We start from the raw sequence: 72,089 nt of genomic DNA, 5'->3' as shown, positions 1-72,089 counted from the left end.
CAACTGCAGGCACGCATGAGTCCAAATTCTGCAGAGCCGTCAACAAGCTGTCAATTCCAAGGAAGACGTCCGACGAACTCCTCAGGAAACGAACTGGCAACTTTGACAAACTCCTCAGGAAACAAACCGACAACTTTGACGAACTCCTCAGGAAACGAACTGGCAACTTCGACGAGCTCCCCAGGAAAAGCTTCACTGAGCAGCTGAAGAAGAAGTGAAGGTTTCTCTAACCGTCCGGCTTATAAGCCTCCAACTGATCACCCGGACCAAATCCAGCCAATTGCATTCTCTCACTGTGGAAGCACGCTCCTTGATGAGTCATCAGTCAGCTGCAGTCAATTGACCGATGATCCAACAAACCAGCCCGTTGATTTATTAACCAGCCTCAAATATCCTCACAGCGATCGTCAGGCCAGTGCCCGCTTGACCAGACGGCTGGGCCACCTAGCCAAGTTGACACATGAACCCAACCATCACAGGCACGTAGAACTAGGGGTGCCTTTGAGACATCCAAGTTGAACTCAGTACTGAGTATCTGAATATAGGTTTCTATAACTGAGAAGTGATGTCTAAGATGGAGAAATGAATTTGAGACTTGTAGATTATTGAAGTTGTTGGTCATTTAGAAAAGGTCTCAAAGGGAATGAGGATCTTGAACTAAGAGCTGAAAAGAGGAGGCTGAAACAGTAATAGCAAAGTTGGAAAAAAATAAAGGAAACGTGGTGTTACAAAAGACAAGGAAAGAGACAATGTACTGTGTTTTGAAATTCTAGAGGAAATCTGACTTTTTGTCTATTGTATTTGTCAATAGTATGATAAATATTTTAGAATGGGCTTCCTTCAGTGGTGGGGGGAAAGCTGGATTGGAAAGGGGGAAAGATTATGCAAAATTGGGAACAGTTCTATAAAAGTTTTGGCTAATGCTTGAGTTGTGTTTCTCACAGATTTGCATATTTATAAATATACATACACACATTTCCTAATATGAGAAGAAACTGAATTTCACCATCAACAATAAAACATTTCCCTTTTTCAATTTTGATTTAGGAAAATAAACATGAAATGGGCAAAGAGTTTTTTTTTTGGTTTTGTCCTATTTTCAAGGAATTTGGATTTTTCAAAGAATTTACTTTCTAGAGAGGAAAATGAACACAAACAGTAGTTATAATATGGGAAGTATATATTTGTATTTTACAAATATTTTCCCAATATTTTGCAGAATTGGGAGTTAGCCAATAGTAAAGTTTAAAAGCTAGAGAATAAATTATTTTCTTAGAAGAGGACATTTCATGGCATTCAGCAGAGTATTAGGGAATATTCAGTCATCAGAAATGAATTATATTGTTTTGAGACATTCAGACTTAAGAGATCGCATTATAAGTTGAACGGTCACCAAGGCCTTGATAATATCTTGTGCAATCATTTTCAGTATTTTTCAGTAAAATGGGAATTAGAAATTACAAATTTGACTTTTTTCGCCATTGTCTACTTACCTATTTCTTTTTCTTTTTTATGAGAGAAGTTGTGGATTTACAGAACAATCATGCATAAAATGCAGAATACCCATATACCACCCTATTATTAACAACTTGCATTGGTGTACATTTGTTAGAATTGATAATAACACATTTTTATAATTGTATTATTAACTGTAGTCTATGGTTTATCTTAGGGTACATTGTTGTGTAGTACATTTCCTGGCTTTTTTTAAAATGGTTTATTCTGCTATCATGTATACAATCTAACATTTCTCCTTTTTAGACACATTCAGATATATACATTTCAGTGCTGTTAATTACATTCATAATATTGTGCTCCGAAATCTACTCTGAAATTAATATTCTCCAATATTCTATAGGAATATCAAGTAAAGAAATAAAAGTATTATTCATTTCTTTATTAAAAAATATACAGAAAAGTGGAGAGAAACAGTTTAATTAGAAAAAGATAATAGATCCCATAGCAAAGATGGTATGGACAGTGAGCATCTATGGAAACCAGATTTAGACCTTGGAAAGAGTTATAAGTAGACATAAAAACAGATGAATTCTGAAGATCATGGGGAGGTCATCTTCTATTAAGGTGACATGATGATTGCCAGAAAAAATTGAACAAATTGTCCAGATTCACCAAGTGAGGTTAAAATTGTGATAGAAGCAGTTCTGTTTCTCATGTAGGCTATTTGAGTATCTTGGTTTTATTTATGGTTCTGGTACAGTCTTATATTTTTAAACAAATTTTTTTGGAGCACTCACTATTGGCCAGTAAACTCAGAGTTTACTGACTTCTTTATGTGCATTAACTCACTTAATAACCACAAAAATATTTTAAAGGAGGTGCCATTATTATTTATATTTTACAAATGACAACAGTGAGGTTTAAAAAAATATGAACCTTGCCCAAGTTATAATAAGTTACTCAGGCTGTAAATGCTGGTCTTATGCTTTTTCAAAGCTTCAGCTCTTAATCAAAATGAATGAAGTTATAAGGTCTTTTTATGTTGTTCTCAGTAGTATAGATTACCTCTGCCTTCATGGAAATTTCTGTTCAGTATATTTGAAGTATGGTTTATTTAGGAATACAAATAATTATTATTTTTAATCCCCAATATAATTTATCCAGTTTATCTTACTTGGAGAGAAACATGGAAGAAATAATTGCAGCTTTTGGATATCTCCAGAGTTTCAAATTTATGCCCAAGGTACCTAGGAACCAATAAATCACCCAAACAAATTCAGAATTAGCTCAATTGAGCCACAGTCATAGCTAAGCAGGTGAGTAAGATGGAGTCTGCATATAAAGCTGATCTCCCCATTACCAACCTCTCTCCTTGGTGAGCTATGGTATTAAATGGAAGCATATTGCCTTCAGAGATAATACCTCTAGCATCCTAACTGCATTTCTGGCTCTGTGCTTTAATAGGAAGATGTCTATTTACACCTAAAATACTATTTATCAACCCCCAGCTTTCTCTCTTTCATTTCTACCTCTCTCTCTCTCCATCCAGCTCTCTCTCTCTCTCTCACTCTCTCTTTCTCTCTCTCTCACAGACACACACACAAACACACACTCAAAAACACACCCAAAATCCTTAAAGACTCCATGTTGAATTAAACAGATAACCTCCTAGCCTTACCCTCTTTTCTGCAGTAGTACCCAGAAAAGAGAGCTAACATTACATGACTCATGGAAGGGACATTTGGAGACAGATGATGTTTCATATCTGAAACTATCCTATCACCTTAGACTCTACATCTAAGTGCTGGTAACAGTGTGCTAAAAGCATTATTAACACAACTATGGAGACAGTGCAGGAACCTCTGGTGACCTATCTTTGGTAAATGATAAAGTCATAATGGAAAAATAGAGAATTCTCTGTCACCACTGCAACAGTCTACACACACACACACAAATGGCAAACTTGTCAGTGTGATGACACTGAAGATGCTTCATTTTCCTTTATGTAATCAACGTTAGCATTACTTCTATAAAATAATAGTACTATATTTTGAAAAATTAAGATTAACTTTTAAATAAAATAATGTGCAGGATCTTTGAACCAAGACTGAGCCAATGTGGACTGAATCCTATCCTACAGCTTTTAACTCTGTCTAAAGAATAATTTGGGGGAGTGGGAGACAGAAATATACCTTTTCCACAAGTATCTCTTCTGCTCTCCTTCCCATCCACAGCACCCCGTATAATGATATTAGTCTTCCATGTTAACAATAAACACTCTTCTCACTGTATTAGGTTATTAAAAGACTACTTATGCAAATGGTAAGGTGGATTTAATACTCCTTTCATCTTCCTCATTCAGCAGCTGAAAGACACACATGGCTCCATTTAATTGCACCCTGGTGACAGAGTTTATTCTTGTGGGCCTCACAGATCGTCAGGAGCTAAAGATGCCTTTCTTTGCAATTTTCTTGTCCATCTATCTATTCACAGTAGTGGGCAACTTGGGTTTGATCCTGGTCATTAGAACAGATGCAAGACTCAACACACCAATGTACTTCTTCCTTAGCCACCTGGCTTTTGTCGATTTCTGCTACTCTTCTGTCATTACACCCAAAATGCTTGGGAATTTCCTGTACAAACAAAATCTTATCTCCTTTAATGCATGTGCTGCTCAATTAGGCTGCTTTCTGGCATTCATGACAGCTGAGAGCTTGCTACTGGCTTCTATGGCCTATGATCAGTATGTGGCTATTTGTAACCCCCTCCTCTCTATGGTCGTGATGTCTCCAGGAATCTGCATTCAGCTTGTAGTGTCATCCTATAGCTATAGCATCCTGGTTGCACTGTTTCATACCATCCTCACCTTCCGCCTCTCTTATTGCCACTCCAATATCATCAATCATTTCTACTGTGATGACATGCCTCTCCTCAGGCTAACTTGCTCAGACACTCACTCCAAACAGCTGTGGATCTTTGCTTGTGCTGGCATCGTGTTCATTTCCTCCCTTCTGACTGTCTGTGTCTCCTATGTGTACATTATATCTGCCATCCTGAAGATGCACTCAGCTGAGGGCAGGCGCAAAGCCTTCTCCACATGCGGTTCTCACATGGTGGCAGTCACCATTTTCTACGGGACTCTGCTGTTTATGTATTTACAACCAAGCTCAAACCATTCCCTTGACTCAGACAATATGGCTTCCGTCTTCTGTACAGTGATCATCCCCATGTTGAACCCCTTGATCTACAGCCTCTGGAACAAGGAGGTAAAAGATGCCCTGAAGAAAGTCATCATCAACAGAAATCAGGATTCTGAGTTCATGAAATTCAGAAAATGACTTAATAAAAATGGACTTTTCTAAATAGTCTGATTTTTTTTCCCATTTAAAAACTAGTGGAATGCCTATTTTCATCAGTCAGTAAGGAATGCCTATCTGATCACTAGATAATGAAAGTTTTTTCTAGAGACTTTCATTTCAGACTTACATGTAATCATAAAACTTTACATCCAGTTTCTCATTTCCTATAGGACAAAGGTATTAAAATTAGCTAATTCTCTGATTCAAAATAAATTATACCAACCTTCTCATTCACCAAATGAATAATGTATAAACAATCATTCATTATGTGAATAGACAATTAGGAACAGGCAGAGCATGAACAAAAGTCTAGGCTTCTCCCACATAAGACTCAAAGGCAGCACAGACAGTACATTCCATGTGTAAAGCAAAAATGGATAGTCTAAAGAGTTTTCCTGATTTGTAAATTTCTTGAAAAATATTATGGCAGTATAAAACTATTTCATATAAATACATGCAACAAATTTCCTTCATTAATGAGAATAGTACATTTTAATCTGATTTCTGTCACTGAGTTAACAAGACCTACTATTGACATGAAAGTCTGGTTTGGCTTCTGAAGACTAACTGTTTAAGTGAACAGTTTTTCTTTTGCCTATGAGGCCTCATTATATTTTGTTTTCAAAGGATATTTTTTGAGAAAAGAAATTCAGGGAAAGAATCCCAGGGAAATAATGAATTCCAAACAAATATACTCACAATAATTGAAACGTCATAGGTCACTTGCCTGTAGAAAGAATAGTATGCAGTTATGCTGGCAAAGTTTGGGTAAGTTCTCATTACTTACTAAGGTATAGCTTATAATACACTGAACCCAGGAGGCAATGTAGCCTAATGGCAAAAGCATATCTTTTACTAACACAAATATGGTTAGAACCTGAATGATTCTGTTTACTATGTGTGTGCTCTCAGTGAATACCAGAGTATTCATCAATTAAATTATTATGACAGCATTAGATTTAGAGTCTTTCTGGGGATTAAACAGCATTAGAAAATATAATGGCCCATGCTAGGGGCCTTTCTACTATGAGCACAAAGACTTGAGTTCTTGTTCCAATTCTACTAATTATTAGTCATATGAAAGTGAGGTAATGATTTATAAATGAGAATACCATATGTGATAACCGATAAATACATGAAATATGTACACACAATTTTCAATTACACAAAAAGAGGTTTGAGTTTATGCTTCATGCATGTCTTCTTTTCATCTTTTTAGAGAACTTGTACGTTTATAGAAAAATCATTCAGATAATACAGAGTTGCCATATACCTCCCCTATTATTAACACCTTCCATTAGTGTGGTATAGTTGTTACAATTGATGTAAGAGTATTGTTAAAATTATTTGTATGTATTATTAACTGTAGTCCTTGGTTTACATTAAGGTTCACTGTGCTGTACAATCCTATGTTTTTTGTTTGTTTTAAAAATTTTATTCTAATAATATATATGCAACCTAAAATTTACCCTGTTAAACACGTTCAAGTATACAATTTAGTGCCCTTAATTACATTCATGGTGCTGTGCTACCATCACCACCATACATTACCAAAACATTTCCATCACCCCAAATAGAAACTTTGTATAATTTAAGCATTAATTCCATTGCTCTACCCTCACCCCATCCCCTTGAACCTATATTCCACTTTCTGACTCTGAATTTGCTTATTCTAATTATTTCATATCAGTGAGATCTTACAATATTTGTTCTTTTGTGTATGGCTTATTTCACTCAATGCGATGCCTTCAAGCTTTATCATGTTGTCTCATATATCAGAACTACATTGTTTTTTAAGGTTGAATGATATTTTCCTCATTTGCCTCCTTCCCTGTTCACCTAGTGACTAATTAAATGCTTAGTGGCAATTGACAAGAAAGATGCTATTAATGACCAAGACAGGATACTATATTTAAATAAAAATATTTTTAAAAGTCCTGCCTTAGGTCATTCTTATGGTATTTTCATCTTAGTTACACTTTTGATGATTGTTCTATAAATTTTGTGGGATTATAGAGACATAGGGTTAGTCTGAACCACAGTTCTCAAAAAAGGAAATTTCCTTCCTTTCCTCCTCTATTTTTTAAACATTACCATTTGCTTAATCAAAAAACTTTAGATAAGTTATTCCACCTAAATTTGCCTTGGTTTCCTCTGTAGTATGAGGTGAAAACATTATCAGCTACTAAATTTACTACAACAAGGAACAAAAAAATGGATGTGAAAACATTTTTCTAACAGTAAAGGACTTTGAAAGGCTAATTTTTAGATTGCTTACTTATAAGTTGAAAATGCTGGACATTTAGAAAACTATCCATTCAAAGTAATATTATAAGAATATCAAAGTTAAATTTGAGGATCTGCTACAAAACTATTAACATAGGAGAAATAATTGGCATTTTCACTTAAAATTTGCTGATGTTATTATAAATTGGCTTTGTACTTTCTGAAAACAATTGGTTTCAATTAGAAAAGTATTTCATACTCGCTCACAAATGAGTGCACCCGTGGAACATGTCACAAGGAAATACCTCACATATATGTAGTGGTATTTTGAAAAGTTATTTCTAGTGTGAAATAATTGGAAATACCTCAATTGTCCATCTGGACACCAAATAAGTACAAAGCATAGGATTATTAATATAGAAAATTCAGTCACAAATGTGCACAAATATGGAATGGATTGTAAAATGAAAATATACATATGAAATTAAAATTAATGAGAGTTTATGGCATAAAATGTAGAGAATGATTACAATTAGGAAGAAAGGGAAGGAAGGAAGGAAGGAAGGAAGGGAGGAAGGAAGGGAGGGAGGGAGGAAGGAAGGAAGGAAGGAAGGAAGGATCAACTACAATATAATGGCTGTTAACATTTTGGCAATGATATTTGAGTATATTTTTTCTGCAATAAATTAAACCTAATAATTAAAAAGTTTATTATTTTGAATGGCTTCTTGAAAATTATATTTTCATATTTAATTTAAGGTACTTTTTTGTGATATCATTTTTATCATATACCTATAACTGAACAATTTATGACAACCTTAATGAATCTATTATTTTCTCCTGAAATTATTGTTCAGGAACAATATCAGATACTATCACAATATCACATTGTATTGGATTCCATTTTAAAAATGCTACTTAACTATAGGATGAATCAGTATAATTAGATGTAAATAATATTTTACCCCTTTATTCTGTTACACTGGCTAGCATGCTGAGAGTAATGTTTCGTCACAGTCATGATTGTCTTGATTCTGACTTGTATTGAAATTTCTAGTTATTTCATCGTAATATACTGATCTGAAACATGTTGTCTGCCCTTGAATCATGGAAGTATATTTATCCTGCTATACCTATAATAATGAGTTTTCATTTTATATTTGATATTTCATGCTTTAATTCAGGTACCTTTTATCTTCTTTAACAATACCCCAGGGCACTGTGCATCTTGGATTTTCTTTCTGGAGCAAATACTTTCAGGCCAAAAGAGGTAGAATTGAAATCCAAGAATGGCCAATGAAATCTGTGAGAATTGTCTTTCTGGTATGGCCAAGATAAATAAGAGTGAGTCAACTCCTTAATTCAAGAAGCCACGATCACCCAGAATAGATGTTCTGGGGATAATGGTTTAAGGTACTTCTACACATATTCCATGGCCAAAGGCAATAATTCAGAAGTGACTGAATTCATCCTCTTGGGACTCACAGGCAGCATGGAACTTCAGGCCCTTCTTTTTGGAGTCTTTCTGGTGATCTGTTTAATTAGTGTCATGGATAATTGGGTTAATTATGCTCATTCAAATCAGTCCTCAGCTTCACACACCCATGTATTTTTTTCCTCAGTCATCTAGCTTTTGTTAATTTTTGTTACACCTCCTCTGTCACCCCGAACACAATAGTGAACTTCCTCCAGAAAATTAACAGACTATCCATACCGACCCATGCCACATAGTTGTTTTGCTTTATCGCACTTGTGGTATGTGAAGTGTATATGCTCTCAATCATGGCCTATGATAGGTATGTGGCCATCACCAACCCTTTACTCTATGTCCTTGTCATGAATAGAAGCATTTGTATTCAAATGGTGGTTGGCACATATTTCTATAGATTTTCTTTGGAACTCTTACAGGCAATTCTTACCTTCCACTTGTCTTTCTGTGATTCAAATATAATAAATCACTTCTATTGTGATGATGTTCCTTTGGTTGCCCTGGCCTGTCATAAAACCCATTACAAAGATGTCAAAGAACTGATACTGTTCACGCTTGCTGGTTCCAATACTCTTTTCTCTCTTTTCATTGTCCTCATCTCCTACATATTCATTGTAGTTGCCATTCTGAGGATTATTTCTGCTGAAGGCAGACAAAAGGCCTTTTCTACTTGTGCATCGCATCTGACTTCCATCACTGTATTTTACGGGATAATCATCTTCATGTGTATGCAGCCCAAAACAGGCCATTCTCTGGATACTGACAAAATAGCTTCTGTTTTCTATATTGTGGTAATTCCCATGCTAAATCCTTTAATTTACAGCCTGAGGAACCAGGAAGTGAAAAACACTTTGAGGAGAATAATGGAAAAGATGTGTTCTTTCTATACAATAAATTACCTATGGTCTAACTGAAAGCCCTCTAGGTAGACAAGCAACATTTACAAAAAAATCAAGTTTTCGTCATTAACACACTAGTAATAATTTTTTGAACTTTATAATATTATAAAAGTTAGCATTGACACAGAAGTTGCCTTAATTTTCTGATTTTGTATTTTATGATTGTGAAACCATCATTCCTGATGATACTGAAAGATATGAGTATGAAATAAATAAAGTTGCAAATAGTAGGCAAATTTTTGTTTTGTAAACCATTCAGAATCATTTTTACAGGTATTTTGATCAGCATGCTTCACTTCATAAACCTTACATCAGTAAAAACACATTCATCTTAAATTGCTAAAGAAGCTTTAAGTCATTAATGTTGCCTACAGGATGTCGACAGATACCACTCTCCCAAACCCTGGTCAGCTGAACCTGAAAAGAATTGTTGGTTTTAGCAGGGACAGTGGCATTCACATTGGTGGAAAGTTAAAAATAATTTTAAAAAACAACCCAAATGTTAACAAATGAGACAGACATGCCTTTGAAATCAGAGTAAGTTCTGTAGATTATAAAATAATAGAAATCAATATTAGCTTGATTTCTTGATAACAGCAGAGTGGTCATTTAAGGGAATACCCTTGTTTTAAGCAAATATTTATATAAACTGGGTAATGAGATAACATGTCTTCAACTTATTCTTGAACAGTTCAGGAAAAACATAATGTGATAAAATGTTAGTATCTGGGGAATTGGGGTGACAGTTACACAGGAATTCTTTGTCAAATGTTGGTGTCTGTTCTGTAAGTCTGAAATTATATCAAAATAAAAAGTTAAAATAAGAAATAGGTGCTTCAGTATTTACTGTTTAATTTTAGTTTAATGGTTTAGTTGATAAATATTTTTGCAAGATAGTTCTTGTTTTGGTGCCTCAATTCCAAATTCTTAGCAATTTTCAAATAGTAGATTTATTTCAAGTAGTACTTAGCAGTCATATATCTTTCTTTAAGAACACAAATAAATAAAATACCCATTTGTCTCTATCAAATCTTTGTTTAACAAAATTAGCCCTTTCTTTAGGAGAGCTTATTACTGAGTGTATAGTTTCACCTGCTACAAACTAAAACAATATACCACACATTTTTAGAAAATGCAAAATCACAATTGTCTAATAATTCCTAAAATGACTTGGACTTTTTTTTAAATAATTTTATAATCAGTCTAAAAGTTACAGGCAATGGAGGGACAGAGCAAGGTGGTAAAGTGATGAGGTGTGGAATTTATTCTCTCCTCTAGAGCAGCTGGTAATTACCCAGGAACTGTATGAAAGAGTGTTTTCAGGCTCTCTAGTGACCAGTCACACATCATATACAAATTTGGAACCAGAAGAAAAGCTGAGTTCCCAGCACACTTTGTAAGTTCCCCCCGACCAGGGGCCTGGTGCCCCTCCCCATCCAGACTCCACAGACTGTCTTGCAGCTGGCTCCCTGAAAGGAAAAAACAAAACAAAACAAAACAAAATAATCTGCTGAAGACAAGAAGGGGTATTCAATCCAGCCTTGACTGCAGAATTGATTAAAAAGTTAATTAACTAATTTTTGGAGCTCAGGGTGCTAAAGAGGGGCTGGGATCTGAGAAGAGGGGGTACATAAAAGCTGGCACCTATTCCCTGGTTCCAAAAAAGCTTTTTTTCTTTTTCTCTCCTATATTTTGTTCCTTCTCCTTTCTCACTGACTCCTTATCTTTTTGCACATCAACAGCTCCCAGCAGGGACTGAATTGAAGCTGTTGGAGAGTAATTATCAGACAGTAGCCCAAAGTGCATTTTTAAATGCTCTATTCTGACACTGAGGAAACTTCCAGGCTGGAGAAACACATTTAAAAGGGATTATTCTTTTCTTTTCTTTTCTTTTTTTTAATTTAAAAGTAATATATGTATTGTGGTGTGAGCTACAGTTGTTCTGCCTGTGGCTGGTTATTTAAGTTCCCTATACTTTTTTTATTTCCTTGGTTTATTAAATATCCTTATACCTAGGTAGCTCATACCTTACTTGTCATGATGTTGTAACTATAAAGATTATGTTCAACCTCTCCCTATCTTGCTTCATTTTCCATATGTAACAATGCCCTCCTGTTTCTTCCATGTGAGATGATTTTGCTTGAAAACTGATAAATGTTTTATCCTGATAAGGAAGAATGTTCCTGCTACTTGATACACCTATGACTTCATTCTCTCACAGCTTATCTTTCCTGAGGCTTTAGGCTCTTCATCTGTTTAGTAACCAGATCCCTGTCAAATGTAAAGGAATTATGATTATACAGTGATGGAAAATGTTATCTGCTATTAGCAGAATTTTCTTAGTTGCTACTTTTGTACAGTGGAATGAAAACATTAAATTTATACATAACAAGAACTAGAAGCATGCTTGATGCATAAATGTTAGCTTTTATTATCAGCACTTCTATAATTCTATAACATAAGCAACCTTTTCTCAGCAACATTTGGATTAAACTTATTTCCTTTATTCTCTGTTTTTTATTCTAGATTCAGGACAGGTAGACTTCAATTTGAATACTTAAATGGTACAAAAGTTTTCATCTTCATGATTTATTTAAATGGAGAACTATTTCTCCAGGTTGCAGAGAATAATAAAAGGACTTTGATTTGTTTTTCATTCTTGCAAATGGATTCTTGACTCAGTATATATTCTGAAGGCAGGCATAGTGGTGCTACTCATTTGCCAACTGTGTGATTTGGGATAAGTTTTTTAATTTCTCAGAGCATCAGCTTTTTTCATCTGTGCAGTTGGAGGTAATATTAACTATGTCTCAAGATTGGACGTACCTGTACAGTGCCTGATATATAGTAAACTCAACAAATATTCCTCCAACAAACATTTTAGTTTTTGATAGAAATACAAGACTTGACAACACAGTCCCTGCTCTTACAATGTAGAAGTGGAGATAAGGAGCAAATAACATGGTAATGCTGAAGAATCAAAGGTGGACATGTAACCAAGATTAGGGTGTCATAAGCTTCCCAGAGGCCTTAGCTGAGTCTTGTAGGAGTTAGCAGGCAAAGAAGGACAATAGTATTCCAGGAAGAAACAGATCATATCTTCTGTGAACTTTGATAAATTCCCTTCATTTGACTTTATTTCCTCTTTTAAATATTTTTGTCTCTGTATCCATCCATAAATAAACTGTCTACATAAACCTCAAAAGAAAAAAAAAAGGTAACATATGTGGTTATTTTCTATCAGACAGCCCAGGTTGAAGGTCTAGGCTGGTCATGGGGGGAGATGGAGTACCAAGAACTTCTTTGAATTTCAGATTCACTTCTGAAGAAGGTCTCCACCACAGTCTTTAATTGACAACTCATGCTGACCAAGGAATTAAGCTGAAATTGACACAAAAAGGAGAGGGGAATAATGCCACAAGGAGGAGAGGGGAATAATGCCCCTATAAGAAAACTGCAGTTTCTAGGATGGGGAGAGTGAAGGGAGGTCCAGCTAAATTGGCAGCCTCCTTCTGGGAACTCAGACCCCAGGGGCTGGAATTCAATTCCAGCTTCAGTCAGCCATGCCCCTGACAGGCTCAGAGTCTGCAGAAAATTAAAGGCACTTCACTTCCTTACACTGATGGGGGAAATGTGGGCTGGCAAGTGTCACCTGCTGGACAGGATAAGAAAAACACCAAGTCTAGGGGCCTCAGAGGAGGTTTTCAATCTCAGGAAAACTCCATATTCTCCTCATGAGACCTGGGAAACTGTAGACTGGGAAAACCTGACTGGGGTTGACATTCTCACACAAAAAAAGGCTACATAAAGTCAGGGCAAGAAGCAGAAAAACAAGAGGTGAAAAACTCCAACCAACCAAAAAAAAAAAAAAAAAACTAAGTTAGAGGCCTAGAATAAGCTGAACTAAACACCAAAGGTTAGAGAACAAAGCCAACCTACAAGAAAACCCTAGGTAAAAGAGTGAAAACAAGCCCCAGAATAAGCTAATCAAGAAAGTCAGATGCCTAGAGAGCTCAAGATAATAAGCCATACTAGGAAACATGCAAATATGGAGCAGCCAAAGGAACAAACTAATAGTTCAACCAAGATACAGGAGGTGAGGAAACTAATGCTAAATCAGTTCAATGAACTGAAGGAAGAAGTAATTAAAGATGTTCAAACAAATCTCCTAAATCAATTAAAAAATCAAGGCAATGAACCAAGGGAAGATATAGCAAAAGACACGAAGGATATAAGGGAAACACTGGATGGCCATCAAGAAGAATTTGTAATTTCAAAAAACAAATGGCAGAACTTATGAGAATGAAGAACATAATGGCGGAGATGAAAAACACAGTGGAGGGATACAGCAGTAGATTTGGACAGGCAGAAAAAGGAGTAGTGAATTGGAAGACCAAACATTTGAATTCATACACACAAAAGAACAGATGGTGAAACAAATGGAAAAATATGAGCAGGGACTTAGGGAGCTGAGTGACAATATGAAGTGCACAAATATACGTGTTTTGGGTGTCCCAGAGGGAGAAGAGAGGGGAAAAGGGGCAGAAAGAATAATAGAAGAAATAATCACTGAAAATTTCCCAACTCTTATGAAATACAGAAAATTACAGGTTCAAGAAATGCAGTGCACCCCAAACAGAACAGACCCCAACAGACCTACTACAAGACACTAACTGATCAGATTGTCCAATGTCAAAGACAGAGAATTCTGAAAGTATCAAGACAAAAGCAATTCATCACATACAAGGGAAGCTCAATAAGACTTTGTACAGATTTCTCCACAGAAACCATGGAGGCGAGAAGGCAGTGGTATGACATATTTAAGATACTGAAAGAGAAGAACTGCCAACCAAGAATTCTATATCCAGCAAAACTGTCCTTCAAAAATGAGGGAGAGATTAAAATATTTTCAGACAAACAGACACTGAGAGAGTTTGTGAATAAGAGACCAGTGCTCCAAGAAATACTAAAGGGAGTGCTACAGACTGATAGGAACAAACAGGAGAAAGAGGTTTGGAGAAGAGTGTAGAAATGAAGACTATCTGGAAGAGTTAAAAGAGGGAGAGGAAAACAATAAGATATTGCATACAAAATCCAAAAGGTAAAATGGTAGAGGAGTGTACTACTCTTACAGTAATAAAACTAAATGTTAATGAAGTAAACTCCCCAATAAAAAGACACAGACTGGAAGAATGGATTAAAAAATAGGATCCATCTATATGATATCTACAAGAAACTCACTTTAGACACAAGGACAAAAATAGGCTGAAAGTGAAGGGTTGAAAAAAGATATTCATGCAAATAGAAATGAGAAAAATAGTAGGAGTAGCTATATTAATATAAGACAAAGTAGACTTCAAAAGTAAAACAATTAAAAGAGACAAAGAAGGACACTATATATTAATACAAGGATCAATTCATCAAGAAAACATAACAACCATAAATATTTATTTACCAAGCCAGAGTGCCTCAAAATTGATGAGGCAAACACTGAGAACACTGAAAGGAGACATAGCTACCCCTACAATAACAGTTGGAAACTTCAATACACCACTCTCATCAATGGATAGAACATCTAGACAGAGGATCAATAAGGAAACAGACATGTTGAGTTGTATGATAAATGAAATAGACTTGACAGATGATTATAGAAAACTACCCCCCACAACAGCAGGATACACATTTTTCTCAAGTGCTCATGGAACATTCACTGGGATAGACCATATGTTGGGTCACAAAGCAAGTCTCAACAAATTTAATATATTGATATTATAAAATACATTCTCTCAGATCATAACAGAATGAAGTTGGAAATAAATAATAGGCAGAAGATTGTAAAATTCACAAATACATGGAGATTGACAAGACATTATTAGAAAACCAGTGGGTAAAGGAAGAAATTGCAAAAGAAATTAGTAAATGCCTTAAGGCAAATGACAGTGGAAACACAACATATTAAAACTTATGAGATTCAGCATATGTGGTGCTGAGAGGGAAATTTATTGCCCTAAATGCCTATATTAATAGAGAAGAGAGAGCAAAAATTGAGGAATTAACCATCTATGTGGAGGAGCTAGGGAAAGAACAGCAAATTAACCCCAAAGCAAACAGAAGGAAAGAAATAACAAAGATTAGAGCAGAAATAAATGAAACTGAGAACAGGAAAACAATAGAGAAAATGAATAAAAGCAGAAGCTGGTTCTTCAAGAAAATCAACAAAATTGGTTGAACCCTATCTCCTAGGCTAACAACAATAACAACAACAACAACAACAAACAAACAAAAACAAACAACAACAACAACAAAAAAAAACAGAGAGAGAGTGGCTGGAAATAAATGCCATCAGAAACAGGGAAGGAAACATAAAATATAACTACTAATTATTGACCCTAAAGAAATAAGATCTTGAGAAGATATTATGAGCAACTATATGCTAATAAACTAGACAACTTAGAAGAAATGGACAACTTCCTAGAAAAGCATAAACAATGAGCATTGACCCAAGAAGAAATAGATGAACTCAATAAGACAATCACAAGTAAAGAGATTGATTCAGTCATCAAAAAGTTTCCAAAAAAGAAAAGCCCAGGACCAGATGGCTTCACATGTGAATTCTACCAAGCATTCAAGAAAGAATTAATACCAATCCTGCTCAAACTCTTCAAAAAATTGAAAAGCACAGAAAGCTACCTGTGCCAGTTTGAATGTATTATGTCCCCCAGAAAAAGCCATGTTCTTTGATGCAAACTTGTGGGGCAGACATAATAGTGGGAATTAAGTTGGAACATTTGGATGAGGTTGTTTGCATGGAGATGCGCCCCACCCAACTGTAGATGATAACTGATGGAATATTTCCATGGAGGTGTGGCCCCACACATTCAGGGTGGGCCTTGATCAGGGGAGCCATATAAATGAGCTGGCTCAAAGAGAAGGAACTGAGTGCAGCTGGGAGTGATGTTTTGAAGAGGAGCAAGCTTGCTGGAGAGGAACGTCCTGGGAGAAAGCTGTTTTGAGGCCGGAGCTTTGGAGCAGACGTCGGCTGCCTTCCCGGCTAACAGAGGTTTTCCAGACGCCATTGGCCATCCTCCATTGAAGGTAACCAATTGCTGAGGTGTTACCTTGAATGCTTTGTGGACTTAAGACTGCAACTGTGTAGCGAAATAAACCCCCATTTTATAAAAGCCTATCCATCTCTGGTGTTTTGCATTCTGCAGCATTAGCAAACTAGGACAGATTTTGGTACCAGAGAAGTGCGGCACTTTTGCTGCTGAGTTTGCAAATACCAAACATGCTGGAATGGCTTTTTAAATGGATAATGGGGAGTTTCTTGAAGAATTGTGAGGAACTTGATAGAAAAGGCCTAAACTGCTTTAAAAAGACTGTTTATGGAAATATGGACTCTAAAGATAGTTCTGATGAGGACTTGAGCAGTAATGATGAAAATGTTGTTGTAAACTGGAAGAAAGGTGATCCTTGTTTTAAAGTGGCAGAGAATTTGGCAAAACTCAGTCCTGGTGTTGGATGGAAGGAAGAATTTGAAAGCGACAACCTGGAATACTTAGCCGAGGAGATCTCCAGACTACGTGTGGAGGATGTACCCTGGCTTCTCCTTGCAGCTTATAGTAAAACGCGAGCAGCGAGAGATAAACTTACAACTGAACTCTTGGGTTCAAAGAAACCAGAAGCTGATGGCTTGGAAAATTATGAGCTTCCAGGGGGTGGAATCCCAGAAGCTACAGCCCAATGTGAGGATGTAACCAAACATGGAACCCAACCACCATTTCAGTACAAGCCAAGATTGGAAAAGGAGTTAAGCAGAAAGGATTTGTGGAAAGTCCTATTGTCTGATGGCTTTGACCCCTGCATGCTTCATGTGAAGCCAACAGAATTTTTGTGAGATCTTTACAGACAGCCATTGCCAGTCTGGACTGGAGAAGACAGACAAGGAACAAACTGAAGGAAAAATTTCTTCAAAGACAGAGCCATGGAGGTTGAGGTCTGGAGACAAGAGGCCTTGGGCTGGGAGAGTGGAGCAGCCCACACTCATGGAAAGGGTGAGTTTGCCCCAGAGGTCAAGGGTGGGCATTCCACCTCAATGCTCTGGAAGAGTTTTGCCACCTGAGGTCCCAAAGAAGGTGGAGCACATTCCCAGGGATTTGGGGAGAGCCTGGCTGTCACCACACTGTTCTGAAGGGTTTGAGTGTGTGCCCTGGAGATGGAAGGTAATCCGGGAGCTGCCCTGAGGTTTGAGGAAGGTGGGGCCAAGAAGATGGTCTCCCCAATTTGTGGATATGTTGGAGCACTCACCTAAGCATTTGGAGAGGAAAGGGCTGCCAAAAAGGCCCTTAGGAAGGGTTAGACTCCGGCTCTCTCAAGCCCCAAGGATGCAACATCATTATGTAAATGACTCTCAGACTTTGAAATCTAATGGAGTTTGTCCTGCAGGTTTTAGGAACTGTTTTGGTCCTGTGAACCCTGTTTTCCTTACTGTTTCTCCTTTTGGCAATGGGAATGTTTATCCTATGAATGTCCCTTCTTTGTATTTTGGAAGCAAATAACTTGTTCTAAGTCCACAGATACAAAGGTACAGGAAACGTATGCCTTAGGACTGACCACGCCTATATTTGATTTTGATGGGATCTTGTACTTAACTATTGTTACTGAAATGATTTAAGTTTCTGTGGTATTGCGGGATGAATGTATTTTGTATTTGGAAAGAATATGTTTTTCTGGGGTCCAGGGGGTGGAATGTGCCAGTTTGAATGTATTATGTCCCCCAGAAAAAGCCATGTTCTTTGATGCAAACTTGTGGGGCAGACATAATAGTGGGAATTAAGTTGGAACATTTGAATGAGGTTGTTTGCATGGAGATGTGCCCCACCCAACTGTAGATGATAACTGATGGGATATTTCCATGGAGGTGTGGCCCCACACATTCAGGGTGGGCCTTGATCAGTGGAGCCATATAAATGAGCTGGCTCAAAGAGAAGGAACTGAGTGCAGCTGGGAGTGATGTTTTGAAGAGGAGCAAGCTTGCTGGAGAGGAACGTCCTGGGAGAAAGCCGTTTTGAGGCCGGAGCTTTGAAGCAGACGCCGGCTGCCTTCCCAGCTAACAGAGGTTTTCCAGATGCCATTGGCCATCCTCCATTGAAGGTAACCAATTGCTGAGGTGTTACCTTGGACACTTTGTGGCCTTAAGACTGTAACTGTGTAGTGAAATAAACCCCCATTGTATAAAAGTGTATCCATCTCTGGTGTTTTGCATTCTGCAGCAATAGCAAATTAGGACACTACCCAACTCACTCTATGAAGCCAACATCACCCTAATAACAAATAAGACAAAGATACTTTAATAAAAGAAAATTAGAGACCAATCTCTTTACTGAATATAGATGCAAAGATCCTCAACAAAATACTCACGGATCAAATCCAGCAGCACATTAAAAGAATTATACACCATGATTAAGTGTGGTTTATTCCAGGTATGCAAGGCTGTTTCAACACAAGGAAAACAATTATTGTAATATACCATGTCAATAAATCAAAGCAGAAGAAACACATGATCATCTCAGTCGATGCAGAAAAGGCATTTGACAAAATTCAGCATCCTTTCTTGATGAAAACACTTCAAAGGATAGGGAAAAAGGGAATTTCTAAATATGATAAAGCCAATATATGAAAAAACCCATGGCTAATATCATACTAAAGAGGAGAGACTGAAAGCTTTCCCTCTAAGATCAGGAACAAGACAGGAATGCCCACTGTAACCACTGTTATTCAATATTGTGCTGGAAGTTCTAGCTAGAGCAATTAGGCAAGAAAAAGAAATAAAAGGCATCCAAAATGGAAAGGAAGAAGTAAAACTCTCACTCTTTTCAGATGACATGTTTCTATATGTGGAAAATCCAGAAAAGTCCACAGTAAAGCTATTAGAGATGATCAATGAATATAGCAAAGTGATAGGCTGCAAAATCAACACATAAAATTCTGTAGTGTTCCTATATGCAAGTAATGTGCAACAAGAGGAAGAAATAAAAAAAATTCATTTACAATAGCAATCAAAAGAATCAAATATTTAGGAAGAAACTTAATGAAGGCCACAAAAGTTATACAAAGAAAACTACAAGAAACTGCTAAAAGAAATCTAACAGGACCCAAAAAAAATGGAAAAACATACAGTGTTCATGGATTGTAAGACTAAATATAATTAATATGTCAACTCTATTAAATTGATTTGTAGATTCAATGCAGTAACAATTAAATCCCCACAACTTACTTTGCAGAAATAGAAAAACTCATAACCAAATTTATTAGGAAGGGCAAGGTGCCCCAAATAGCCAAAAATATCTTGAGAAAGAGGAACGAAGTGGGAGTTCTCACACTACCTGACTCTGAAATATATTACAAATCTACAGTGGTCAAAACAGCATGGTACTGGCATAATGGTAGACATACTGACCAATGGAATCAGATTGAGTGTTCAGAAATAGACCCTTGCATCTATGGACAATTGATCTTTGATAAGGCAGTCAAGCCAACACAACTAGGACAGAGCAGCCTCTTCAATAAACGATGTTTGGAGAACTGGATATCTATTTCAAAAAGAATGAAAAAGTACTCCTATCTCACACCATATATAAAAATTAACTCAAAATTGATCAAAGACCTAAACATTAGCAATAAGACCATAAGACTCTTAGAAGAAAATGTAGGGTGATATCTTAAAGATCTTTTGATAGGAGGTGATTTCCTAAACCTCACACCTGAGGCATGAGCAACCAAAGAACAAATAGACAAATGGAATATCTTCAAAATTAAACCTTTTGGTACATGAAAGGACTTTGTCAGAAAAGTAAAAAGGCAGCCAACACAATGGGAGACAATATTTTGAAACCACACATCAGATAAGGGTTTAATATCCCAAACATAGAAAGGGATCCTACAAATCAACAACAGAAAGACAAACAATCTGATTAAAAAATGGGCAAAAGTCATAGACAGACACTGTTCTGAAGAGGAAATACTAATGGCTCAAAAACATATGAAAACATGTTCTACTTCACTGGCTATTAGGGAAATTCAAATCAAAACCACAATGAGATAATACCTGACATCTACCAGAATGACAATTATCCAAAAAACAGAAAATTACAAGTGCTGGAGAGAATGTGGAGAAAGAGGCACACTTAATCATTGTTGGGAATGTAGAATGGTGCAATCACTCTGGATGACAGTGTTGAGGATCCTAGAATGTTAAGTATAGATTTGCCATTGGACCAGGTATTCCATTGCTGGTATATACTCAGAGGAACTGAAAGTTAAGACACAAATGGACATTTGTAAACTGATGTTTACTGCAGCATTATTCATGATTGCCAAGAGATGAAAACAGCCCAAATGTCTATCAGCAGAAGAGTGGATAAACAAACTGTGGTATATACACATTATGGATTATTATGCAGCTATAAGAGAGAACAAAGACATGGAACATATAATAATGTGGATGAACCTTGAGGTCATTATGTTTAGTGAAGTTGACCAGAGACAAAAGAACAAATACTGTATGGTCTCACTAATATGAACTAATGTTAATGAGCAAACTTTTAGAGTTAAAAGCTGATAACAGAGGCTACCAGGAGATAGAAAGAGTGTAGGGATCAGGCATTTGATGCTGAAGGACTACAGAATGTTTCAGCAGGATTGATTGTGTAGATCCAGAAATAGATAGCATAGTACTGTGTGATGGTAGCACAATATTATAAGTACACTGAACAAAGATGTCTGAGATTAAAGCTGTAAGAGGTGGGATAGGGGAATGTATGACACCAGAGGTAAAGATAGATGATAAAGACTGGGACTGTATAACTTGGCAAAAAAAACCTAGAGTGACCAATGATTGTTACTAACTGTACAAAATAAAAATGTTTTTACGTGTGGGAGAACAAATGAATGTCAACCATGCAGATTGCTGTAAAAGGGATGGCATTTTGGGAAAAAAAAACACAATCAAAGAAAACTGGAGTTTATGGTCAATAATAACATTGTGATACCCTTTCATTAAGTGTAACAAAGGCAATATATCAAAGTTAAATGTGTATGAGAGCGGTTATAAGGGAGGAATATGGGAATCTTGAAAGTGGTGTTTTAAGTACTTACTATTATAAAGTATTTATGACCTTTTATTGTTCTTTCTATTTTCTTTTTTCCTTTTTGCTAAAAAAAGCAAACTTTTTCTTGTAGTAATCAATATGTTCAAGGGCTGATTGTGGTGATAAATTTATAACTTTATGATGTTACCATGAACAACTGACTGCAAACTGTGGATAAATATATGGTATATTAATATATCTCTATAAGGTTGTAGGAAAAATATAAATAGGGGTAAAAGTGCTGGAGAAAACATTGAGAGAGGGATGTACCCATCTACTGTTGATGAGAATGCAGAATGGTGTAGCCTTTCTGGAGGTAGTGTGGTTGTTCCACAAGAAGCTAAGTCTGTGGGGGCCATAATGTTTTGCAGCCTCATTATGGGGTATGTACTTGGAAAATCTGAGAGCAGAGACATGAATAGACATTTGCACACTGGCATTTATGGAGTCAGTATTCATGATTGGCAATGGGTGGAGGTGGCCTAAGGGTACATTGACCTGGGAGCAAAATGGTGAACTGTGTTGTAGGCATACAATGGAATATTGAGCAACTATCAGAATAAGACCTGCAATGAGGTGAATGGATCCTGTAGGCAGCATGTTGAGTGAAGTACACCAGAAACAAAGGCAAACACTATAATGCCTCATCAATATGGACTAACTACAATGTCTAAACTCAGAATTGAATCTTAGAGCACAGCTTAACAGGGGGATGATAATTGTAATGGTTCCTAGATTGTGAGCTCTGGCAGCAGTGAAATCTATTCCTGAATTGTAATGGCTATCTCCAAACTCTGAGATGCTGATCCCTTTGTATATAAGCTGATTGGTCTCCGGAACATTGAGTATCTGTGTGACACTCGAAACTCAGAGATAGAGGTCAACAGATATGAATATCAGTATTAGTGCATACAGCAACTGTTAAAAAAAAAAAGCTGAAAAAGAGCAGACTTCAATTACATATGAATGAAGAAGATTTGGTTAAGGACTAGGGAAAATTGGGTTAAAGGGTGAAGTTTGAAACTTACTGTGTGTTAAAACTTCAACTTCCATGTGAGACCAAGGGAAGAGATGCTCGTTTCGTAGGATCTATATATTTTAAACAATATAACTTCTACAGTCAGTTTGTTCAAACACCACAATTACATGGAACTTTGAATAGGAAGCAAGATATGGTAGGTTTTTATAGGTTAGAGGGAAATAGTAACACATCCCAAAGTAATTTGGATGGAGAATAAAAATATATATGCAGGGTCCTCCTGAGGACCTAGGGGAAAATGTGGAAGTGTTGTACTTCCTCACCGGATTGTTCCTGATGTTCTCATAAACATAGAGGACTGGTGGTTTGATGTGCTGCACCCTCTATCTTGGGACTTGCCCTTATGAAGCTTGTTACTGCAAAGGAGAGGCTAAACCTGTATAAAAGTATGCCTAAGCATCTCCCCCTGAGTTCCTCTTTGTTGCTCAGATGGGGTCTCTCTCTCTCTAGCTTAGCCACCTCAGCAGGTGGACTCACTGCCCTCCACCCTACATGGGACCTGGCTCCCAGGGGTGTAAATCTCCCTGGCAACACAAGATATGACTCCCAGGGATGAATCTGGACCTGCCATTGTGGGGTTGAGAACATCTTCTTGACCAAAGGTGGGAGACAGAATGAAGCAAGATGAAGTTTCAGTGACTTGGGGATTTCAGGTGGAGTCCAGAAGTCACTCTGGTTGGCATTCTTGTGCACTGTGTAGACATCCCTTTCTGGGTTTTGGTGAATTGGAGTGGCTGGAAGTAAATACTGAAACTATCAAACTCTAACCCAGTGTCCTTGACTCTTGAAAATGGTTTTGTAGCTCTGTAGCTTACATACGGTGACAGTGTGATGTGGAGACCTTGTGGATCCCATTCCTTTTGCCTGGTGTGTGGATGGATGAGTAGAAAGGTGGGGAGAGGGACTGAATGAAGAATGGGGTGGGATGGGGAAGACAATTTGTGTGTTCTTTTTTCACTTTGTTTTTTATTCTTATTTTTATTCTTCATGATGTAGGGAAAATGTTCAGAGATGGATTGTGGTGATGAGGGCACAACTATATGATGGTGCTGTGAACATCTGATTGTGTACCATGGATGATTTTGTGGTTTGTGAATGTATCTCAATAAAACTGAATAAAATAATCAATTGGCCAGAGATGTGAGGGACTATTTCTGAACTCTTAATTTAATTCCACTGGTCTTGGGACTGTCCTTGAGCTAGTACTATGCTTCTTTGACTACTGTAGCTTTGTAGTATGTTTTAAAACTGGGAAGTGTGAGTCCTCCATACTCATTCTCTTTTTTAAAGATGGCTTTGGCTATTCAGTTCTCCTTTCTCTTTCATATATATTTGATGACTGGCTTTCCATTTCTGCAAAGAAGACTATTAGAATTTTCACTGGGATTGAATTGAATCTGTAAATCACTTTTTGTAGAATTGACTTCTTTGCACTATGTAATCTTTCAGCCCATGAGCATGGTATGCCCTTCTATTAATTTATGTCTTCTTTGATGTATTTTAGTAATGTTTCATATTGTTCCATCTGTAAGTCCTTTAAATCTTGGTTAAATTTATTCCTAGTTATTTGATTCTTTTAATTGCTATTGTAAGTGGATTTTTTTCTTAATTTCCTCTTCAAATTGTTCATTACTAGTGAACAGAAACAATACTGATCTTTGGGTATTGATCTGGTACCCTACCACATTGCAGGACTGGTTTATTAGCTCTAGTAGCTTTGCTGTATATGTTTTAGGATTATTTATATTTAGAATCATGGCATACACAAATAGGAAAAGTTTTACTTCTTTCTTTACAGTTTGGATACCTGCTATTCATTTTTCTTGCCTAATTGCTCTGGCTAGAACTTCCAGGATGATGTTGAATAATAGTGGTGACAGTGGGCATTCTTGTCTTGTTCCTGATCTTATAGGGAAAGCTTTCAGTCTTTCACCATTGAGTATAATATTTATGGGTTTTTCATATATGTAATTTATTATGTTGAGGAAGTTTCCTCCTCTTCTGAGTTTTCTAATTGTTTTTATCAAGAAGTGGTGCTGGGAATTTTTTCAAATGCTTTTTCTGCATCAGTTGAGAAGACACTGTATTTTTTAATGTTCTTCATTTCATTAATATATATTACTTTAATTCATTTTCTTATTTTGAAGTTTGCTTGCATGCCTGGGATAAATCTTACTTGATCATTTTATGTATATATATGTGTATATATATATATACAAAATGATTACATATGTATATATATAGATACATATATATTTAATGGGCTCTTGGAATTGTTTAGCTAGTATTTTCTTGAGGGTTTTTCATTCAAGTTATTTAGGTTTATTGGTCTGTAATTTTCTTTAATTGTGGTATCTTTACCTTTTTTGGTATTAGGGTGATGCTGGTTTCATAGAATGAGTTGGGATGCACTCCTTTCTCTTCATTTTTTTGCAAGGTATTTAGCAGGATTGGTATTAATTCCTCTTGGGGCTGTTTGGTGAAACTCACCAGTGAAGCCTCTGGTACTGGGCTTTCCCTTGTTAGAAGGTTTCAGATTGCTGATTCAATCACTTCATTTGTTAATGGTCTGTTGAGGTATTCTAATTCTTCTCATTCAGTGTAAGTAATTTGCTTTTATATGTTTGTTAATTTCACCTAGGTTATCCAGTTTGTTGGCATACAATTGTTCATAGTATCCTTTTACTAATAGTAGAAAATTTAATATGCCAATTTCAATAATGGATGGAAATCTAGGCAGAAAATCAAGAAGAAAATAGAAGACTTCAATTATGCTCTAAACCAACTAGACCTAACCAGTTATATCTAGTACACTTTACCCAACAGCAATAGATACACATTCTTCTCTAGTGCACATGGATCATTCTCCAGGATAGACCATATGTTACATCACAAAACAAGTCTCAGTAATTATAAAAATATCAAAGTCATACAAAGTTTCTTCTCCAACCACAACTGAATGAAGCTAGCAATCAATAGCTGAAAAGGAACTGGGAAATTCACAATTATGTGGAAATTAAGTGACACACTCTCAATTAACATTGGGTCAAAGAATAAATCACAAGGGAATTTAGGAAGTATACTGAGATGAATGAAAATGAAAACTTGACATACCAACATTTATGGCATGCAGCAAAGATAGTGCTGAGAGATATATTTATAGCTATAAATGCTGACATTGAAAAAGAAGAAAGACTGCAAGTCAGGGACTTTACCTCATAACTGGAGTATCTAGACAAGGAAGAGAAAACTAAACCCAAAACATGCAGAAGGAAGGAAATAACAAAGTAGAGATAAATGAAACAATTAAAAAAGGAGTGAATAATGAAACAAAATTGGTTTTTTGAAGAGATCAGTAAGAATATATAAATATTTTCTCCCTTCACATATTAGCTTTACACATTTTGGGCCTTTGCCATTAGGTTCATATCTATTTACAATTGTTATGTCTTTTTGTTGAATTGTCCCCTTTAGTTGTTTTCTTTTGCCCACATCACTATTTTTTACTTTTAGTCTATTTTATCTGATATTTGTATAGGTGGTGCTGCTCCCCTTTCTTTATTATTTGCATGGTGTATATTTTTTTCCCATTCTTTCACTTTCAGCCTACCCGAGTCTTTGAATTTTGCATCCAATTTTCGAATCTCTGCTTTTTGTTTATCCATTCACATTTAAAGTAACTACTGATAATGCAGGACTTTCTCCTGCCATTTTGTTACATCATCTTTGTAAGTCTTAACCTTTTAGTCCCTCAGTTATATACCTACCCTGTGACTACATGTATGTATAAGCATATGCCTAATTGTGTATATATGTGTGTGTGCATTCAAAACACTGTTATTTCTTCTTGTTCCTAAATTCATAAGCACTGAATATTAGTTTACAGAAAATTTATAAAATTTAGATATACAAAAATGAGAAAAATTTGCTATGCCCTGAGATACACTGTTAATCTTTTGGTTTATAGCTTATCATAATAGAGTTTCTTAAGTATTTTTGTTCATATAAAGTTTTTGGTTAACATTTTCAAATTACTAGTTAAAATTTACATACCATAATCTTGACTTAAAGTATTTCCTTCATAAATTTTAAAAAATTCCTCACATTTGAATTATCACATTTTTTTCTATTTTTTATTTATATTTAGCATAGATTTATCTATTTTGTTGCTAATAAAATTCAAATAAAGTCCCCTTTTTATTTCTCACTTCTTAAGGATTTTATACCTTGGAATTTCAACCTGGGCAACATCACTCTTAAAGAAGAAGTAAACCCAAATATAATTGAGAGCACAGAACAGGGTTCCTCTTTGAGTAAATTTAGCATGTTTTTGTGAATACTGGATAGCTTCTGATGTCAACTTGTATGATTTCTTACCGAGTCAAGATTTCTCAGAACTTTTGCATAGGCTTTCTTTAGAAATTTCAACATTTATGCCATGGACAAAGGCAATGATTTAACAGTGACTGAATTAATCCTCCTGGGGCTTAAAGATGATCTGGAGTTTTAGGCATTCTTTTTGAATCTTTCTAATGATATATTTAGTTAGTGCATGGGTAATCTTGGATTGATAGTGCTAATCCAAATTAATCCTCAGCTTCACATATCCATAGTTTTTTTTTTTTTCCTTCTTGCCTTGTATGTTTGTTGATTTGTGTTAATTTCTGTGTTATTCTGGATGCCCTAGTGAATTTTCTTCCTGAATAAAAGAATATTATTTTATGCAAGTGCCACTCAGCTGTGTTGCTTTATCATATTTACCAGATTTTCAGTGTGTGAAGTATTCCTGCCCCTATCATGGCTATGATAGGTCCATAACCATCTGCAACCCTTTGCCTTATGTACTTCTCATGCCCAGGAGACTTTTTCAACTGGTCACCAATACATATATTTATGGAATCACCATAAGACGCATAGAGACATTGGCCTCTGTAAATCCCCTGAATTCTATTACATTCAGTTTTGTCTTCATTATGTGATAGAAACACTAATTTTCATCATAATGGGGTTGGTCACTCAACCAGTAAATTAACTTCTTTCTTTTCCTTATTATCCACTGGCAAGAGGAACACAAAGAGCCCAGGTAATAATCATGGTCTCCACTTCAGTGAGATATCTACAATGTTCCATGACAGAAGTGTCCCTCTTGGGGAATCAGACTTATGAGCTGACTGAGCCTAAGGATGTAGAGATTGGAAGCTCAAATTCCTCAATAGGTCATTGAGTGTGATGATGAGAGGTGCCATTCCTACTTCTACCCCTTGAATCACAGTACCTTCAATTCTAGCTATGGTGAACATAGCAGATTTTATCAGTCACAGATTCAAAGCAAGCACCATGTCTTGGAAGACAATGTCCCAACCCAATGAGAAGGAACTGTCTCCAAGCTGGTGCCTTAACTGAGCATGCATAAAACTATTATTTGCAGTAAGGCAGCTGTTTCTGTGTGATGTGATACATGATAAGACTGTTGACTTCCGTAGTCATATGCCCACTGTTATAACCTCCATTGATTTAAAATACATTTATTTTCCTCAAGCAACATTGTGAGGAGTACATTGTCAATAATTAAAGCTTTGTGTAAGCCCTCAAATGGTCAAGTTGGTAAAATCAGTGCAAGCAGAGGAGGCACATCCTTATAAAGAGTTTATATTTATTGCCCCAGGAAAAATTACTCCCCTCTCTAAGGTGAAACTGATTTGATAACATCTGCCTTCTACCATGTTGTAGGCTGCTGTCACTGAGGAGTGGTACCATTTTGAGTACCCCAAAGCTTTCTTTGTTGCTGGTAAGCTGAGCAATGAAAAGTGGCCGTAAAATGAAAAGTGGCAGTAGCGAGATCAGCAATAGTAACAGAAAGCACATTTTCTTGGTCCTACCCATGAATTCATGGATGCATTACCAATGGAGTGATAATTAGTAAAAAAAAAAAAAAAAAAAGCTTGGCCGATATCCATAGGGCACATCATTTTTAAAAGATTCCTCAGTGGTAGATTCTTTCTGATAGGACTTAACATTATACCCACAGATCTGATACTTTGTGTTCATATCTATAATTCATCCACATACTTTTTCCCCAGATCGCTGTCTCCCACCTTCCAGACTTCTTTTCTTTCTAAGCCAAGTTATTCTTCTCTTCCCAGAATTTGATTTAGTTATACTTCCAGACATATTTTGTTCTATGTGTCAAATATCATCATCAATGTTTTACTCATTGGAAGGAATTAGTCACTGTCTTTCAGGGTCACAGCTGATGGGGTTATATTTAATAAGTATGAAGTTTATGCCTGCATGATTGCACAGGCCTATCTGTGAACTAGGTTGTAAGGGATTCATGGCATAATTACTATTTGCATGGAGTTCAACAGATTATTGAGTTTCATACCTAGAGTTGAGATTTTGGTGTAAGACAATTCACTACTTAATAGCCTTGCAAAGTCCAGCAGCAAATTAATTCCTTTGATAAAGTGTATACCATGACCCCTTACATAAATTTACAAATTCAATAAAATGAATATTAAAGTATAAAATATAAACCCAATACGGTTAAGCATTCTGTAAGTTGTTCTCTCAGATGTTAAAATGGTCTTTGCCATTAATGATTAATTTGTTGTTATAGTTGGACTTTGCATAATGTTCTGCCATTTGAAGTGGTTGTTTCTTGCCTGTTAAGCATCTTGAGTCCCAAAAGATAGCTCATTCTTGTGAGACATTATTAAATTTTTTTCCAGAAATAGTTTAAAATAATGTAATAGTAGATAAAGTTTCCAGAGGGACCAACACATCATACAAAATACAATAATAATACTTACATATAATGTTAAGTACTCTTGCCACCCATGAAGTTTGCCTCTAGATTTATTAAACTTTATTTGGTTTTGTGGTGGATTACTTAAAGACAACATAGAGTGGAAAAATATTCAAGGTAATCAAGGTAATAAAAAGGGTTTGGAGTAACACAAACCTCAGATTCATTCATTAAATTATACTACCAGTACATTTGCCACATCCTGCTAGGTAATGGGATAAAACTGGGGGAAATGCAGAACTATCTTTACTTAACAGGAATTTAAAATTTAGAGTAAATTACAAACAAATGAACTGATTGATGAATTATTGGGTGTAACACCTAATCAGTGGTGAGAGGCTTCTAGAAGGAAGGGAAATTTCACCTGAAATCTGAAACATAAGTAAGTAGAAAGAAAGTAGCCAAGTGGAGAGGTGAAGATAAATGGAGGAGTATTCTGACCAAGCTATGTACAAAATTCATTGCTGTAAATGAGAAACTGAAGCTATGAAACAGTTCCCATGGCGAGAGCATGGATATCACATGAGGAAGTGACAAGAGATGACACTCATCTGCAAAACAGGAGCTTGTTTATCAAGGGTTGAATTAGTCACATTAAGGAGTTTGGAATTTATCTTAGAGTCAATGCAGGAAGAATAAGGTAAGATTTTGATGTTAGAAAGTACACTCAAGCTGGCATAAGCATGAGGCTGTCCAAGGCTGGAGGCTACAATAAAAGATATAGGCAGTAATCCAGACAGGTTGTGATAAAGACCTGAATAAATAAAAGAATGTAAAGGATTGTAGAAATAGACATATTTGGGAGAAAAAAAAGATTAAATTATTAAAAATCTTCAGGAAATAATTCATTATTTGTGGAAGGGAGAAAGATATATGAAATATGTTTTCTTGGTCACTTACCTGATGACTGGTTGGAAGATGACAGCCTTCAGTGATTTAGGAAATATATGCACCAAAGAATATGAATGGAGTGGAGTGGATTTTGAATTGCTGAATTCTCTTTTAAACATGATCAATTTTGGTACCTTTGAAATATCTAATTGTAGTTTGGCAAGCTGTTGTGTACGTATATCCATAGCTCATAGGATAAAATTGGCCTAGAGAATTAGATTTTTGCATCACTGGCATATAAATGACATTTGTTCTCATAGTGTTAGATAAGAACTCTGAAACAGAGTGTGCAATAAGGAGATAGTTGACTTATGGTAGAATTCTAATAACACGAAGCAGAGCTACAAAGGAAGAAAAAAAGTGGACAAAAATATGATGAAACAAAGATTCTGGTGACTTTGAAACCAGAAAATAACAATTTTCTAGATGAAACATGATTTGAATGGTGTCCAATGCTTAGAGAGAAGTCAACTAAGAAGCCTTTATTGAATTTGGGGATAAGAAGGGTGTTGGTGAACTTGGGAGAGTAATTGCAGTGCAATGCTGAGAAAAATCATCAACATATAATACACTGAGATACAAATGTGAAGGAGGATGCCAGTGTTGGTAGCTCTTCTAGGTTGTTTTTTTCTTGAGGGGTTGAAGAAAAGTTAAAAGGTAGCGGAGGTAAAACTAGAGGAAAAAAAAAATCAGAGGTCATTGGTGAAGCTTTTTGCATATAACTTGTTTTTATATTGTTGGGAAAGACGGAATAAAGAGGGAGAGTATTATGTGAAACAAAAGAGCATGGGGACTAAAACATAAGTTTAATTATTAGAAAGAGAACACCATGTGCCAAAATACTGGAAAAAGGATATATTTGGAAGCAGGTAGATTTTTGCAACTGGTGACAAGAAGTTTAGTTGTTTTCCATTTTTTTTTTTACTTTAAATTCCCCTTTGATGTTGAAATAGTTGACATCTACTAAAAAGCCAACTGAGGGGGTGGTATGGAAAAGGATGAAGAAAGTCCAAGGGTATGAAATGGCAACACAGACTGGGAGAGAGCTGATTCAGAAAAAAGGCAAATGAAACTTACTATTTAATTTTGAATATGATAATTTCATAATTGCTCACTTTTTCCTGGTTGGTGTTGTTGGTAGTCCAGATACAATTGCAAAAAGAAGAGCATTCCCTAAATACACAAATTTTGGTGTGTCTGGAGGGAAATAACACAAGAAAGTTTAGGATGTTGGCAAGGATAATTGAATTAATAAATCATGGAATCTAACTGTGTAGGGAAACAATGGATTAAAGAAAGTTATATGATTGATAAGGGATAATTAGTGGGGCTTGAAAAATATTGATATGAGTGAATAAATTAAAAGTTGTAAGGCCACAAAGAAGTTATAAAAGTTAGGAACAGGGGTTGTGGTAATAAAATAATGTTTTAATTTGGGTTATTTACCATTTGATCAAATTCAAATGAAACAAGACCCACAGTAGAGTCATGTGTGTGAGAAACTCAATTGGATTGGTAGTGGGGTCACTGATAGTAAGACAACATGAATCTGAGAAACTATATTATTAAATGTGTGGATTTCATGGCACTTTCTTTGTGGAAGAAAGAATGATCTCAGTAGCAAAGTCTTCTGGGAATTAAAGGGAATGACCTAGAGAGCTATAAATGACAGCAACAAAGATGGATATAAAGCTCAAAACATTAGAATAGTTTGAACAAATGAGAGATGTAATAATAAATTTGTATCAATGCCTGAAAAATTAATATTGCCTTATCTTGCCTCTCCATTTTGAAATGTGGAGAGTTGCAAATCAACCAGTTTGCAGAGATGTGGCCTGGAGAGAAGTAGGTTTCAAAGGAAACCCAGGTTTCAGTTTAAGAAGAGAGAATTAAGAGATTGAAGATGTTAGAGAATTTGATAATAAAAGAGCAAGAGCCACACAGGTTCCATACAGCACAGATACGTAAGTGCTAGAGAGAAAAAGAGCTATGCAGGACAAGGATTTTTAGTGACAAATTGGTGAGGCAATGGAATAATACATTTCAAAATATTACAAACAGAATAACCACCAGCATTCATCACTATATGGGATTATACATGTTTCTGCAGAGTAAGCTTCATTTTACTATGAAAGAGCTAAATCTCATGTAGCATATAGCATGAGGTAAGTAATGGTGAAAACACATGATGTGAACTTACTCAGCTTGCCCCTCCTCTGGTGGATGGAGAAATCTTTCCCACTCTGGAATAAGGTCATTTGTATAAACTATAATTTGAAGTTAGGGAATCAAGAATGGGACCAGTTAATGAGTTATTCTGCTTTACCCCATGCTTGTTATGAAAAATGAAGAAGATCTAAACTTTCAGCCTTCATTTCAATATCTGAAAGTAAGGATGATAGCTGTACAGTCAATCTACATAGTTGCTATAAAGATAATATGAAATTAAATAGTGAAAAATGAAAATCAAATTTACATCTCTTCTGCTCAAGTAAATATCATTAAAAGGTATCTCCTTTTAATTAGCCAGAAACAGATTTGCATTTTACAAATTCATCCTAGAGATTTTTCTTCTCTTGTTTTGTATTTGGATGTTTGAAAATGCTCGGTAAATCTGTTTTCTGAATCACTTATTTTTTTGTTGTTGTTAATACTGTTATGCATATTTCAGATAAACTAGTTGTGCAGGTTTGAAACTGTTATATACCCTAGGAAATACTATGTTCTTTAATGCTATCTTGTGGGGACATACTTGTTATGGTGGGATGTTTTGATTAACTTATTTCCATGGAGATGTGACCCCACCAATTCAAGGTGGGTCTTGACTTGTTTACTGGAGTCCTTAAGAGAGTTCTGGGGCTGACACAGATGACAGAGGCTTGGAGAAGCAGACAGAAATATGTTTGGAGATGCTAACCTAAGAGATAAAGCCCTGAGTTTGGCCTGGGGAAGCTAAGAGAGGACACCCAGAGGCTTAGAGAGAAACACTCTGGGAGAACAAACAAGGATGCACAGGAGTTGAGAGACAGAAGCCAAGAGAGAGAATCCCTGAGACATTTTGGAGAAAGCCATTTTGAAACCAGAACCCAGGAGCAAAGGACCAGCGGGCACCAGCCACGTGCCTTCCCAGCTGAGGTGTTCCGGATGCCATCAGACTTTCTTCAGTGAAGGTATCCTCTTGTTGATGCCTTAGTTTGGACACTTTTATGGCATTAAAACTGTAAATTTGTAACCAAATAAATCCCCTTCATAAAAGCCAATCCATTTCTGGTATTTTGCATGAAAGCAACTTTAGCAAAGTGGAACACCAGGCTATTCACACTTCTGAGGTTTTTCTTCTCCTTTAATTCACAAATACTACATAACAATTAAACATAAACCAGGAAACCCAGGTAAGTAAGAGAACAAAATCAAAATTAAAATAGTGATGAATTTATGGTCTAGAAATCATCAGTATTCAAAATGTTGTTACTTATCTCTAATAACTAAAAAATTCACCTTCTGGAAATTTCATAAACAAAATTTCACCTTCTGGAATCAATTTTTTAATTAATTATTTCCTTTTAATTAAGGATTTTCAAATGGGTTATTGGAATTTTATATAAGATTTTCCAAATACCAATAATTAAAAAAATTGATACCTGTGATCAAATAATTCTCAATCTTTAATTTCTCTCATTAAAATATATGACAGATTTTTCAGTTCTATACATTTTTGAATAAAATACCTTCTTTCAACCTTAAAAGATCCCCTTAACATCTCATGTTTTGTACTTTCTACCTAAAACAAATGTCTTCCTTCTGAAAGAAGAAACTAACTTGAGAATAACAGAGTGAACCCATCAGAATTCTCCTTTGAATGTGTTCAATATAATATTATCATGGGCAAGTACCATCTCCTAACATCTATTTGAAAATTGCCTATAGAATTAAAAATACTCAGAATGTAAGTTCTAGAAGAATTTGCTGTAGACGAATTGTACATGTATTCCATGGCCAAAGGCAATCATTCAGCAGTGTCTGAGTTTATCCTCTTGGGAATCACAGATAATCCAGAACTTCAAGCTATTTTCTTTTTTTTTTTTTTTTTTTTTTTTTTTTTTTTTTTTTAAATCATCATTTTATTGAGATATATTCACATACCACGCAGTCATACAAAACAAATTGTACTTTCGATTGTTTACAGTACCATTACATAGTTGTACATTCATCACCTAAATCAATCCCTGACACCTTCATTAGCACACACACAAAAATAACAAGAATAATAATTAGAGTGAAAAAGAGCAATTGAAGTAAAAAAGAACACTGGGTACCTTTGTCTGTTTGTTTCCTTCCCCTACTTTTCTACACATCCATCCATAAACTAGACAAAGTGGTGTTTGGTCCTTATGGCTTTCCCAATCCCATTGTCACCCCTCATAAGCTACATTTTTATACAACTGTCTTCGAGATTCATGGGTTCTGGGTTGTAGTTTGATAGTTTCAGGTATCCACCACCAGCTACCCCAATTCTTTAGAACCTAAAAAGGGTTGTCTAAAGTGTGCATAAGAGTGCCCACCAGAGTGACCTCTCGGCTCCTTTTGGAATCTCTCTGCCACTGAAGCTTATTTCATTTCCTTTCACATCCCCCTTTTGGTCAAGAAGATGTTCTCCGTCCCACGGTGCCAGGTCTACATTCCTCCCTGGGAGTCATATTCCACGTTGCCAGGGAGATTCACTTCCCTGGGTGTCTGATCCCACGTAGGGGGGAGGGCAGTGATTTCACCTTTCAAGTTGGCTTAGCCAGAGAGAGAGGGCCACATCTGAGCAACAAAGAGGCATTCAGGAGGAGACTCTTAGGCACAAATACAGGGAGGCCTAGCCTCTCCTTTGCAGCAACCGTCTTCCCAAGGGTAAAACTTATGGTAGAGGGCTCAACCCATCAAACCACCAGTCCCCTATGTCTGTGGTCATGTTAGCAACCATGGAGGTGGGGTAGGCGAATACCCCTGCATTCTCCACAGGCTCCTCAAGGGGGCACTACATCTTTTTTTTTTTTTTTTTTTTCCCCTTGTCTTTTTTCTTTTTTTTTTTTTTTTTTTTTTTTTTAACTTTCCCTTCTTTTTTCAAATCACCTGTATGAAAAAAAAGTTAAAAAGAAAACAAACATACAATAAAAGAGCATTTCAAAGAGACCATAGCAAGGGAGTAAGAAAAAGACAACTAACCTAAGATAACTGCTTAACTTCCAACATGTTCCTACTATACCCCAAGAAAGTTACATAATATAGCAACATTTCAGTGAACTTGTTCCTACTACAACCATCAGAAATTAACAGACCATAGTCATTTCTGGGCATCCCCAGAACGTTAAATAGCTTATCTGTTCTTCCTGGATTATTGTTCCCCCTTCCTTAATTGCTCTCTACTGCTAGTTCCCCTACATTCTACATTATAAACCATTTGTTTTACATTTTTCAAAGTTCACATTAGTGGTAGCATATAATATTTCTCTTTTTGTGCCTGGCTTATTTCGCTCAGCATTATGTCTTCAAGGTTCATCCATGTTGTCATATGTTTCACCAGATCGTTCCTTCTTACTGCCGCGTAGTATTCCATCGTGTGTATATACCACATTTTATTTATCCACTCATCTGTTGAAGGACATTTGGGTTGTTTCCATCTCTTGGCAATTGTGAATAATGCTGCTATGAACATTGGCGTGCAGATATCTGTTCGTGTCACTGCTTTCCGATCTTCCGGGTATATACCGAGGAGTGCAATCGCTGGATCGAATGGTAGCTCTATATCTAGTTTTCTAAGGAACTGCCAGACTGACTTCCAGAGTGGCTGAACCATTATACAGTCCCACCAACAATGAATAAGAGTTCCAATTTCTCCACATCCCCTCCAGCATTTGTAGTTTCCTGTTTGTTTAATGGCAGCCATTCTAACCGGTGTTAGATGGTATCTCATTGTGGTCTTAATTTGCATCTCTCTAATAGCTAGTGAAGCTGAACATTTTTTCATGTGTTTCTTGGTCATTTGTATTTCCTCTTCAGAGAACTGTCTTTTCATATCTTTTGCCCATTTTATAATTGGGCTGTCTGTACTATTGTCATTGAGTTGTAGGATTTCTTTGTATATGCAAGATATCAGTCTTTTGTCAGATACATGGTTTCCAAAAATTTTTTCCCATTGAGTTGGCTGCCTCTTTACCTTTTTGAGAAATTCCTTTGAGGTGCAGAAACTTCTAAGCTTGAGGAGTTCCCATTTATCTATTTTCTCTTTTGTTGCTTGTGCTTTGGGTGTAAAGTCTAGGAAGTGGCCTCCTAATACAAGGTCTTGAAGATGTTTTCCTACATTATCTTCTAGGAGTTTTATGGTACTTTCTTTTATATTGAGATCTTTGGTCCATTTTGAGTTAATTTTTGTGTAGGGGGTGAGGTAGGGGTCCTCTTTCATTCTTTTGGATATGGATATCCAACTCTCCCAGCCCCATTTGTTGAAAAGACCATTATGGCTCAGTTCGGTGACTTTGGGGGCCTTATCAAAGATCAGTCGGCCATAGATCTGAGGGTCTATCTCTGAATTCTCAATTCGATTCCATTGATCTATATGTCTATCTTTGTGCCAGTACCATGCTGTCTTGGCAACTGTGGCTTTATAATAAGCTTCAAAGTCAGGGAGTGTAAGTCCTCCCACTTCGTTTTTCTTTTTTAGAGTGTCTTTAGCAATTCGAGGCATCTTCCCTTTCCAAATAAATTTGATAACTAGCTTTTCCAAGTCTGCAAAGTAGGTTGTTGGAATTTTGATTGGGATTGCATTGAATCTGTAGATGAGTTTGGGTAGAATTGACATCTTAATGACATTTAGCCTTCCTATCCATGAACATGGAATATTTTTCCATCTTTTAAGGTCCCCTTCTATTTCTTTTAGTAGAGTTATGTAGTTTTCTTTGTATAGGTCTTTTACATCTTTGGTTAAGTTGATTCCTAGGTACTTGATTTTTTTAGTTGCTATTGAAAATGGTATCTTTTTCTTGAGTGTCTCTTCAGTTTGTTCATTTCTAGCATATAGAAACATTACTGACTTATGTGCATTAATCTTGTATCCCGCTACTTTGCTAAATTTGTTTATTAGCTCTAGTAGGGGTATCGTTGATTTCTCAGGGTTTTCTAGATATAAGATCATATCATCTGCAAACAATGACAGTTTTACTTCTTCTTTTCCAATTTGGATGCCTTTTATTTCTTTGTCTTGCCGGATTGCCCTGGCTAGCACTTCCAGCACAATGTTGAATAACAGTGGTGACAGCGGGCATCCTTGTCTTGTTCCTGATCTTAGAGGGAAGGCTTTCAGTCTCTCACCATTGAGTACTATGCTGGCTGTGGGTTTTTCATATATGCTCTTTATCATGTTGAGGAAGTTTCCTTCAATTCCTACCTTTTGAAGTGTTTTTATCAAAAAGGGATGTTGGATTTTGTCAAATGCTTTTTCAGCATCTATTGAGATGATCAATTGATTTTTCCCTTTCGAGTTTTTAATGTGTTGTAATACATTGATTGTTTTTCTGATGTTGAACCATCCTTGCATGCCTGGAATGAACCCCACTTGGTCATGGTGTATGATTTTTTTAATGTGTCTTTGGATTCGATTTGCAAGTATTTTGTTGAGGATTTTTGCATCTATATTCATTAGGGAGATTGGCCGGTAGTTTTCCTTTTTTGTAGCATCTTTGCCTGGTTTTGGTATTAGATTGATGTTAGCTTCATAAAATGAGTTAGGTAGTGTTCCATTTTTTTCAATGTTTTGAAAGAGTTTGAGTAAGATTGGTGTCAGTTCTTTCTGGAAAGTTTGGTAGAATTCCCCTGTGAAGCCATCTGGCCCTGGGCATTTATTTGTGGGAAGATTTTTGATGACTGATTGGATCTCTTTGCTTGTGATGGGTTGGTTGAGGTCTTCTATTTCTTCTCTGGTCAGTCTAGGTTGTTCATATGTTTCCAGGAAATTGTCCATTTCTTCTACATTATCCAGTTTGTTGCCATACAGTTGTTCATAATATCCTCTTATAATTTTTTTAATTTCTTCAGGATCTGCAGTTATGTCACCTTTTTCATTCATTATTTTGTTTATATGGGTCTTCTCTCTTTTTGATTTTGTCAGTCTAGCTAGGGGCTTGTCAATCTTGTTGATCTTCTCAAAGAACCAACTTTTGGTGATATTTATCCTTTCTATTGTTTTTTTGTTCTCTATGTCATTTATTTCTGCTTTAATCCTTGTTATTTCTTTTCTTCTACTTGGTTTAGGATTGGTTTGCTGTTCATTTTCTAGCTTCTTCAGCTGATCCATTAGTTCTTTGATTTTGGCTCTTTCTTCCTTTTTAATATATGCGTTTAGTGCTATAAATTTCCCCCTTAGCACTGCTTTTGCTGCATCCCATAGGTTTTGGTATGTTGTGTTCTCATTTTCATTCGTCTCTATATATTTAGCAATTTCTCTTGCTATTTCTTCTTTAACCCACTGATTGTTTAGGAGTGTGTTGTTTAACCTCCAGGTATTTGTGAATTTTCTAAGTCTCTGATGGTTATTGACTTCTAATTGTATTCCATTGTGGTCAGAGAATGTGCTTTGAATAATTTCAATCTTTTTAAATTTATTGAGGCTTGTTTTATGTCCCAGCATATGATCTATTCTGGAGAAAGTTCCGTGAGCACTAGAAAAGTATGTGTATCCTGGTGATTTGGGATGTAATGTCCTGTAGATGTCTGTTAAATCTAATTCATTTATCAGATTGTTTAGGTTTTCAATTTCCTTATTGGTCTTCTGTCTGGTTGATCTATCTATAGGAGAGAGTGATGTGTTGAAGTCTCCCACAATTATTGTGGAAACATCAATTGCTTCCTTTAGTTTTGCCAATGTTTCTCTCATGTATTTTGTGGCACCTTGATTGGGTGCATAGACATTTACGATTGTTATTTCTTCTTGCTGAATTGCCCCTTTTATTAGTATGTAGTGGCCTTCTTTGTCTCTCAAAACATCCCTGCATTTGAAGTCTATTTTATCTGAGATTAATATTGCTACACCTGCTTTCTTTTGGCTGTAGCTTGCATGAAATATTTTTTTCCATCCTTTCACTTTCAATTTCTTTGTGTCCCTGTGTCTAAGATGAGTCTCTTGTATGCAACATATTGATGGTTCATTTTTTTTGATCCATTCTGCGAATCTATATCTTTTAATTGGGGAGTTTAATCCATTTACATTCAACGTTAAAACCGTGAAGGCATTTCTTGAATCGGCCATCTTATCCTTTGGATTATGTTTGCCATATTTTTCCCTCTCTCTATTAATATCCTTTATTGTACCCATACCGAATCTCTTTAGTACTGAACCTTTCTCCAAGTCTCTCTGTCCTGTCTTTGTTTCTCTGTCTGTAGGGCTCCCTTTAGTATCTCCAGTAGGGCAGGTCTCTTGTTAGCAAATTCTCTCAGCATTTGTTTGTCTGTGAAAAATTTAAGCTCTCCCTCAAATTTGAAGGAGAGCTTTGCTGGATAAAGTATTCTTGGCTGGAAATTCCTCTCTCTCAGAATTTTAAATATATCGTGCCATTGCCTTCTCGCCTCCATGGTGGCTGCTGAGTAGTCACTACTTAGTCTTATGCTGTTTCCTTTGTATGTGGTGAATTGCTTTTCTCTTGCTGCTTTCAGAACTTGCTCCTTCTCTTCTATGTTTGACAGTGTGATCAGTATATGTCTCGGAGTGGGTTTTTTTGGATTTATTCTATTTGGAGTTCGCTGAGCATTTATGATTTGTGTATTTATGTTGTTTAGAAGATTTGGGAAGTTTTCCCCAACAATTTCTTTGAATACTCTTCCTAGACCTTTACCCTTTTCTTCCCCTTCTGGGACACCAATGAGTCTTATATTCGGACGCTTCATATTATCTATCATATCCCTGAGGTCCATTTCGAGTTTTTCAATTTTTTTCCCCATTCTTTCTTTTATGCTTTCATTTTCCATTCTGTCATCTTCCAGGTCAGTGATTCGTTGTTCAACTTCCTCTAGTCTTGTACTATGAGTGTCCAGAATCTTTTTAATTTGGTCAACAGTTTCTTTAATTTCCATAAGATCATCCATTTTTTTATTTAGTCTTGCAATGTCTTCTTTATGCTCTTCTAGGGTCTTCTTGATTTCCTTCATATCCCGTACTAGGGTCTCATTGTTCATCTTTAGTTCTTTGAGTAGCTGCTCTAGGTGTGTCTCTTCTGGTCTTTTGATTTGGGTGCTTGGGCTTGGGTTATCCATATCGTCTGGTTTTTTCATATGCTTTATAATTTTCTGTTGTTTTTGGCCTCGTGGCATTTGCTGTCCTTGATAGGGTTCTTTTAGGGTTTGTAGACCAGTTGAAGTCCTTATCTCTAATTTATCAGATCTACAGCTTCGTGGAGTACACTTTCTCTAACTAACCAGCAGGTGGCGTCCACGAGCCACCTGTTCTCCACAAGCCAGATCTCCCCTGCTTAGCCTTTTTGGTGAGTGGGGGAGTGAGTCTTGTGGGGCCCAATTGGTGTCCCAAGCTTGCGTGTGTAGTTGGTGTTGCCTGCCCTGTATGTGGGGCGTGTTTCTGGGCAGTCGGGGAGGGGGGGTGGCCCTAACAATCAAATCTCCCTGATGATCCTAGAGTTTTAAAGCTACTGCAATAGTCTAATCCTTCAGTTCAGTCCTGCCACAGTTTGTCTCTGCCACTGACCCACAAGTCTTTGGTATTGGCGTATGGCTCCTGAGACTTGCAAGTGGGCCCCTCTTCCAGGCTGTGCACCCCGGGTCCTCTGTTGAGGGATGACTGTGCTATGTCACAGGTGAGTGCCGTCCCCCCAGGGCAGTTCTGGGCTGCTGGGCTGTGTTGGGAGGCTCCCAGTCTGCTCAAATGATGGCTGAATGGGGCTCTGTTAATTCACACTGCTCCCCCTTCCCAGCTCTGGGACATTCAGCTGAGGTTGCAGGGAAGGCTAATGTCCACGCCCAGTTTTGTGGTGTGTGCCTGTTATTTGAAGCACTTCCGTCACACTGGGTTGTCTGGGGCAGCTCTGGGCTATGGGGCTGGCGATGGGCAGGAGTGTTTCCTGTCCACCAGGATGGTGGCTGTGAGCGGACACCCCCCTTTTCTTGGGAAGTTGTGTTGTTTAGTGAATTTTCTCAGCCACTGGATTATTGCCTTTTGTCTCAGAGCTCTCTTATTTCTGCTCTTGACTTGACGTGCCCAAATTTCAATTCTTTGAAGCTTTCTGTATTGAGCTTCTTAGAGTAATTGTTTTAGAAAGAGCAAAAAGGATTTAAAAAAAAAAAAAAAAAAAAAAAACGGCCCTCCTCAGAGATCTAATGGGTTATTGAAATGCTAATAGACAAAGCAACCAGGGCCATTAAGGAAAGGTGCCCTGGGCAGAGAGATCAGCCTTGCTTCGGGATTTGCATATGCGCCTCAAGGCCTGATCTCCGCCCTTCCCCTTTCTGTGTTCACCAGAACTCCAAAAATCCTCTGCTTTTACTTTGGAGCTTCTCGTGTTGTTTTCCTTCTATGCCCGTCTCCTCTCTGCTGGGCTGGCTGCTCTCAGAGTCTCTGGTGTCTGGCCTCAGTCTATCTATGGTTGGAGTTTGAATCAGTAGAATGAGTTTCCGATGAGAGCAGCCACTGCAATTCTCCCTTCTCCTTCCTGGAGCTGACAGCCCCTCCTCCCCCGGGACTGAGCCTGGCAGGGAGGGGCGCGGGTCCCCTGGCCGCAAAAACTTACAGATTTCACTGATCTCAGCAGTTTCACGTTTTCATGAGTGTTGTATGAAGTATGCCCAAAGACAGATTGCTCTGTGGTGTCCAGTCCACGCAGTTCCTGGCTTTTTACCTACTTTCCTGGAGGAGTAACTAAAACATACAGCTCACCAGTCTGCCATCTTGCCCCGCCTCCAAGCTATTTTCTTTGGTGTCTTCCTAGTGATCTACTTAGTTTGTGTCATGGGCAATGTTGGTTTGATTGTAGTAATCCAAATCAGTCCTCAACTTCACACACCCATGTATTTGTTCCTCAGCCATCTGGCTTCTGTTGATTTTTCTTTTACTTCATCTGTCACCCCAAACACCTTGGCAAACTTTATGCATGAAGTTAAAAGTGTAACATTTTATGCCTGTGGCATTCACGTGTGCTGCTTTATCACATTTGTAGTTTGTGAATTGTACATGCTTTCAATTATGGCATATGATCAGTATGTTGCCATCTGCAATCCTTCACTCTATGTTGTTCTCATGCCTAGGAGACTCTGTATTCAAATGATTGCTGGCACATACATTTATGGATTCACTGTGGGTCTTGTTCAGATGATGGCAACCTTCTGCTTGTCTTTTTGTGACTCCAATATGTTCAACCACTTCTACTGTGATGATTTTCCCTTGATTGCACTGGCCTGCTCTGACACATCAAAGAGCTGATGCTACTTACCATTGCTGGGTTCAATACCCTCTGCTCTCTTTTCATTGTGCTTTCTTATGTCTTCAGTCTTTTGACCTTTCTGAAGATTCACTCTGCTGAAGGACAGCAGAAAGCCTTTTCTACCTGTGCTTGCCATCTGACTTCCATCACAATATTTCATGGGAAAATCATTTTTATGTAGCTGTAGCCCAAGTCAAGTCATTCTTTAAACCCAGATTTATGTGATGGTGAGTCCCATGCTAAACCCATTGATTTATAGCATGAGAAATCAAGAGGTAAAAAGTGCACTGAGGGGAATTATAGAAAAGTTGTATTTGGCTATCAAATTACTGAGGAATCCTGAAAATGGATTTGACACTTTGGGTTGTGTCTTTTCTAATGTCATAACACTGTTAAATGACAGAGACAATCCTCTTACTTCAAGTTCTCAAATTCTAGCTGAGAGCTAGGGGTGTACTGGGTAATTGGTCTCCTTGGCAGTTGCTGTGGTATCATGACTGGCTTGTGATGTGCTCTGTACTGGGGGATAGGAGATTTGCCCAAGGAATGCTATAAACCAGGTTCACGTGCTAAAACATCACAGCCTAACCAGATTCCACTTTGATAGTTGGACATCACTATTTGCTATTATGTAACTGTTTTAGAAACCAATTGAAGGACCGTTAACAGTTCCGAGTTCTGAGGTATAATTTTATTACATGATTCTTAGTGGAAATCATCTCTGACAGTCCTCAACATATTTGATTATTTATATAATACAATGCCAACAGTCTATGCTTAATTTAATTACTTACAGACTGAATTAAGTGCCAAGGGAATGCATAAGGGAAAAAATTGGCATATAATTGTTAGCGGTTTTGCTTCATACATTACATTCTAATAGTACCCTGAACATATGTAGATGGACTATGGGCTTCTCTGTCCCAATGCTTAAATAAAAATGTATGTAAGCAGGCGGGGCAAGATGGCAGACTGGTGAGCTGTATGTTTTAGTTACTCCTCCAGGAAAGTAGGTAGAAAGCCAGGAACTGCGTGGACTGGACACCACAGAGCAATCTGACTTTGGGCATACTTCATACAACACTCATGAAAACGTGGAACTGCTGAGATCAGCGAAATCTGTAAGTTTTTGCAGCCAGGGGACCCGCACCCCTCCCTGCCAGGCTCAGTCCCGTGGGAGGAGAGGCTGTCAGCTCCGGGAAGGGGAAGGGAGAACTGCAGTGGCAGCCCTTATCGGAAACTCATTCTACTGATCCAAACTCCAACCATAGACAGACTGAGACCAGACACCAGAGAATCAGAGCAGCCAGCCCAGCAGAGAGGAGACAGTCATAGAAAAAAAAACAACATGAAAAACTCCAAAATAAAAGCGGAGGATTTTTGGAGTTCTGGTGAACATAGAAAGGGGAAGGGCAGAGCTCAGGCCCTGAGGGGCATATGCAAATCCCGAAGAAAAGCTGATCTCTCTGTCCTGTGGACCTTTCCTTAATGGCCCTAATTGCTTTGTCTCTTAGCATTTCAATAACCCCTTAGATCTCTGAGGAGGGCCCTTTTTTTTTTTTTAATCCTCTTTTCTTTTTCTAAAACAATTACTCTAAGAAGCCCAATACAGAAAGCTTCAAAGACTTGCAATTTAGGCAGGTCAAGTCAAGAGCAGAACTAAGAGAGCTCTGAGACAAAAGGCAATAATACAGTGGCTGAGAAAATTCACTAAACACCACAACTTCCCAAGAAAAGGGGGGTGTCTGCTCACAGCCATCATCCTGGTGGACAGGAAACACTCCTGCCCATCGCCAGCCCCATAGCCCAGAGCTTCCCCAGACAACCCAGTGTGACGGAAGTGCTTCAAATAACAGGCACACACCACAAAACTGGATGTGGACATTAGCCTTCCCTGCAACCTCAGCTGATTGTCCCAGAGTTGGGAAGGTGGAGCACTGTGAATTAACAAAGCCCCATTCAGCCATCATTTCAGCAGACTGGGAGCCTCCCTACACAGCCCAGCAGCCCAGAACTGCCCTGGGGGGACGGCACTCACCTGTGACATAGCACAGTCATCCCTCAACAGAGGACCCGGGGTGCACAGCCTGGAATAGGGGCCCACTTGCAAGTCTCAGGAGCCATATGCCAATACCAAGGACTTGTGGCTCAGTGGCAGAGACAAACTGTGGCAGGACTGAACTGAAGGATTAGACTATTGCAGCAGCTTTAAAACTCTAGGATCACCAGGGAGATTTGATTGTTAGGGCCACCCCCCCTCCCTGACTGCCCAGAAACACGCCCCATATACAGGGCAGGCAACACCAACTACACACGCAAGCTTGGTACACCAATTGGACCCCACAAGACTCACTCCCCCACTCACCAAAAAGGCTAAGCAGGGGAGAACTGGCTTGTGGAGAACAGGTGGCTCATGGATGCCACCTGCTGGTTAGTTAGAGAAAGTGTACTCCACGAAGCTGTAGATCTGATAAATTAGAGATAAGGACTTCAATTTTTCTACAAATCCTAAAAGAACCCTATCAAGTTCAGCAAATGCCACGAGACCAAAAACAACAGAAAATTATAAAGCATATGAAAAAACCAGACGATATGGATAACCAAAGCCCAAGCACCCAAATCAAAATATCAGAAGAGACACAGCACCTAGAGCAGCTACTCAAAGAACTAAAGATGAACAATGAGACCATAGTACGGGATACAAAGGAAATCACGAAGACCCTAGAAGAGCATAAAGAAGACATTGCAAGACTAAATAAAAAAATGGATGATCTTCTGGAAATTAAACAAACTGCTGACCAAATTAAAAAGATTCTGGACACTCATAGTACAAGACTAGAGGAAGTTGAACAACAAATCAGTGACCTGGAAGATGACAGAATGGAAAATGAAAGCATAAAAGAAAGAATGGGGAAAAAAATTGAAAAAATTGAAATGGACCTCAGGGATATGATAGATAACATGAAACGTCCAAGTATAAGACTCATTGGTGTCCCAGAAGGGGAAGAAAAGGGTAAAGGTCTAGGAAGAGTATTCAGAGAAATTGTTGGGGAAAACTTCCCAAATTTTCTAAACAACATAAATACACAAATCATAAATGCTCAGCGAACTCCAAATAGAATAAATCCAAATAAACCCACTCTGAGACATATACTGATCACACTGTCAAACACAGAAGAGAAGGAGCAAGTTCTGAAAGCAGCAAGAGAAAAGCAATTCACCACATACAAAGGAAACAGCATAAGACTAAGTAGTGACTACTCAGCAGCCACCATGGAGGCGAGAAGGCAGTGGCACGATATATTTAAAATTCTGAGTGAGAAAAATTTCCAGCCAGGAATACTTTATCCAGCAAAGCTCTCCTTCAAATTTGAGGGAGAGCTTAAATTTTTCACAGACAAACAAATGCTGAGAGAATTTGCTAACAAGAGACCTGCCCTACTGGATATACTAAAGGGAGCCCTACAGACAGAGAAACAAAGAAAGGACAGAGAGACTTGGAGAAAGGTTCAGTACTAAAGAGATTCGGTATGGGTACAATAAAGGATATTAATAGACAGAGGGGAAAAATATGACAAACATAAACCAAAGGATAAGATGGCTGATTCAAGAAATGCCTTCATGGTTATAACATTGAATGTAAATGGATTAAACTCCCCAATTAAAAGATATAGATTCGCAGAATGGATCAAAAAAAAAATGAACCATCAATATGTTGCATGCAAGAGACTCATCTTAGACACAGGGACACAAAGAAACTGAAAGTGAAAGGATGGAAAAAAAATATTTCATGCAAGCTACAGCCAAAAGAAAGCAGGCGTAGCAATATTAATCTCAGAAAAATTAGACTTCAAATGCAGGGATGTTTTGAGAGACAAAGAAGGCCACTACATACTAATAAAAGGGGCAATTCAACAAGAAGAAATAACAATCGTAAATGTCTATGCACCCAATCAAGGTGCCACAAAATACATGAGAGAAACACTGGCAAAACTAAAGGAAGCAATTGATGTTTCCACAATAATTGTGGGAGACTTCAACACATCACTCTCTCCTATAGATAGGTCAACCAGACAGAAGACCAATAAGGAAACTGAAAAGCTAAACAATCTGATAAATGAATTAGATTTAACAGACATATACAGGGCATTACATCCCAAATCACCAGGATACACATACTTTTCTAGTGCTCACGGAACTTTCTCCAGAATAGATCATATGCTGGGACATAAAACAAGCCTCAATAAATTTAAAAACATGGAAATTATTCAAAGCACATTCTCTGACCACAATGGAATACAATTAGAAGTCAATAACCATCAGAGACTTAGAAAATTCACAAATACCTGGAGGTTAAACAACACACTCCTAAACAATCAGTGGGTTAAAGAAGAAATAGCAAGAGAAATTGCTAAATATATAGAGACAAATGAAAATGAGAACACAACATACCAAAACCTATGGGATGCAGCAAAAGCAGTGCTAAGGGGGAAATTTATAGCACTAAACGCATATATTAAAAAGGAAGAAAGAGCCAAAATCAAAGAACTAATGGATCAACTGAAGAAGCTAGAAAATGAACAGCAAACCAATCCTAAACCAAGTAGAAGAAAAGAAATAACAAGGATTAAAGCAGAAATAAATGACATAGAGAACAAAAAAAACAATAGAGAGGATAAATATCACCAAAAGTTGGTTCTTTGAGAAGATCAACAAGATTGACAAGCCCCTAGCTACAGTGACAAAATCAAAAAGAGAGAAGACCCACATAAACAAAATAATGAATGAAAAAGGTGACATAACTGCAGATCCTGAAGAAATTAAAAAAATTATAAGAGGATATTATGAACAACTGTATGGCAACAAACTGGATAATGTAGAAGAAATGGAAAATTTCCTGGAAACATATGAACAACCTAGACTGACCAGAGAAGAAATAGAAGACCTCAACCAACCCATCACAAGCAAAGAGATCCAATCAGTCATCAAAAATCTTCCCACAAATAAATGCCCAGGGCCAGATTGCTTCACAGGGGAATTCCACCAAACTTTCCAGAAAGAACTGACACCAATCTTACTCAAACTGTTTCAAAACATTGAAGAAAATGGAACACTACCTAACTCATTTTATGAAGCTAACATCAATCTAATACCAAAACCAGGCAAAGATGCTACAAAAAAGGAAAACTACCGGCCAATCTCCCTAATGAATATAGATGCAAAAATCCTCAACAAAATACTTGCAAATCGAATCCAAAGACACATTAAAAAAATCATACACCATGACCAAGTGGGGTTCATTCCAGGCATGCAAGGATGGTTCAACATAAGAAAATCAATCAATGTATTACAACACATTAACAAGTCAAAAGGGAAAAATCAATTGATCATTTCAATAGATGTTGAAAAAGCATTTGACAAAATCCAGCATCCCTTTTTGATAAAAACACTTCAAAAGGTAGGAATTGAAGGAAACTTCCTCAACATGATAAAGAGCATATATGAAAAACCCACAGCCAGCATAGTACTCAATGGTGAGAGACTGAAAGCCTTCCCTCTAAGATCAGGAACAAGACAAGGATGCCCGCTGTCACCACTGTTATTCAACATTGTGCTGGAAGTGCTAGCCAGGGCAATCCGGCAAGACAAAGAAATAAAAGGCATCCAAATTGGAAAAGAAGAAGTAAAACTGTCATTGTTTGCAGATGATATGATCTTATATCTAGAAAACCCTGAGAAATCGATGATACAGCTACTAGAGCTAATAAACAAATTTAGCAAAGTAGCGGGATACAAGATTAATGCACATAAGTCAGTAATGTTTCTATATGCTAGAAATGAACAAAGTGAAGAGACACTCAAGAAAAAGATACCATTTTCAATAGAAACTAAAAAAATCAAGTACCTAGGAATAAACTTAACCAAAGATGTAAAAGACCTATACAAAGAAAACTACATAACTCTACTAAAAGAAATAGAAGGGGACCTTAAAAGATGGAAAAATATTCCATGTTCATGGATAGGAAGGCTAAATGTCATTAAGATGTCAATTCTACCCAAACTCATCTACAGATTCAATGCAATCCCAATCAAAATTCCAACAACCTACTTTGCAGACTTGGAAAAGCTAGTTATCAAATTTATTTGGGAAGGGAAGATGCCTCGAATTGCTAAAGACACTCTAAAAAAGAAAAACGAAGTGGGAGGACTTACACTCCCTGACTTTGAAGCTTATTATAAAGCCACAGTTGCCAAAACAGCATGGTACTGGCACAAAGATAGACATATAGATCAATGGAATCGAATTGAGAATTCAGAGATAGACCCTCAGATCTATGGCTGACTGATCTTTGATAAGGCCCCCAAAGTCACTGAACTGAGTCATAATGGTCTTTTCAACAAATGGGGCTGGGAGAGTTGGATATCCATATCCAAAAGAATGAAAGAGGACCCCTACCTCACCCCCTACACAAAAATTAACTCAAAATGGACCAAAGATCTCAATATAAAAGAAAGTACCATAAAACTCGTAGAAGATAATGTACGAAAACATCTTCAAGACCTTGTATTAGGTGGCCACTTCCTAGACTTTACACTCAAAGCGCAAGCAACAAAAGAGAAAATAGATAAACGGGAACTCCTCAAGCTTAGAAGTTTCTGCACCTCAAAGGAATTTCTCAAAAAGGTAAAGAGGCAGCCAACTCAATGGGAAAAAATTTTTGGAAACCATGTATCTGACAAAAGACTGATATCTTGCATATATAAAGAAATCCTACAACTCAATGACAGTAGTACAGACAGCCCAATTATAAAATGGGCAAAAGATCTGAAAAGACAGTTGTCTGAAGAGGAAATACAAATGGCCAAGAAACACATGAAAAAATGTTCAGCTTCACTAGCTATTAGAGAGATGCAAATTAAGACCACAATGAGATACCATCTAACACCGCTTAGAATGGCTGCCATTAAACAAACAGGAAACTACAAATGCTGGAGGGGATGTGGAGAAATTGGAACTCTTATTCATTGTTGGTGGGACTGTAGAATGGTTCAGCCACTCTGGAAGTCAGTCTGGCAGTTCCTTAGAAAACTAGATATAGAGTTACCATTCGATCCAACGATTGCACTTCTCGGTATATACCCGGAAGGTCGGAAAGCAGTGACACGAACAGATATCTGCACGCCAATGTTCATAGCAGCATTATTCAGAATTGCCAAGAGATGGAAACAACCGAAATGTCCTTCAACAGATGAGTGGATAAATAAAATGTGGTATATACACACGATGGAATACTACGCGGCAGTAAGAAGGAACGATCTCGTGAAACATATGACAACATGGATGAACCTTGAAGACATAATGCTGAGCGAAATAAGCCAGGCACAAAAAGAGAAATATTATATGCTACCACTAATGTGATCTTTGAAAAATGTAAAACAAATGGTTTATAATGTAGAATGTAGGGGAACTAGCAATAGAGAGCAATTAAGGAAGGGGGAACAATAATCCAAGAAGAACAGATAAGCTATTTAACGTTCTGGGGATGCCCAGGAATGACTATGGTCTGTTAATTTCTGATGGATATAGTAGGAGCAAGTTCACAGAAATGTTGCTATATTATGTAACTTTCTTGGGGTAAAGTAGGAACATGTTGGAAGTTAAGCAGTTATCTTAGGTTAGTTGTCTTTTTTTTTGCTCCCTTGTTATGGTCTCTTTGAAATGTTCTTTTATTGTATGTTTGTTTTCTTTTCAACTTTTTTTTCATACAGTTGATTTAAAAAAGAAGGGAAAGTTAAAAAACAAAAAGAAAAACAAGGAAAAAAAGATGTAGTGCCCCCTTGAGGAGCCTGTGGAGAATGCAGGGGTATTGGCCTACCCCACCTTGATGGTTGCTAACATGACCACAGATATAGGGGACTGGTGGTTTGATGGGTTGAGCCCTCTACCATAAGTTTTACCCTTGTGAAGACGGTTGCTGCAAAGGAGAGGCTAGGCCTCCCTATGGTTGTGCCTAAGAGCCTCCTCCTGAATGCCTCTTTGTTGCTCAGATGTGGCCCTCTCTCTCTGGCTAAGCCAACTTGAAAGGTGAAATCACTGCCCTCCCCCCTACGTGGGATCAGACACCCAGGGGAATGAATCTCCCTGGCAACGTGGAATATGACTCCCGGGGAGGAATGTAGACCCGGCATCGTGGGACGGAGAACATCTTCTTGACCAAAAGGGGGATGTGAAAGGAAATGAAATAAGCTTCAGTGGCAGAGAGATTCCAAAAGGAGCCGAGAGTTCACTCTGGTGGGCACTCTTACGCACACTTTAGACAACCCTTTTTAGGTTCCAAAGAATTGGGGTAGCTGGTGGTGGATACCTGAAACTATCAAACTACAACCCAGAACCCATGAATCTCAAAGACAGTTGTATAAAAACGTAGCTTATGAGGGGTGACAATGGGATTGGGAAAGCCATAAAGACCACACTCCACTTTGTCTAGTTTATGGATGGATGAGTAGAAAAATAGGGGAAGGAAACAAACAGACAAAGGTACCCAGTGTTCTTTTTTACTTCAATTGCTCTTTTTCACTGTAATTATTATTCTTGTTATTTTTGTGTGTGTGCTAATGAAGGTGTCAGGGATTGATTTAGGTGATGAATGTACAACTATGTAATGGTACTGTAAACAATCGAAAGTACGATTTGTTTTGTATGACTGCGTGGTATGTGAATATATCTCAATAAAATGAAGATAAAAAAATGTATGTAAGCAAATTTGGGGAAATTATAAACAAACATATAGAAAAGTGTGAATTAAACTCCATCAAACACTTAGATTCTAGATGTATTCCTGAAAATCCTGTGCCTCCACAAAATGATTTTAAAATTAAATTAAAGCATGTTTTAAGGGAATTGTAACTTAATGCATTTTTAAATTATCCATTTGTTGTGTTGTTGTTAAAGTGATGAAAGTCCATGTAATTTATCTATTTTGTAAATATTGATTCCCACATATTGAACATGAATGTATGTGAGTCTACAGATTACTAGCTGTGTAATTTTGGACATTATTTACCTTCTTGTGTTTTATATTTTGCCTTATTGCAAATAACAATTGTTTCTACTACTTAAAGTTGATAAGAGGATTAAATGAGTTGATAAAAACTAAATATTTAAAATGGAGCAGGCAATTTTAAACCATAAAAGTTAGCTATTTTTTTACTTTATTATTATCACTTGTATTTTTTATTCAAATATAACATTTTAAAGTATTGAGTTATTCAGAAAGGGCCCTTTTCTTTTTGGAACAAAGCATTCTTCACTCAACTGAAAATAATAAAAAAGTAACTAAAGCTGTAAAAACTCATAAGAGTCTAAAGCTTTTAATATCAATGTCCAGAAACAATTGCTTTGATTTTTATTCAAATTAGACAACTAATAAATTTTAGATACAAAATGTCTTAGTGATGCTCATGTCATTGACAATAATAATAATCAAGCTGATATTTATCAAGCTTCTTTAGGTGCCAGTCACTGTGCCCAAATATTTACATATATTTATACTGAAATCTTCATACATAACCTGTGAGAGGAGAATTTTTCTCATTTTACAAATAACTGGAATCTTCTATATTATATAAGTAGTAGTAACAAAATTCAAATTTAGGGTGAAATCTTTCTGAAATTGGTCCTGTTCATCTCCAATCGAGGACTCTGCCAGAGAGTCACTGCTTGCCACCTTTTGTTTTTTTTGTTTTTGTTTTTGTTTTTGTTTTTCAGCTTCTTGATTCTATCTCTATCCAGACACAGAAACATCTGGGCACCAAAAGAGAGATGAAAATGTACAGTTTATTGAAATGAACCTGGAAATAAAATGCATAAATTTGATCTTCAGGATTGAAATGAGGGACTGGCATTTCAAGAGCAGAACCCAACCTCCTAAAACAATTCCTAGAGAACAGTTTTAGAGGCAGCACAGAACCGTTTCTGCCCAGGAAGATGTTGAATTACATGTCTGTTGAACACATTAAATTTCATAGTCTCTGAGAAAAAAAGTGATTAACAATAGTAGGGAATTAAAAATGCATAAAGACTTGAAAAATTCAATTCAATTAATGTTTAAGCATTGCTTTTTAAATAAGCTTATAAAGCAGAAAAGTGCAGTGAAACTTCAGAAGACCAGTGTCCCTCACGTGGGTCAAGTTCTATGGACGTGAATTTCTTTACCTATGGAAATTAAAGGAAAGACTGCCTATGATGCTTCCATGTGTCATGTATGTAATATACAAGTTCTTTGTGTATCTTCCTATATAAATGCATATAACATGCCTAAGTGTGATGAATAGAAACACTGCATTTTTCTGTTAAATCTGCTTTAAAAACCTGAGACTTAATGCAAGTTGTAAGGTTCTCCAAGGACCTTATAGCAGCATAGCTGAATTATTTGCAAATTAAATGCAGAAGAGAAAATAATCACCTTGCAATGAAAACTCCAAGCTCTATCCTACGTAATGACTACAAGTTATCAAAATATCCTTCAAAACTGGCAGAATATAAAATAATATTAAATCACTAATTTTGAATTACTTTTTCTGAAATGTCAAAATAATAAAAGTACATCAATCACTAATTTTTAATTATATGTCATGATCCTACAAGAATGACTGCATAAACAGCAGCTATGGATAAATGACATTAAAATTTAAGGTTATTTATAATTAACTCAATGTACAAATACACGGAACTTATTTACTTAAAAATACAATTTTTTATCAACCATGTTCTTTAAGTAGGTTTATTTAGAACAAAAGCATTGATTGTTGCTTTTAAAAGTCTGTTAATGACACATTAAATCCAGATATTATAATACCTTTTATTCATAACATGTATATTTAGGAAATCAAAAGTCAAATAGATTTAAATTTGCATCCAGAATTTTTAAATTACTCGTTATATGACCTTAGATAATTTAGAAATAATTGAGGTCCAGAAATAAAATCTCACCCACCTCTTAGTTCTGTTTGCTTAGAATAAGCAGAATTACTTGAGTAAGTACCTAGCAGATATTTGAAATCATGCAGGCTTTGCCCCTCTTATTTAAAGACTGATTAACTTTTGAAAGATCAGTGAATTTATCTTTAATTATGATAACATTTATATAGCAAACCTTTATGTAACAAACACTTAGGCAGCCAACACTTAGATAGCCCTATTATCACTGAATCTTGTTCTAAATATTTCATAAACATTAACTTGTTTAATCCTCAAAACAACCCAAGGAGTTGGGTCCTATTATTTTCTATGCCTAGAATCAGAAGCACACAGAATTCAAGTCCATTGTCCAGTGTTGCACAGCTGATAAGTAAAGGTACCAGGAAACTCAAGCAGCCTTGTTCCAGAATTCAGAGCTCTAACAAAAACATGCTGCTGCTTTTTGTTAGGATACACATGTGTATGTTTGTGTGTGTCTGTGTTTGTGTTTCAAAACAATTTTTGTAGGCTATAAAGGCTGACTTCCTCAGGACTCTTTAAATCAGACTGACTTTCCAAAATTGGCCTTGGTCCTTGTAGAAAAAGTCAAGATCTGTTAAAGGAACTCAAACACTCGGTTGGAAAAGAATTATCAGAAATGAAAGCAAGAGAAACCTTGATTTAGTTCTCTGATTTTCTTTAATAAAGCATTTTAATTATTATTTTCTTAATTGCAACATCCTTAAGGTTTCACAACCTTTATCCAAGGCTTTCTTTGAGGCTTCCTTCACCTCTTTGTTCCTTAGGCTATAGATTAGGGGGTTCAACATGGGAATCACCACCATATAAAACACAGAAGCCATCTTATCTGTGTCCAGGGAGTGGTTTGATTTGGGCTGTAGGTACATAAAGATCAGTGTGCTATAGAAAATAGTAGCAGCTACCACGTGGGAGCCACAGGTGGAGATGGCCTTGCATCGGCCCTGGGTAGAGCAGATCCTGAGGATGGCAGCAATGATAATCAAGTATGAAATGAGGATGACTGAAGAAGAACAGATCATATCAAAGCCAGCAAAAGTGAAGATCAGAATTTCCTCCATGTGTGTGTCTGAGCAGGACAGAGCTAAGAGGGGGAGGTCACCACAATAGAAATGGTTAATTACATTGGGCCCAGAGTAAGTTAGATGGAAAGTGATTATAGTATGGAATAGGGCAACAAGAAAGCTGTATATATATGGAATGGCCACTAATTGAATGCAGACTCTTTCTGACATCAGTACCGAATAATGCAGGGGATTACAGATAGCTACATAGCGATCATAGGCCATGGAGGCTAAAAGGAAACACTCAGTGATCATGAAGGTGAGAAAACACCCCAGTTGTGCTGCACAAACATGGACAGGAATTGTGTTGCATTCCACAACAAAATTCACCATCATCTTCAGCGTTATGGTAGAAGAATAACAAAGGTCAACAAAGGCCAAGTGGCTGAGGAAATAATACATGGGTGTGTGGAGTTGAGAGTCAATCCTGATTAAGGTAATCAATCCAATATTCCCCAGCACTGTGACCAGATAGATAACTAAAAATACCACAAAGCATGGAGCCTGAAGCTGTGACTGGTCTGTGATTCCCTTGGGAATGAATTCTGTGACATAAGTGACATTAACTTCAGCCATTTATTCTGGGGAATTTTGCTGCAGTTGAAAGAATAAAAACGGCACATCTCATGGTCCATGTCAGTTGAACGGAGGTGATTACCAGTGTCTTGTCACCTTGAATCATGTCATCATGTGGGCAAAAATGGACCTTGCCTTTCTAATTACAGGCCATTCTTGTTCCAGGAAGAGAGTCTTTTATTTTCAATATCATCTTCTTAAGAATTATTTTGCTCCATAATTTTTGAAACTAAGGGAAGATGTTTGTTAAAAATTAAATACCTGAATGAACTCAAGTGAGAAAACCACCACTAAAATGTTACTGTCTTTGCTGCTGCTCTGTTCTATCCATATATAAAAATAGCAGCACAAAAAAAATGTAACCCATAAATGAAATCGTATTTGTATTCCCTTATTTTCCTCTTGGGTGAATTTCCCACATCTTTAAAATATTAAAATTATACATGCCCCAAGATTATCGCTTTACTATATCCCCTCTTCCATTTATACTGAATTTATTCTACGGAAGCTAAAAGAAAATTGAACAGTTATGTGGGAAAACATCCAATTTTATTTATATAGGAATTAAAGAGACAGGTTTTCTCCCAGTTTCAAGTTCACTATATGCTTGTGTTTATTGACAAAAATGTTAACAACTCAAGTAGTTGATCAAATAGCTTATAATTCTAAACTTCATGTAGATAAACATCTTTTCTCTTAAATATTTGTCAATATATTTCTAGGGCATAAAATATCCAAATCATTCATAATATGAGATTTTACTTTTAGCAACATATCTTAGGGAACTATTCAGCATTATGCAAAATTTTATGGAAAGGTATATAGGCATTTATTTATATTTCAAATAGATCTAAAAAAGAAGAACAGGTTCATTATGCCCAATATTGACCTCTTTAATCTTATTTTTGCTCCTTGATTTATTTTCCACAAAGTAGAATCATAAAATATTAACAGAAGGTGTCCAGAGAAATCAAGTCTAACTCTGTCATATTTCAGATTTTCAATTTATTATTATTATTATTGTTATATGTTGTAGTTGAGTACTGTCCTTATTAGACTCTATATTTAGTGGAAAATATAAATTATTTCATAATAGATAGGTTCTCACTAACCTTTCATCCCTGATAAAAATTTAAAAACTAAAAGCATAAAAACAAAAATCAGGCTTTTTTCTATTGTTGCACAGAGAGGATTTTGGAGAACTTGTTGACTGGTATGAGTCACTAAGGAACCTATACTCCTAATCAATTTGCTAACCTGCCCAAAGCTTCAGCTTTAATCACCAGGATAGAACACTAGGGCTGAGAGATGCATCCATTTTCCATAGCATGAAGCTAATATTTAAGGCTTAGAGAAGACAAAAGAAAGCTGTAGCTTATCAATGATTGCTAAGTTTTCCATGTAGTTTGCCAAATTAAAATGGCAGGGGCCTGAAATTTTTAAAAATTAAGTATCTAATGCTGTCCTTTTTAATAAAATAATCATTACATTTGAGAATATTCAGAATTCAGGGTTCTCTTACTTGTGAATGGGACTTGAATATACTAAACTTTTTTTCACAGTCTTTTATTTCAATTCCAGCTATGAAGTTATGATTTGAACCCAGCTTAGGATAATTATAGGATTACCATATTATGCAAAGGTAAAGTAGACCATCTTCACTGACAGATGGTGGCAAGGGAAGAGGTTTATTTATAATATATCATTTACTTAAAATAACAAAGACTATCCATAAGTTAGGGTATCTTCATTACACTTTTACAACTTCAAGATATGTGGTGGTTCCAAGGTACATGTCAAACCAAATCACAGTGAACCATATAGGAAGATAAATGTATCAATAGAACATTTACTATAGTCAATAGTTATTATTGAATAGAAAGTTGACAGTGGAGTTGAAAAATAAACTGGAGTTTAAGTTTCAAAATCAAAAAAACTAAAAACTAAAAAAACTAAAAAAATATATAGAAATAAAATTACCTAAGACAATTTCTTTAATTGCTCATAAAATATAGTATATATCATCCTGCATTTATTACACAAGTCTCTCAATTCCTCTACATTTTTAAAATAAATTTTCTTTCATGGATTGCAATTTATTTCTCTAGGATCTTCTGAAGCAACCATCATCCCAAAGTCTCATCATTTATTCAATCATTTCCACATTTCTGTCAAATTTGAGGGGAAATCCTTAAAATCATGGACATATTTTACCTTCAGATTCCTTCAATAATCGTTGATGTTTCTTGCTTTAGCACATCTTGCCTAAAGAAAGCTGTACTTCAAACTCTACTGCACACTGGAATCACCCAGGTAGGACTCAAGAAACTGGTGCCCAGGTGTGCCCCCAAACAATTTCATCAAAAGTCTGAAGGTGGAGGAGAGGAAGTGGGAGGGGGCAACCAGGCTTCAGTATTTTTAAGGCTTCCCAGTTGATTCTCACCTACAGACACATTTGAGAGCTTGTAGCCTAAAGCACAAATCTAATGTTTGGAATGTGAAGGAGTTCTCAGCCATATTTTAAAATTTATTTATTTCTCTCCAAGTTTTCTCTGGCTAACTTTGGTTTGAATTAGTTTGAGTTCGTGTCTCCACCAGCCAGCAGAATTCAACTGGTGTGTGCTTATCCTGTTCCTACAAAAGGCACACCAGGACTTTGTGGACAAGGATAGTTTTGAGTAAATCAGTGAGCAGTTATCCTATTTCTATTTATTTTGCAATATTCATTTTTAATCCTTGCTGATAAATGACTAAATCTTTAAGAACAAACAGTTTCATCTATTTGGTTCTTTCCTAATTTCTGTATATTCTATTTTGCCTATCTAGATTCTCAATATATGGCTGTAGAATGAATTATTTATCTCCCTTTTATGCTAACTTTTAAAGATTTTGCCTTGTTCATGAAGAAATGAGGGCATATCTCTGATCTTTCTACTGCTATGTTCACATCTAATACAATGGCTCTGCTTTGCACAAAGAATGTTTTCAATGATAGGGAAGAAAACGTGATCATTGGGCAAACTCCTCTCCCCTATCCACTTGTCTATTCATCAAGATACTTCCTGATTTTTTCACAGCCAAGTGTTATTCAGGCCCTATCCTGTGCTCTATCACGGTCTATAGGGCTTTTCCAAGCTGGAGGGCCCCCCATGCCAGGGCCACCCCAAGCTTGGATTCCTCACTAGAGCTTTACCAACCAGATGAGAGAGGCACACAGGTACCACCAGTGCACAACAGATACCCAGACACAGTGACTTCTTCAACCGTCAGGTACTCCCTCCATGTATCCCAACATCAAGGCAAATGTTAAGCCATATATAACATAATTAAGTTTGGGAAGCATTGGTTTGCGTCTGTTGTCTTAGATCCCTTCTTAAGGTCAAACTTCTTCCAAAGAAGAAATATCAGTGAAATGAAATACCAGTGGGTTTCTACCTTATTTTAGGATTCAAAATTTACATCATTTGTCCATTCTTAACTTACCTTTATATATAGCATTTCCAAGATGCCAAGAATGGATTTAAAAAACAACAAACAAGCACACTGTTACCAGCACTTAGATGTAGAGTCATTCTTGGGGACCTGCCCTCTTTGGATAGTTTTAGGTAGGAAACCATCTGCCTCCAAATGCCCCTTCCATGAGTCATGTAATATAAGTTCTCTTTTCTGGGTACTATTACAGAAAACAAGGTAAAGTATATGAGGTTATCTGTTTTATTCAATGCAGTGTCTTTAAGGATTTTTGGTGTGTTTGTGTGTGTGTGTGTGTGTGTGTGTGTGTGTGTGTGTGTGTGTGTATGAGGGAGAGAGAGAAGGAGAGAGATTTGGAGGGGAGGGAGGGGGTGATAGAGAGAAAGCTGGGTGTTGATAAATACTATTTTAAAGGTAAATAGACATCCTCCTATTAAAGCAAAAAGCAAGAAATGCAGTTAGGATGCTAGAAGTTTTATCTCCCAATGCAGTCTGATTCCATTTAATACCACAGTTCAAGGAGAGATGCTGGAAATGGGGAGATCAGCTTCATATGCAGACTCCATTTCACTCACCTGCTTAGCGATGGCCCTGGCTCCATCGAGCTCATTCTGAATTTGTTTGTGTGATTTATTCATTCCTAGGTCCCTTAGGTCTAAATTTGAAACTCTAGAGTTTTCCAAAAGCTGCAATTCTTCCTTCCATGTTTCTCTCCAATAAGACAAGCTGAACAAATTGTACTGGGGATTTTAAAAAAAATTATCTGTAGTCCTAAACAAGCCATACTTCAAATATACAGATCAAAAATTTCAATGAAGGCAGAGGTAATCTATACTGCTGTGAATAACATTGTGCTGGTTTGAGTGTATTGTGTCCCCCAAATGCCATTATCTTTGTAGTCTTGTGTGGGGCAGAAGTTTTGGTGTTGGTTAGATTTACTTGGAGTGTGCCCCACTCAGCTGTGGGAGATAATTCTGATGAGATGTTCCCATGGAGGCGTGGCCCCACCCATTCAGGGTGGGCCTTGATTGGTGGAGCTATATAAATGAGCTGACTCAAAGAGAGAAAAGAGAGTGCAGCTGGGAGTGATGTTTTGAAGAGAAGCAAGCTTGCTAGAAAGGAACGTCCTGGGAGAAAGCCGTTTTGAGGCCGGAGCTTTGGAGCAGATGCCAGCTGCCTTCCTAGCTAGCAGAGGTTTTCCGGACTCCATTGGCCATCCTCCGGTGAAAGTACCCGATTGCTGAAGTGTTACCTTGGATGCTTTGTGGCCTTAAGACTGTAACTGTGTAGTGAAATAAACCCCTGTTTTATAAAAGCCTATCCATCTCTGGTGTTTTGCATTCTGCAGCATTAGCAAACTAGGACAAACATCAAAACACCTTATAACTTCATTCATTTTGATTAAGAGCTTAAGCTTTGTGAAAGGATAAGATCAGCACTTACAGGCTGAATATCTTATTTATGATAACTTAAGCAAGGTCTGTATTTTTTAAGACTCAGTTTTCCCATTTGTAAAATATAAGTAATAATGGTACCTCCTTTAAGTGTTTTTGTAATTATTAAGTGAGTTAATGTACATAAAGAAATCAGTCAACTGTGAGATTACTGGCAAATAGTGAGTGCTCTACAAACATTTGTTTAAAAAAATAAGACAGTATCTGAACCATAAATAAAACTAAGCTATTCAGACAGCCTACATGAGAAACAGAACTGCTTCTACCACAGTTTCAACCTCACTTGGTGAATCTGGACAATTTGTTCAATTTTTCATGTGATCATCATGTTACCTTAATAGAAGATGACCTTCCCATAATCCTCAGAACTTATTTGTCTTTATAAGTTTACTTATGACTCATTCCAAGGTCTAAATCTGATTTCCATAGATGCTCACTGTCCATACCATCTTTGCAATGGAATCTATTTCTTTTTCTAATTAAATTGCTTCTCTGCATTTTTCTGTATGTGTCTTTTAATAAAGACATGAATAATATTTTTATTTCTTTACTTGCTATTTCTATAGAACATTGGAGGATATTAATTTCAGGGTAAATTTCAGGGCACAACATTGTGAGTGTAATTAACAGCACTGAAATATATATCTGAATGTAATTAAAAAAGAGACATGTTAGACTGTATACATAACAGAATAAATATATTTTTTAAAATGTCTGTGCTATACAACATTGTACCCTAAGTTAATCTACAGACTATAGTTAATAGGACATTTATAAAAATGTGTTATCATCAATTCTAACAAGTGTACCACACCAACACAAGGTTTAATAATAGGGTGGTATATGGGAATTCTGTATTTTATGCCTGATTGTTCTGTAAGCCCACAAGTTCTCTATTAAAGAAGAAAAAGAAATAAGTAGACAATGGGTAAAGAGCTCCACTGTAGGCTCATTTTTCTTGTCTCATGGAAGAATTTAGGGACAAGAGGAATAGTGTCAAGCAGCAAAGTTTTATTTGAAAAGGCCAGCACATGTGGAGGATAACAAAGGTTGGTAAGAAGGAAGACACACTTGAGAGGTCAGTGCGGGCAGGCCTCAAGAGAGGGGCCACACCTGGTTGAGCTATGTCCAGGTTTTATATGTCAGCCTGTTGCTAGGCTTTAGGACAGGGTTGGGGGTAGAAATTCCATTCTCCCCTCATCCTGGCTTAACCCCTCCTTTTCCCTCCACCTGGCTATCTTAGCTGATTCTGATAAGTGGGGGACACAGTACAATTCAGTTCCAACTGCTGAACAGTGAATAGAATCCTGTGGGTCCCATGGTCAAGAAACTTTCCACACAGGAACCAACAGCTCTCACAGATCCAATATTTCCCCAAACAGAGAACATGTGGTGAGTGAGCTTCACTGCAGCACCAGGCACCCAAGCTCCAACCCCAAAATTGGCACTTGGGGTGTGCCAGGTTCTTGCCTGGCAGACTACAGCAGTATGGGAGAGACAGGCCATCTGCTTGGGAAAACAGGAGGATGCGGAACCATCCTGACATGATGTTTGGCTAGTGAAATAGGAAAGAATGGTCCCATGGTCTTGGTATTTTCTGGGCACGTGTCCAGAGCACTGTGGAATCACTATCCCCATGTGCCATGGAAACAATGGGGTTAGATGGATAAAAAAATAACATATTTTTATAGGGCTGTGGGGAAAACATCATAGTAGAGTGCCATCTGCTGGTATGGCTGGGAAAGTGCAATCTGAGAAGCTACTTTGCTCACACTTTCCCCAGGGCCCCTTGAAATGTCTGCAACCACTGTGTGGGAGGGATGGCTGTGAAATATTGACAAACCAAGCACGAAAGGAAACCTTCTAAATGAATGTACTGATCAATAAAATCGTAGTCAAGAGGGAAACCAACTTCAAAATAATTTTGTCAAGATATCCAGCAAAAAATTACAAGACATATTAAGAAACAAGAAGACATGGCCAAGACAAATGATGAAATTAAAAAGTTATAGGAAATATGGAATTTGGAACAACTAAACAGAGATAGTTAAATAAATCTAAATAGTTTCAATGAGATGGTTAAAGAAACAAAGTACTTTAAGAACACACTAGGAAAGCATAAAGAAGGATATGAAGGAATACACAGAAAAATAACATCTCACAGAAATGAAAAACACTGCAGATGAAATGAAAATTATACTAGAGACACACAATAGCAGATATGAAGAGACAGGAGAAAGGATCAGTGAACTAGAATACAGAGCAAACAAATTCGAACATGCAAAAAATAAATGGTGAAACAAATGGAAAAATTTTAGCAGAAGCTCAGGGAAATGATTGATAATACAAGGCGCATAACATACACATCATGGGTTTCCCAGAAGGAGAAGAGAAGGGAAAGGACCAGGAAGAATATTTAAAGAAGTAATGACTAAAAATTTCCCAAACCTTAAAAAATAAATAAATATGCAAATGCAAGAAGCACAACATACACAAAACAGAATAAATCTGAATAGACCCACTCCAAGACATACTAATCAGGCTATCAATTGCCAAAGAGAAAGAGAAAATTCTGAATGCAGCAAAAGAAAAGTTAGTCACCACATACAAGGGAAGCAAATAAGACTAGGTGTTAACTCTCAACAAATATCATGGAGGCAAGAAGGCAATGATATGATACATTTAAGATACTAAAAGAGAAAAATTGCTAATGAAGAATCCTCTATCCAGCAAATCTGTCCATCAAAAATGAGGAAAATTTAAAACTATTAACAGATAAAGGAAGTTGAGAGAGTTTGTTAATAAGAGACCAACCTTACAAGAAATACTAAAGGGAGTTTGGCATGCTAACAAAGAAAAAACAAAAAAAAAAGACCGGAGAGAGGCCTGGAGGAGAGTATAATTATGATGACTATCAGAAAAAATCACTAAAAGATACAAAGAGAGAAAATAATAGCTCCAACAAATAAAAGCTGAAGGATAAAATGAATAAAACAAAAGGATATTATGTATTAATAAAAGGGACTATCCATCTAGAATAAAGGAAAATCAAAAATATTTATACACCTAACAAAGGTGTCCCAAAATACTTGAGGAAAACACTAGCAAAGCATGAGGAAGAAATAGACAAATCTATGATAATAATGGGAAACTTCAACACATCATTCTTTACAATAGATAGAGCATCTAAACAGCGTATCAATAAGGAAAGATAGAACCTAAATAATATGATAAATGAACTAGATCTAACAGACAATCATAGAACATTGCACCCCAAAGCAGCAGGATATCCATCCTTCTCAAGTGTTCATGGAACACTCTCAAGGATATACCACAGGCTGGGGCACAAAACGTGTTAATTAATTTTAAAATATTGAAATTATACAAAACACTGTCTCCAATCACAATGTAATGAAGCTGGAAACCAATAACAACTGGAGAACTGGAAATTTCACAAATATATGGAGGTTAAATAACATGCTCTTAAATAATTACTGGGTCAAAGAAGAAACTTAAATAAAATTTAGTAAATATCTGGAGACAAAGGAAAATGGGAACAAAACATGTTTAAACATATGGGATGCAGCAAAGACAGTACTGAGAGGAAAATTTATAGCCATAAAAACCTAAATAAAAAGGAAGAAAAAGCTAAAACTAAAGACCTAACTGCTCAACTGGAGAAATTAGAGAAAGAACAGCAAACTAATCCCAAAGGAAGCAGAAGGAGAGAAATACCAAAGATCCATGTAGAAATAAATGAAATGGAAACCAAAAATCAATAGAGAGAATCAATCAAATTAAAAGTTGGTTCTTTGAAAAGGTCAATAAAATGGCAAAAAGTTTTGATTATCATCCAACCACCTCTACTCTATAATGTTCATCAGTTCTACATGACTTCAACAACTACTTTATCAGCATTTCCCTACACTGTCCACCTTATCACAATTACAAAATGCTGAAATATTAAAGAAATATTAAAATTTTAATTTTACCTCTATTAAATTCTCTGAATTTCTTTGTTGTCATTTTAAATTCAGAACATTTGAAAATTAAAAATATAATAATGTATCAAGACAAAAACAAATCAGCTCTATCAAATTTAATCTGATTAAATTATTCATCTCAATACTTTCCATATGTATAAGCAGCACATATTTATAAGTAACAAGTCAGGTGTTTGAAATCCTTGTACACTGATGGTAGAATATATACTGATAAAATTAATCTTGAAAGGATCCATTAGAAATTAAATGTGTTTATTAGTCCTGAATCAAGGTTCCACTCGTAGATATATTTCACAGAGATTTTCAACCATGTATCAGCAGAGCAATGCACACAAAGTTGTTACTTGTGGTGATAAAGGTAGAATTCAGTAGTCAGGAACTAACTGAGTATTCATTACTAAAGAAAAACATGAATTTATTGAATATGAGTAGATACAAATTGTAGCAATATAATAACATTACTATAATATTAGAAGAGAAGAGAAGGCAACAAAGGATTGTATTTGTAGTAAAATTAATAGATTTCAAAAACATACTTCAGTGACAAACCTTATATCTTGATTTGTAACACCTTATGCATGCTCATTGAAACATGCATTACATTTACTTTATGAGGATGTGTGCTTCTGTAAGGACATATTTCAAACTTCTTAAAAGTCTTACCTATATATGAAAGAGAATTGAAGTGGAATGGGGAATGAAGTGAGATGAAGATTATGGGTTAAGGAAGTAAGGAAGGATAAACTCAATTTAGTTGTGAGATAGAAAGAAATAAAATGAGTATCACACATATTCATAATTAATATTCTTTCTGAATAATCTAAAAACACTATGGGACATATTGAAGAAATCTACACTCATCCTCAGATATAAAACTTATAGAAAATGACTGTGGAAAATGTTGACTATTAAAATAATTTATGGAAGTTTAAAATGCATATTGAGCAAATGCAATACAAAAATAACACAAGAAGGTAGGGAAATTGCATGTGAAATAATGTTTCCCCATAGGGAAATCAAAGGTACTCTGGATAATTAACAAAGACCAAGTGGCATCACTTCCTGGTCTCAGATGCTTTGGGAAAAATAACAAATTGCATTCAGCTGCTAAGGTTGTGTCTCAAAGTAGGTGTGGGGGTGGCACTCACAAATTCCGCTTACTTCAGTGAGGTCAGCAACCACATGGGGGAGTAATAACACATTCCTCCTCTGAGGTGAGTTGAGGACTCTGATCTCTATGATTATCAGATTAGCTGCAGTAACAATTGTTGACTCCTGGTTTCCATTTAAATTATGGAAATGATAAGAGTACCAATGCTAGACTCAGCACAGTGTAACATAAATATTAATATTCTCAACTCATAACAATGTTTTCTGAAGTAACTTGGTATTTTTAAGACCATTGTAATGCTCCTTGTAAGAAGCAAGAAATCTGTTTCTGTATTTTATGATTTCCCTATTGATGCTGGAAATCTAACCACTGAAAATTCTGAAAGGGAAAGGTGAAAGCCCTGTTTGAAAGCTTTATCTAGAATTGGGTCTTGGCAAAGATGGTGATGGTCAGCTCAGGTTATTTATGCTGAGTAAGGGCTTATTTCAGATACTGAGTGTCCAATGAGAGTTGCCAGTTATCAGCAATATGATATTGGCATTATTATTGTCTCCTGTTAATTACATATAGTTTCATTTGTGTCATGGATATCTGTGTCTCATTTTACCAATTCCATATAAGAGATAGAGTTTAAATTAACAAGGACTTGGATATATGATGTTTAATTTGTAGGTGGTATCAGGAAGCATAAATGAGGGATTGAAGAATTTGAGACATGGAAGAAAAGCTAACAGAGAATGCAACAGACAGCAAGTTACTCTGTAAGCAAAGGAGGCTCAATCTCTTGAAATGCTTTGACATGCCCTGCAGAAATCATCTCTGGTTTGTTGCAAGGTCAGTCAAAGAAGCTACAGCTTAGTCACAGCTGCAGAGCACATAAGAGGTGGTCCAAAATGATAGGGAGTAGGGAGGCAGATGTTTTTGCAACCATGATATTTGCAATGGTGAATTGATGGCCAAGTCAAAGTAAAATAAAGCTAATATATTTATCAGAACCCAATAGTAAAATGCCTTGGACCCTAATATTTTTGTATTAAACCTGCAGGTATTTCCATATGGATAGTGAGGTTCAAGACTTGGAAGTATCTCTGAATATATTTCTAATAAAGGCCAAAATGAGGTTCAAGACTTGGAAGTATCTCTGAATATATTTCTAATAAAGGCCAAAATGAGTTTAAAATCAGCAAAAGTAAAGGGTCAGGGAGGTTCAGTCCTTAGATGAATTATGTCAGTTGTGTGTATTCTGCTTTCAGGATTGGTTAACTTGCCATGCCTTAAACATTCCATAGCTCTAGGCTTGGGTATTCCCTTTCCCTTTACATAAAATACCTAAATGCATTAAGGGAGTGTCATCCTGATCTGTAATCCATGTACAAATTTTACATATCACAGGAAAAGAGGGAAAACTATGTTTGAGAATGGGAAAAGGATGAAATTATCCCATACTTCTCCACAGGCCCCTGTTATGTGGCACAGATACAACATAAACTGTATCTCTTAGCACATAAGATTTTGTCCATGTATCTGTGAAACTGACATAATGGGATATAATTGTATTGAAGAAGCACAGCTAAAAATATATCCAAAGATCATCACAAGCTACATAATAGTGATTTGACATTCATCCACAGATTTTATATCATTCATTGATATCCCTGTGTGAAACTCATGTTTCATTATTGAAATAACCCACTGTACTTTTCCCCATAAGGAGTGGAACATTTAGAAGGGCTCATGGCTTTGTTAGCTGTGTTGGATGAGAGGAGTATGGTTGTTTGTAATTTCTGACTTATAATTTTAAAATAATATGTGTACAAAGCTCAACTGATGCAAACTCACCCAAAGACCCCCAGTTCTGATGTATTTTTAGAGTTGTTCAGGGTTCCTCCTTCTTTCTGCTTTTCTACCTCTTTTGTTTGCTCTGTCCTTTAAGTGGGAGCATGATGAACTTAATCTGACTAGCCTAGTAATCTTACTTAAAACCATATGAAATATCTAGAATAGGAAATTCATAGAGACAGAATATAAATCAAAGGTAACTTTTTAAAGTTGATATTAGAGATATATTGATTTTGTTCAGGTTTTCTGCAACGATGTGTGAAATGGTAAGCCATAAATATTCTTTACACGTTTATTAGAAACAAGGTTTTCCTGAACTTTGTGGGTGAGTTGCAGAGTAGTCTTCCTGTTGTGTAATCCAGAAAAGTTTATGAAAATACAGATGATCTCTTCTTTGAAAGTTCAGAAGCACTTGCCTTAGAACCAAAATATAAGGGAAAAGCATTGGGAAAGTAAAGGCACAGAAGGCACAAGCCTCAAATTAAAATTTGTTAATTCAAATTGTTCAATATACACTTCATGGAAGATTAAATAAAGATATAAGAATAGCATTCAAAATTAAAATGGAGCAAAATACTCATTCCTTTTAGTGTCTTGCCTATGTACTTTTTAACCAGTAAAATTTGTGTACTTTGTATAAGACATGCAATATCTTGTTCCCCAAATTGCCTATTATTCTCTTCACCATATCTATGATATTTCCCACAGTGATATTACATTCTGGCTCTTGAAGCATTTGAGACAGATCCCTATTTTTAAGGTTTGCTGCACTTCATTGGATAAGTATATTTTAGTGGTTTGCTAGATAATCTTAAATGATACATTAAAATGTATTAATAAGTACAGTTTAAGAATTTTACATATCTTAAATTATGTTATAAAATTATAACAAAAAATTAAACCTGTCTTTTCAGAGATATTATTGCTTATTCAAAGCTAATGAGGGAATGCCTAATAATGCTTTTGCTCAAGGTGAACAAAATACAAATGCAGGACTTATTTGGTGTTCAATACAGTGAAAATCAGGAATGTTTCACAGAAGTATTGAAGTTTGGATGCATAATTTTAAAGTTAATTAAGTTCACTATAGATGCAGCATGTCGCAGTCTCCTGAAAAAGAGCTAAATTCTTACCTATTGTTACAGAAAATCAATGCACATTGTTTAGAACTCTTAAAGGAATGATAATACAGTTTATACTATCAAATGTATAGTGGAATGAGAATGCTTTTCAAATGTGGAGTTAAGAATGAGAGGAAGTAAATTAAACTCTGCTAAATGAGTTAATAATTGTTTTCTCTGGATATGCTGACTTAAGTGTAGGGGAAAGGACCAAAGGGTGATTATTTCTTTTGTTAAAATTTCTTCTAAAAATGTCATTAGTTTTAACAAACTATATGCATTTTTAAAATAAAAAGAATATAAAAGAATATCAGGATATCCAGAATAGACCAGACTTATCAAATGTGCTATTGCCAACAGAACCATGAAGGAATAATATATATCCTAGGGTAGTGACCAGCATTTGACAGGCAAATAAAATTTTGACTATATATCTTATGGTGTTATAGCTTCTAAATGTGGTGCTATTTTCAATGGTAGAGGTAGGTCTTACTCTAAATTACATCATCAAAAACTTTTAATGGATTAATCAGACACAAAGTGGCTTTGTATACTAAAATTTTACCAGGAGACAACTCCTGAAATCCAATGACTCTTCTGATGGTTCTTGCCATAGTAAATTTCCCTAATGACCTAGATGGACATGCAAAATTGAACAGTGCTGAATGAATTCATGCTGACAGGTATCACAGACTGCCCTGAGCTGCAGGTGCCACTCTTTGGACTATTCCTCATCATCTATGTTATCTCAGTGGTGGGCAACTTGGGCATGATCATCCTCACTAAGATGGACTCCAGGCTACAAACACCCATGTATTTTTTCCTCAGACACTTGGCTTTTATTGATCTTGGTTACTCAACAGCTGTGGGACCCAAAATGTTAGTACATTTTATAGTGAATCAAAATATGATTTCCTATATTAGTTGTGCTACACAGCTAGCTTTTGTCATCACATTCATTAGTGAACTTTTTGTTCTTTCAGCAATGGCCTATGACCGCTATGTGGCCATATGTAACCCTCTGCTCTACACAGTCATGATGTCCCAGAAAGTATGCTGGGTGCTGGTGGCAATCCCCTATCTCTTCAGTGCCTTTGTGTCTCTGCTAACCACCATAAAGATTTTTATTTCACCCTTCTGTGGCTCTAATATCATTAGTTATTTCTACTGTGACAGTCTTCCCTTGTTATCTCTGCTGTGCTCAAGCACCTGTGATATTGAGTTTATAATACTGATCTTTTCAGCTTTTAATCTGGTATCTTCTCTTCTTATTTTCCTCTTGTCTTATACACTGATTGTTAGGGCCATCTTCAGGATGAACACTGCAGAGCGTAGGCAAAAGACCTTCTCCACATGTGGATCTCACCTGACAGTGGTAGTTGTGTTATATGGGACTTTATTTTTTATGTATGTGCAGCCCAAGTCCAGTCACTCCTTTGATAGTGATAAAATGGCCTCTGTATTTTATACCATGGTAAGACCCATGTTAAATCCCATGTTCTATAGCTTGAGAAACAAAGAGGTAAAACTTGCCCTACAAAGGATCTGGAAATATCTGTGAAATCTTCTTATCTAAGTTTAATGTAGAATATGAATGCAATAAATAGGTCATTAGAGCAGTTTGCTATACATTAATAAGTTTTTAGAAAACACTAATATGTAAGAAAACAGAAAAAGTCAGCAATAAACCTGTGTAAATTCAGGAAAGATCTGTGAAGGATCCTCCTGTTCAATGGTTTAGACTCCCATGGATTGCAGAAACCAAGAAGTTTCTTGAGAATATTATATCAACAGAAATGCTGACAGCTTGGATTGAAAGGGACAGACAGGGGATAAAATAAAGGGACATTTGAGATTTACACCAAGGACAGAGTCATGGACAAAGATATCTGTGCTAGAGGGATCTCCTAGGTCCAAGAGGGCAAGCCGACCCTCATATACTGAGAGGGTGCGATATTCTCTCCAGTGTCCAGAGAGGATATGGCCAGCACCCGGGTGTTTGGAGAGAATGGGATTGCCATATTGATAGAGTTTGTTGAGGTGACACTCCAGCAGCCCAAGAGGACAAAGCATCAAGACAAAGATTGCCCCCAATCCTTGAAATATAATCATAGTTGCCCTGCTTGGTTGTAGACTTGGTTGAAACCCTGTGACCCACCTCAGCCCCTTTTTCCTCCTAATTTCTCTCTCCTGGGTTGAGAATGCCTACAAAATTCTCTGTCACAGCATTGTATTTCAGAAGCAGACAAATTTTTTTTATAGATTTCACAGGTCTGCAGATGGAGTTGAATTTTATATCAAAATAGACCATATGCAATGTGGATTTAGATCCAGTTTTTGACATATGGCTGTTGGCAAAATTGCTCAAGCCTTCTGGGATATTTAGATATGATGAACATACTTTGCATGTGGGAAGGACATGGTTTTTTTGGACCCAGAGGGTAGACTGTTATGAATTGAGTTGTGTCCTCCAAAAAGGTAAGTTCAATTCCTATCCCTGGTCCAGTGAATGTGAACGTGTTTAGAAACAGGGTTTTTAAGATGTGATTAGTTTAAATGAAGCCAACTAGATTAGATGAATCCTTATCTAATATGAATGGTATCTGTGTAATCAGAGGAAATTTGGACACAATAAGAGAGGGACAGGACAGCTACATGATGTAGGCAGAGACAGAACTATACCACAAGTCATGGAACCTCATGGAATGCCACCCACTGCCAGGAATCTGTACATTTCAGAGGAAGTGTGGTCCTATCAAAACCTTGATTCAAACTTCTAGCCTCTAAAATTGTTAAACAATAAATTTATTTTATTTAAGAAAACTAGTCTATTGTACATTTTTTATTATAGCCCTAGCAAATGAAGGCATTCATAAAATGGATTTTATACCACAATTGAAAGAGAAGGAGAAAGAGAAAGAGAAGGATGGATTTCATAGGCATAAGAGTAAGTGCAAGGAACCCCATCCCCCTGAAAAAACTTACACTGTTGTATACTATACTTAAAACATATAGAGCTGGACTCACAAGATTTAGGCAGTTTGTAAAAGTTGTATATATATATATTTAAAATATGTGATACAGCTAAATGAGTACTGCATATATACAAGAATTCAAGGTTGATTTCATATATGAAAACCAAGCTATGTAATTAAAATCATTATAATTTAAAAGAAAAACTAAAAGGAGCATATGAAAAAATTCAACAACAATTTATAATAAACATTCTAGCAGAATGGAATAGAAACATCAATCTAATAAATGATGTCTATAAAATTCTTACATTAATCTTCTAACATAGTACTAAAACATTAAAATCTTCTCCACTGACATTGGCCCCAAGGGGAAGGCTGAATAGGCTTGAAAGGGAAGACTCAGAACAAATCTTATCTGTTAAAACTGAAGGGGGTGCATTTTGTTGTATTTTGTTGTTGTTGTTCATTCAGCTCCTGAAATTCAAGGGATTGCTTTCATAACATTAGCTGAATACAAGCTAAAGAACCAGAAATTCAAATGATTACATGCATTAAGGAATACAGTCTTTGCAAAAATAGGCTGGAAAAATCACTAAACAAATATAGTACTACCCCTCTCAATAATTAAAAAATAAAGCAAACTTTTGGAAGGGAGAAAATCCAAATTCCAAAGCTAACACATTAAAATATTAAAAT

At 36.6% G+C, this 72,089-nt stretch overlaps 2 protein-coding genes and 3 pseudogenes across 2 annotated transcripts; 4 read left to right on the top strand and 1 right to left on the bottom strand.

Moving 5' to 3' along the window:
- Nucleotides 1–3,836: 3,836 nt before the first annotated feature.
- On the top strand, nucleotides 3,837–4,796 carry LOC119518156 (olfactory receptor 8U9-like). The gene has a single exon (XM_037815209.1). It carries the CDS (start codon nucleotides 3,837–3,839, stop codon nucleotides 4,794–4,796), a length of 960 nt encoding a protein of 319 aa, XP_037671137.1.
- Nucleotides 4,797–8,466: 3,670 nt separating this feature from the next.
- On the top strand, nucleotides 8,467–9,446 carry LOC119517300 (annotated as a pseudogene).
- A 24,864-nt stretch (nucleotides 9,447–34,310) lies between these two features.
- On the top strand, nucleotides 34,311–43,228 carry LOC119517299 (annotated as a pseudogene).
- Nucleotides 43,229–54,458: 11,230 nt separating this feature from the next.
- Nucleotides 54,459–55,418, bottom strand: LOC119518169 (olfactory receptor 1038-like). The gene has a single exon (XM_037815222.1). The coding sequence runs from the start codon at nucleotides 55,416–55,418 to the stop codon at nucleotides 54,459–54,461; it is 960 nt and encodes a 319-aa protein (XP_037671150.1).
- A 13,637-nt stretch (nucleotides 55,419–69,055) lies between these two features.
- On the top strand, nucleotides 69,056–69,979 carry LOC119517876 (annotated as a pseudogene).
- Nucleotides 69,980–72,089: the final 2,110 nt, after the last annotated feature.

The sequence above is a fragment of the Choloepus didactylus genome, chromosome 21, assembly GCF_015220235.1.
Source record: "Choloepus didactylus isolate mChoDid1 chromosome 21, mChoDid1.pri, whole genome shotgun sequence".
NCBI lineage: Eukaryota > Metazoa > Chordata > Mammalia > Pilosa > Megalonychidae > Choloepus > Choloepus didactylus.
Note: the sequence above shows the minus strand (reverse complement) of the source record. Positions and strands in the feature narration are given on the sequence as shown.

What these genes read in the sequence shown, in the direction of transcription:
- LOC119518156 (XM_037815209.1), top strand. Translation starts at nt 3,837, where the DNA reads ATGGCTCCATTTAATTGCACCCTGGTGACAGAGTTTATTCTTGTGGGC.
- LOC119518169 (XM_037815222.1), bottom strand. Translation starts at nt 55,418, where the DNA reads ATGGCTGAAGTTAATGTCACTTATGTCACAGAATTCATTCCCAAGGGA.